The sequence below is a fragment of the Choloepus didactylus genome, chromosome 18 (assembly GCF_015220235.1).
Source record: "Choloepus didactylus isolate mChoDid1 chromosome 18, mChoDid1.pri, whole genome shotgun sequence".
NCBI classification, from domain to species: Eukaryota; Metazoa; Chordata; class Mammalia; order Pilosa; family Megalonychidae; genus Choloepus; species Choloepus didactylus.
In genome coordinates this window covers 60608729-60680817 of record NC_051324.1, presented here as the reverse complement: position 1 = coordinate 60680817, position 72089 = coordinate 60608729, and the positions used below count along the sequence as shown (strand labels likewise).

The 72089-nt window shown below is 37.7% G+C and overlaps 1 protein-coding gene across 1 annotated transcript; it reads right to left on the bottom strand.

Annotated features, from left to right (window-relative positions):
- Nucleotides 1–21853: 21853 nt before the first annotated feature.
- On the bottom strand, nucleotides 21854–47285 carry PSMD12 (proteasome 26S subunit, non-ATPase 12). The gene is made up of 11 exons (XM_037810302.1): nucleotides 47092–47285; nucleotides 37591–37650; nucleotides 37375–37503; nucleotides 34418–34525; nucleotides 32701–32805; nucleotides 29776–29925; nucleotides 29554–29688; nucleotides 28144–28256; nucleotides 27311–27485; nucleotides 25396–25473; nucleotides 21854–24443 (listed from the first exon to the last, which is right to left on the bottom strand). The coding sequence occupies exons 1-11, from the start codon at nucleotides 47197–47199 to the stop codon at nucleotides 24234–24236; spliced, it is 1371 nt and encodes a 456-aa protein (XP_037666230.1). The 5' UTR covers nucleotides 47200–47285; the 3' UTR covers nucleotides 21854–24233.
- Between the last annotated feature and the right edge of the window lie 24804 nt (nucleotides 47286–72089).

Genomic DNA, 72089 nt, shown 5'->3' with positions numbered 1-72089 from the left:
ATACAGTTAACTCAACTGGGTTCTGTTTGCCCGCGTAAAGGTTCCAAGTGTTTTCTTGCCAAAGGTGATTAGAAATACTATAGCAGGTAAGATTTGAAAACAAGGTGAGTCACTCAGTGCTTCCAGGTGTGTCTGCAATAATGCAATGAAAACAGTCTCAGCAGTTCTCTTCCTTTAAATTCACTTTGAGTGACAGAGCTAGATGGTTTGGTTACAAAACCTCCAGGACTCCAAGGAAATAGGACAGTTTACCATTTGTAAGTGAAGCAGGTAGTTCATAAACATATACATTTCAGCACAATAACATCTCAAAAAACATACCATCTAATGCAAATCTGCCAGGTTGTGCTTGAACTACAATGGCTAACAAGGTATTTTATTCCAGATTAAAAATGCTTTTCACATAAGGCGCCCTGACATGCAATACTAGCCAACGTTTTCCTCAACATACAATCCTACCATAGACATTCACAAATAGCATGGGAATTTAAAACCCAGGAAGGAAATTAGTGATAGTTATCTCGTGGGAAGGAATCTAACTTCCTTATAAAGAAGCAAATGTTTTATATTCGCTTCCATTCAACATCCTGCCTGACAATTGAATTTACTTAGAAGGACATCAAGTAGTTAACAGTTTGCTTGAATGTATCATCAAACATTATATAGTAATTGAAGTTTAGCCAACTTATTTCAACAATGCAATATGTACCTTGAAAACTGGAGAAGTACATAAGTGATTAAACATTTACTTTCAACATCTGAAAAAGTGGTCAAGACCAAAATGAAGCTGTCTGAATTCAAGATAAGAAAAAGGCTCTCTTCTCAAACTAATACCACAATGCAGAGTGGGGGTGTCTTTAGCTGGTATCCACATTTCCTAGGGCTGCTTGTAGCAAAGCACCATAAACTGGGTGGCTTTGAACAGCCGACATTTATTATCTCACAGTTCTGGAGGCCGTGAGTCCAAAGTCAAGCTGCCAGCAGGGCCGGGCTGATCCGAAGTCCGGAGAGGAGAATCCGTTCCATGCCTCTTCCGGCAGATGGTGGTTCGATGGCATTCCACAGCGTTCTCCGCTCTGCGTCTCTCTCTGTTTACGGATTAAGGGCCCACCGGAATCTAGTTTGGCCTCATCTTAACTAATAACATCTTCAAAGATCCTATTTCATAGTAGGGTTGCATTCATGGGACCAGGGGTTAGGACTTGAGCATAACTTTTAGGAGGACACAATTCAGTCCCTAGCAGCTGGGGAGAAGGCAAAAAGCTGTCTGTCAAGTAAGACTTCCTGGGCTCACATTTGTTACCTCGGTGAATTTTCTGCTGGCCATGTCTGAACTCCAGCCTCACAGGTGTAGAAACCCAATGTTTCCAGCAAATAGGAGCAGATTCATCTCTCGTGATGAATATACATGAAGAAGCTTACAATGCTGGTGCATAACACTAGAATGATCATTTCTTGATTATTAATGAGAAATCTGTCATTTAGAAAAGCACATGACCAATCTGTCCTCTCCTGGTAAGCAGACACACAGGATGTCAGAAAAAGTATCCAAAACTTGGAAATAGTAAAAGAGAATACTGGGTTTTCTTTCAATATAGTGCTGAGCTTTACTTTCAATTGTCTAGGCTATTTTTAAATTCTGCAGGAGCAGAGATTATTTTATACATTTTTGTCCACTGGAGATGCAAATAATTCCTGTCTGACAAAACAGATAACTTTATTTTTTTTTTTTTTAAATTCAGTTTTATTGAACTATATTCACAAACCATACAGTCATCCATGGTATACAATCAACTGTTCACAGTATGATCATATAGTTATGCGTTCATCACCACAATCTATTTCTGAACATTTTCCTTACATCAGAAAGAATCAGAATAAGAATAAAAAATAAAAGTGAAAAGAGAATACCCAAACCATCCCCCCATCCCACTCTATTTGTCATTTAGTTTTTACTCCCATTTTTCTACTGATTTTTTTTTCAATTTTTTAACTTTGTTTATCAAAAATTTAAAAACAAACAGGCAAATAACAACCAATAAAACCCCACAACATTTCAAACAAAGCAATGGATTAAGGAAAACAAATAACCTAAAATAACTACTTTGCTTCCAATATGTTCCTACCATACCCCAAGAAAATTAATAAACCATGTCCAAACAGAGGAGTAAGAAAAACAAATAATCTAAAATAACTACATTGCTTCCAACATGTTCCTACCATACCCCAAGAAAATTAACAACCCCTAAGAAAACAAAGGAATAAGAGAAAAAAAAAAAACCTAAAATAACTCTATTGCTTCCAACATGATCTTACTATATCCAAGAAAGTTTACAAACCATAATCATTCCTGAGCATTCCCATAACATTGAGATTACCCTCCATAGTTTATCTGTTCTTATTAGATTATCATTCCCCCTCCACTAATTGGTATCTCTAGGTCCCCTACATTCTACAGTATAAAACATTGTACATTTTTCACAGAATTCACATTAGTGGTAACATACAATATCTCTCTTTTTGTGCCTGGCTTATTTTGCTCAGCATTATGTCTTTTTTTTTTTTTTTTAATCTTCATTTTATTGAGATATATTCATATACCACGCAGTCATACAAAACAAATCGTACTTTCGATTGTTCACAGTACCATTACATAGTTGTACATTCATCACCCAAATCAATCCCTGACACCTTCATTAGCACACACACAAGAATAACAAGAATAATAAAAACAGATAACTTTAAAGCATCACAGTGTATGGCACTGTTGGACATTAATCAATTTTATATCTAACTAGCAATCATCCTCATATAAATACCCTACTTTCTCAAAGGCCTCTTTTAACTGGTTTTAACATTTTACTAACAGGAATTAATAAGTTGAATAAAATCTTTGACACCTGTTCATTTTATATTTGCCCAAGAGTCATCGTTTTGTCTTTTTGAAAATAATACTTTGACAATGGTAAGCTAAATCATCATCAGACATTAGCTTGTTGAGCGTGGGGTCAGACCAAGCTGGTTATATGGTTACAGATTCTTTTTGCATGCTGCCTCAATTGCATGATCGAGGTGTTCCCAATAAAGGGATCATGGATTTTTGGCTATAATTCCTGTTTCCATTTCCAAGGTAGGATGCTCATGCCTGAAGTTCAAGAATACTTGAATTTGATTAGCTAAGTTTCTCTCTTCCACGTAAAACACCAATGTGTGCTACTGTGACTTTCATTTTTCTAGCTTCCATGATTGATACAGTCTTTCTTTAGTTATATATCTTGAAGTTTGTCAGGTTATAGTTGTCTAGTTTTTCTTCAAAGTTTGAAAATTTCATAAATATGTGCTTTTGCCCTCTACTCCTGGAAAATAATCTCTAAGCCCTTGGAAAACCATGCCTGATAAAGATGTCCCTGCTTATCTGGGGCCTTGGGCCACACCAGGTAATAGAACCATGTGATATACGGGAAGAGCTTTGGATCCGCAGTATGGGTTTAACCTCTGCAGCGGCTGGAGAATGAGGTCAGCTATGCGGGCAGTTGACCATGTCTGTGTGATGGAGCCCCAGTAAAGAGTCTGGACACCAACACTGGGTGAGCTTACCTGGTCGGCAATACTCCGTGCGTAACATCACGTATCATTGCCAGGAGATAAGTGCTGTCCGTGACTCCCCTTGAGAGGACAACTAGAAGCTCTCTGTGCTTCAACCATCCCTGGACTCTGCCCCATATGTCTCTACCCTTAGCTGGTTTTAATTTGTAGCCTTTCCTGCGATAACTGTAACCGTGAGTATAACAGCTTTCAATGAGCTTTTTTTGTGAGCTTCTGGCAAATTATTGAATCTTTAGATTGTCTTGGACACCCCTGAATTTGTGGCTTGCTGGCAGAATCGAGGGTGGTCTGTGGACTATTCCCTGACATTGCACTGGCACTATTCTGGATGTTGGGGACTGAGTTGTAAACTAGTTGTAAGAGTTGCTATCTAGAAGTTACCTTCTTGTAGTCAGATTTTATTAGATGGGGAGTCATTATGTGTCTGATTATCCACTCTGGTTCAGAATATATTGCTGTTATACTCTAAATCTTAGAGGGAGATCTTATTTCCAAACACTTATGTAATCCCTAAGTACTGACAGCAGAAGAAAACCTCATTACTCGTCTCTTTTAAAATTTGCATTCTAAAAGGTGAAGGAAATGTGGTCTTACATAGCATTACCAATAAGTGGGAACACATTTAGTAAAATATCTACTCTGTGTTCTACATACAATGGAAATTAATGTAGGTGTATCAGGAAAACAGTTGTTTATTACTCGGTAGTAAGGTATTATCTTGTGTATTCAGTAGTAGTCAGATATGATATGCATTTAAAAAGAAAACTTTTCATCCCCTCTGAGCATTATCATTGTTCTTTCTTGAAGGCAAGATAGCTTTTTTAATTCTTTGAGCCCTCAAAAATTTTAAATGAGTTTAATGTTAAAACCTTGATTAAGTAAAATTAGTCTACATCATATTGCTTTAACCTTTATAGTTTCTGCACTTGCAAATGACTTTTTTTAAAAAAAAAAAAAAAAAAAAAAAGAGTATCTTGAAATCAGAAAGTTCAAGGAAAATGCCCAAAGTTCAAATTAAGGTGTGAAATTGAACAGTGTTCTAGATTTAAAAATATTAGATTTCTTAAAAACAAAGATGATTTGTACTGATGAGTCAGTACCCACTATATATCAAATAACGATAAGATGGTATGCATGGCAATACAGAAAAATTAAGAAAAAACGTCTCCATCACGCCTTCCTTCCCCCTTGAAGATAAAGTCGCCCCTATTGAGAACATAATTTCTAAGGCCTAAATGAAATTTCTGAAAACTTGGCCCAGATTTTTTTTGTGGATGTATAAGTAATGTGTGTTTGTTTAGCTATTTTTATTATTTTTACTGAATAATCCTCTTTTGTCCCCAGCAATGCCAAATATGCTTTAGATTTTTTTTTATTCTAAAACCTAAAACGTCTTTAATGGATTTCAGACAAAAGACCTCACCTGTTGTGAAGGCAGGGGCACCTTCTTTAATTGTAATTGCTTCCCGTGGCTCATGTACAAGATGGACACCCAATATGGCTGAGATTTGACCTGAAAACTCTAACCACGAGTAGCTCCTTTCCCACTGGCTCTCAGTCCCCCAGGTAGCAGGTACAAGAGAACAGGAGTTCTCATGGAATTTGTTTTTATGGACAGTGGGATAAGATTTAAAATAATTTGTAACTGTTTTCCCAGGAATTAGATTTCCTGGTCTTCGACATTACTCCTTTGCACAGAAACAAGCTCTTGGTTTTAAAAACCAATATACAAAGACTATTGAAGGTAACGTGAGAAAAAGAAAGATGATAGCAAACATTTCTGGTCAAATTTATCACCAGTTAAATAAAACTAAGTTTCCCTGACATAGGACAAAACCAAGTTAACAACCTGTCTCAACATATCCCTCAAATACTGAATTTAAAATTTCACTTTATCTTATATTAAATACCAGACTATTGCAGGAGAAAAGAAATTCCATGATTTACAGAGGAACTCCATCACACTAGCCCAAATTTAGACTAATCTGATCTTTTTTTTTTTTTAGTTTTTTTTTTTTTTTCATTTTTATTGAGATTGCTCAGATACCATACAATTATCCAAAGATCCAAAGTGTACAATCACTTGCCCCTGGGTACCCTCATACAGCTGTGCATCCATCACACTTAATTTTTGTTCAATTTTTAGAAACTTCTCATTACTCCAAACAAGAAATAAAGTGAAAGATGAAAAAAGAAAAAAAGAAAAGGAAACTCTAATCCTCCCCTATCCCTAACCAACCCTCCTCAATTGTTGACTCCTATTATTGATATAGTACATTTGTTACTGTTTATGAAAAAATGTTGAAATACTACTAACTGTAGTATATAGTTTGTAATAGGTATATAGTTCTTCCCTATATGCCCCTCTATTATTAACTTCTAATTGTATTGTCATACATTTGTTCTGGTTCATGGAAGTGATTTCTAGTATTTGTACAGTTGATCATGGACATTGCCCACCATAAGATTCAGTTTTATACATTCCCATCTTTTGACCTCCAACTTTCCTTCTGGTGACATATATGACTCTGAGCTTCCCCTTTCCACCTCATTCACACACCATTCGGCACTGTTAGTTATTCTCACATCTTGCTACCAACACCCCTGTTCATTTCCAAACATTTACGTTCATCCTAGTTGAACATTCTGCTCATACTAAGCAACCACTCCCCATTCTTAAACCTCGTCCTATACCTTGGCACCTTATATTTCATGTCTATGAGTTTACATATTATAATTAATTCCTATCAGTGAGACCCTGCCATAATTGTCCTTATGTGTCTGGCTTATTTCACTCAGTATATTGCCCTCGAGGTTTTGTCATCAACCCATTTTTTTTTTAATATGGTTTTGTTCACTCACCATACATTCCATCCCAAGTAAATAATCGATGGATCTCTGCATGGTCATACATTTATGTGTTCACCATCTTCACCACTATCTATATAAGGGCATCTACATTTCTTCCACAAGGCAGGAGGGAGAGTCAAAGAAGGTAGAGAGGCAAAAGAAAGAGGAAAAAAAAATGACAGCTAGGAAGTAGCAAAAGGAAAAATAACCTTAAATCAGAGTAGAATAAAGAATCAGACAACACCACCAATGTCAAGTGTCTAACATGCCTCCCCATCCCCTCCTCTTATCTGCATTTACCTTGGTATATCACCTTTGTTACATTAAAGGAAGCATAATACAATGATTCTATTAGTTACAGTCTCTAGTTTATGCTGATTGCATCCCTCCCCCAATGCCTCCCCATTTTTAACACCTTGCAAGGTTGACATTTGCTTGTTCTCCCTCATAAAAGAACATATTTGTACATTTTATCACAAGTGTTGAATACTCTAGATTTCACCAAGTTACATAGTCCCAGTCTTTATCTTTCCTCCTTTCTTGTGGTGTCTCACATGCTCCCCACCTTCCTCTCTCATCCATATTCATAGTTACCTTTGTTCAGTGTACTTACATTGTTGTGCTACCATCTCCCCAAATTGTGTTCCAAACCACGCACTCCTGTCTTCTATCACCCTGTAGTGCTCCCTTTAGTATTTCCTGTAGGACAGGTGTCTTCTTCACAAAGTCTCTCATTGTCTGTTTGTCAGAAAATATTTTGAGCTCTCCCTCATATTTGAAGGACAGCTTTGCTGGATATAGGATTTTTGGTTGGCGGTTTTTCTCTTTCAGTATCTTAAATATATCACACCACTTCCTTCTTGCCTCCATGGTTTCTGCTGAGAAATTCGCACATAGTCTTATGAAGCTTCCTTTGTATATAATGGATCGCTTTTCTCTTGCTGCTTTCAGGATTCTCTCTTTGTCTTTGACATTTGATAATCTGATTATTAAGTGTCTTGGCGTAGGCCTATTCATATCTCTTCTGTTTGGAGGACGCTGCGCTTCTTGGATCTGTAATTTTATGTCTTTCGTAAGAGATGGAAAATTTTCATTAATTATTTCCTCTATTATTGCTTCTGCCCCCTTCCACTTCTCTTCTCCTTCTGGGACACCAATGATACGTACATTATTGTACTTTGTTTCATCCTGGAGTTTCTGGAGACGTTTTTCATATGTTTTCATTCTTTTCTCCATCTGCTCCTTTGCGTGTAGGCTTTCAGGTGTTTTGTTCTCCAGTTCCTGAGTGTTTTCTTCTGCCTCTTGAGATCTGCTGTTATATGTTTCCATTGTGTCTTTCATCTCTTGTGTTGTGCCTTTCATTTCCATAGATTCTACTAGTTGTTTTTTTGAACTTTTGATTTCTGCCGTATACATGCCCAGTGCTTCCTTTACAGCCTCTATCTCTTTTGCAATATCTTCTCTAAACTTTTTGATTTGATTTAGCATTAGTTTAAATTCCTATATCTCAGTTGAAGTGTACATTTGTTCCTTTGACTGGGCCATAACTTTGTTTTTCTTAGTGTAGGTTGTAATTTTCTGTTGCCTAGGCATGGTTTCCTTGGTTATCCAAATCAGGTTTTCCCAGACCAGAACAGGCTCAGGTCCCAGAGGGAAGAAATATTCAGTATCTTGTTTCCCTGAGGGTGTGTCTTAGAAAATTGCTCCAGCCTTTGATGCCTCAGGTCACTGTGCTTTTCTGCCTAGCAGGTGACGCCTGTTAGCCTATAATTCTTGACTGGTGTGAGGAGGTATGGCCGTGTTCCCCCAGGCTCTGGGGTCTGGTTCTGAATGGAAAGGGCCCCACCCCTTTCCTGCTAGAGAAGACAGACCTGCCAGGTGGAGGTCATTAGCATTTCAATGGTCTCGCTCTCTGCTTGTGCTGTCTCCACCCTTCCCCGAGTCACAGCCCTGGAAACTGAATATGACTGGGGCTTTCTCCACTGAGCCGAAAAAGAAACAGATAGTCCCCTTCAGACCCAGTCCAAGGCAACCGTCCGGCTCTCCCAGGTCAGTCGTCACCCAAAGCCTCTGTTTTTTGGGGATGCGTACCTGTAGTGAGCAGTTCACACTTGCTACTTAAAACCCCAGTTGGAGCTCAACTGAGCTATATTCGCTTGCTGGGAGAGAGCTTTTCTCTGGCATCATGAGGCTTTGCAGCTCGGGCTATGGGGGAGGGGGTCTCATGACTTGGTTCCGCAGGTTTTACTTACAGATTTTATGCTGTGTTCTCGGGCATTCCTCCCAATTCAGTTTGGTGTAGGATGAGTGGATGGTCTCGTTTGTCCCCCCGCATTTATTCTGGATTATTTACTAGTTGTTTCTGGTTTTTTGTAGTTGTTCCAGGGGGACTACTTAGCTTCTACTCCTCTCTATGCTGCCATCTTGCCCCGCCTCAGACTAATCTGATCTTGAATGATTAAATTTAAATTGGAAATGGAGAGAGGGCTTTCTTAGAGATTCAACAGTGTTCAGTTTTCAAAAGGAAGTCAGCTTGTAAAGTGAGTTTGAAGCATTTTCCAGATAACTTATTTATTAATTTACACAGGATGTCACTATCATCAAAGAAACTATAATATGTTTTTAAAGTGTTTTATTTCAAAATTTCTTCACACATAAAGCAGAAAATTATCCACATAGCTACCTGAGTTCTCTTTTTACTGGGTTAATGCTGAAGGCCAAAATGATTTTTCCATAAAATGGAGACCACTTTGATCCCCAATTTAATATCTAAATTCATTGAGGGGTGAGGGGAGAGAAGCAATTCACTACAGCTCAGGTTACCAAGTTCTTTATTTTCTAATTAATATCTCTGATGAGCTTCTCTGGTTCTTCAAACTAAGAGCCCTTGCCTTATTCCAGCCTATTATGGTGTTTGCTTGTTTGTTTATTTTCTGGTCAGGTTTATTAAGGTATGATTCTCATACAGTAATGCTTTTGTGTGTGTGTGTGTAGTTTTCTGTTTTATTTTTATTTTTTTAATTTAATTTTATTGACATATATTTACATACCATACAGTCATCCAAAGTGTACAGTTGTTCGTAGTATGGTTATATAGTTGTGCATTCATCACCATGATCAATTTTTGAACATTTTCATTGCCACAAAAAAGAATAAAAATTAAAGTAAAAAAAAACACCCAAAACATCCCATCCCCCATCCCTCCCTGTTATTCATTTACTTTTTTGTCCCCGTTTTTCTACTCATCTGTCCACACACTGGATAAAGGGAGTGGGTGACACAAGGTTTTCACCATTATATGGTCACATAGTGTAAGCTATATAGTTATACAATCGTCTTCAAGAATCAAGGCTGCTGGGTTAAAGTACAACAGTTTCAGGTATTTCCTTCTAGCTATTCCAATACACTAAAAACTAAAAAGGGATATCTATATAATGCATAAGAATAACCTCCAGAATATCCTCTCAACTCCATTTGAAATCTCTGAGCCACTGAAACTTTATTTTGTTCCATTTATCTTCCCCCTTTTGGTCAAGAAGGCTTTCTCAATCTCTCAGTGCCGGGTTCAGGTTCATCCCCAGGAGTCACATCCCACACTGCCAGGGAGATTTACACCCCTGGGAGTCATGTTCCACATAGGGGGGAGGGCAGTGTGTTTACCTGCTGAGTGGGGTTAGAGAGAGACAGGCCACATTTGAGAGGTTCTCTGGGGGAGACTCTTAGGCACCATTATAAGTAGATTTAGTCTCTTCTTTGCTGCGACAAGCTTCATAAGGGCAAGCCCCAAGATTGAGGGCTTGGCCTTTGAAATTGGTAGTCCCCAATGCTTGAGAATATCAGTAATTTCCCTGGTGGGGAAGTTTAATATTTCCACATTTTTCCCTGGTCCCTCAAAGAGTCTGCAAATACATTTTTATTCTCTGTCCAGATTACTCTGGGATGTATTGGGGCTTCACACTAACCTGTACAAATCAGTCAGATCTCACTCCCTATTCAAAGTTCCATGTAATTATGGTGTTTGAATAAGCTAACCATGCAAGTTAAATAGTGTGCTATAGAAAATAAAGATTTTGCATCAAATAAACATCTCTTCCTTTGGTCTCACACAGAAGTTAAAGTTTTAAAACACAATCAGTATTGTCCTTTACCCTTTAGTCTGATTTACCTTAGTCCTAACCAAATCCACTGTGTTCATATCTCTAATTGAAATCTTATCTCTTTTGCGGTCTCTTTAACATTTGCTGTATGGGGTAATGCTGACATTCATAGCTGCCGAACTCTGGTTCTGAATCTCAGGTGTCACACAGTTACCCGAAGTTCCAGGAACTGACCAGGTTATACACAAACAGCTCAGCATCTCAGAATTTAGAAATGACCATTACAACTCAGGAACAGATATAACTGCTGTAAGAGTTTACAATCCAGGAACCTTTACAATAAGCCTTCCCCTGATAACCTGTACTCTCAGATTCAATTCTCAGAGTTTGCACATTATAGTTAGTCCATATTAGTGAGGCATTATAATGTTTGTCTTTTCATTTCTGGTTTATTTCACTCAACATACTGTCCTCAAGGTCCATTCACCTAGCTGCAAACCTCACAACTTCATTTCTTCTTGTAACAGCTCAGTATTCCATTGTATGTATACACCACAGTTTGCCATTCCATTCATCAGTACCCTTAGGCCACCTCCATCCATTGTGAATCGTGAATACTGCCCCTGTAAACCCCAGTGTGCAAATGTCCATCCGTGTCCCTGTTCTCAGTTCTTCCAAGTATATACCCAATAACAGTGTTGCAGGGTCATATGGCAATCCCAAACTTAGTTTCCTGTGGAACCACCACACTGCCCTCCAGATGGACTGCACCATTCTACTTCCCCGCCAACAGTGATTGGTTACACCCCTCTCTCCACTTGTATCCCTCTGTTTATTTTTTAAACAGTTTTATTCACACACCATACATTCCCTCCTAAGTAAACAATCAAAGGTTCCCAGTCTAATCACATAGTTATGAATTCACCACCACAATATGTAAGAGGACATTTCCATATCTTCTGCAAAGAAAGAGAAAGAGGAGAAAAAAGAAAAAAGGGAAAAAAATGACTAAAAATAAAATAAAATAAAAGGGTCAGACAACACCATCAAGAATCTCCTACCCCTCCCTTATGTCCCCCTGTTATAGACATTTAGCTTTGGTATTTTGCCTTTGTTACAATTAATGGAAGCATATTACAATGTTACTGTTAACTACAGACTCTAGTTTGCATTGATTGTGCCTTTCCCACAGGGAGACAAAGTGAAGGGGAGGGGAGAGGACTGGCTGGTTCAGGATGGAGGATTCCTACCTGATATTTCTTCTCTTTCTTCAATTCGGCATTTGCAGGGTCCTTTGCCAGTCTATATCCTCCTCCAGAGTTTCAGACAATTCAGAATTGTCTATTTTTTCACTGAATCTCTGAAGAGAAGTTTTCAGTAGTTATGTCGCCATGTTGATGACGTCACTCAGCAATGCTGTTTTAAAATGTACATTTCCATGAGCTTGACAAATGCAAAAAGTCATAATCATCATTCAAATCAAGTTTTTAAAATCTGTATTTGGAATCAGGGTAATGTTGACTTTAAAAAATAAGTAGAGAAGTACTCCCTCATCTTCTATTTTCTAAGAGTTTATGTGGAATTGATACTATTTTTTTCTTTACATGTTTGGTAAAGTTCACCAGTGAAGTTATCCAGGCCTGGGATTTTCTTTGTGGGAGGATTTTAAACTACAAGTTCAATTTCTTTAATAGATATAGTACTATTTAGATTATGTATTTTTTCTTGAGTGAGTTTTTGTAGTTTGTGTTTCTCAAGGAATTGGTCCATTTCATCTAAGCCATCAAATTTATTGGCATAAAGTAATTAATAATATTCCTTATTCTTTTTATTGACTGTAGGATCTAGTAATGGCTCTTCTTTTATATCTGACATTGTTCATTTGTGTCTTCTCACTTTTTTCATAATCGCTCTGGCTATAAATTAATTTTATTAATCTTTTCAAAGAATTATCTTTTGATTTCATAGATTTTCTATATCATTTTTCTGTTTTTAATTCCATTGATTTCTGCTCTTGTCCTTGTTATTTTCTTCCTTCTTCTTCCTTTGGGTTTAATCTTTTTATGATTCCTTAAGTTGAAACATATTATTGATTTGGTATCTTTCTTCTTTTCTAATATAAGTATTAAATGCCATGGTTTTTCTTCTAAGCACTCCTTTAGCTGTTTCCCACAAATGTTGATATGTTATGTTTTCCTATACAGTCAAGTAAACATATTTTCTCATTTCCCAAGGAATTTCTTCTTTGACCTGTTTTAGAAAGTTGTTTAATTTCTAGATATTTGGGGATTTTGTGGATATCTGGCTGTTTTAATTTCCAGTTGAGGTTTGTTTTGTCAGAGAATAATGTGTAGGATATCAATCCTTTTAAATTTACTGGGACTTGAATTATGACCCAGAACATGGGCCATAAATATCTTAACAAATTTCCCATGTGTACTTGAAAAGAATATATACAAATGTTGGTGGATAGAGTTTTAAGTGTCAGTTATGTGCAGTGTATTGATAGTTGTTCAGGTCTGCTATATCTTTACCAATTTTTTGTCAGCTTGTCCTATCAATACTGAGAGAGGAGAGTGTTTCAGTCTCCAATAATAATTGTGAACATTTCTATGTTTCCTTTCAGTTTTGTTAAATTTTGCCTTAATTATTTTGAAGTTCTCTTGCTAGGTGTATATACATCTAGGATTAATATGTTTTCTTAATGAGTTAACCCTTTTATCATTATATAATATCTCTATTTCTAGTGTTATTCCTTTTTATGAAGGCTACTTTTTTTGGTATTAAAATAGCCACTTTAGCTTTCCTTTTACTAGTATTTACAGGGTATTTTTCATACTTTTATGTTTAACTTACGCATGTCTTTATAAATAAAGTGGTTTTCTTGTAGAGAGCATATAGTTGGGTATTGCTTTATTTATCCAATCTGATAAACTCTGTCATTTAATTAGGGCAGAGTGTAATTATTGATACAGTTAGATTTAAATCTACCGTCTTACTAGTTATTTCTACTTGTTCCATCTGTTCTTTGTTTAGTTCTTCCTCATTTCCAGCTGTCTTTTGGATTAATTGAAAATTTTGTGTGGTTCCATTTCTCTCCACATTTGACTTATGAGTCATACCTTTAAAAAAACTTAATTATTGCTCTAGAGTTTTAATATATATCTTTAACTTTTCACAGCCTACCTTCACATTTTTAAAGAAACCTACAATGGTATGCCTCCATTTTCTCCCTTCCATCCTTTAGTCTACTGTTGTCATACATCCTACTACTAGATATATTAAAAACCCGTAATACTGTGTATCATTTTTGCTTTAGATGGTCAATGTTTCCTACAGCTGCTGTAACAAATTACCACAAACATGGTGACTTCAAACAACACAAATTTATTATCTTACAATTCTGGAGGTAAAAGGTGCAAAATGGATTTCACTGAGATAAAACTAAGATGTTGGTAGCTGAATACCTTCCAGAGGCTGTAAGGGAGAATCTGGTGCTTTGTCTTTTCCAGCCTCTATAGACCACCTGCCTTCCTGGCTCATGGTCCCAGGCTCCATTTTCAAAGCCAACAATGTAGCACCTTCAAATCTCTCTCAAACTCTGACCCCTCCTTCCACCATCACCTCTCCTTCCCTGACTCTTCTGCCTGCCCCTTTCACTTAAAAGACCCTTTTGATTCCATCAGGCCCACCTGGATATCCAGGTTCATCTCCCCATCTCAAGATCCTTATCTTAATCACATCTGCAAAGTCCCTTTCACAGAGACTAAGACATGGGCATCTTTGGGGGCCATTCTTCTGCCCATCACAGTCAATTATGTGTTAAAAGAATTAGAAGTAAATAATAATGTATTTTATCCTTAGCCTCATTTTTACCATTTCAACTCTATTCATTTCTATTTGTAGATCCAGATCTATCTTTTTCATGTTCTTTCTGCCCAAAGAATTTCCTTTACCATTTCTTGTAATGCAGGTATACTGACAGTGAATTCTTTTAGCTTTTGTTTGACTGAAAAAGTCTTTATTTCACCTTCATTTTTTTAAATAAATTTTTTTGTGGTAAGATATATGCAATACAAAATGTCAGAATTTAATCACTTCTACATGTATAATTCGGTGATATTAATTACATTCATAATATTGTGCTACCATCACCACTATCCATGACCAAAATTTTTTCATCACCCTAAACAGAAACTCTGCACCTGTTAAGCAACAATTTTCCCCCCTTCCCTCACCTCAGCCCCTGGTAACCTGTAATCTTTCTCTCTCTATGAATTTGCTTATTCTAGGTATTTTGTACAAGTGAAATCATACAATATTTGCCTTTTTATGCCTGGCCCATTTCACTCAAAACATCTTCAGTGTTCATCTGTGTTGTAGGAGAACTTCATTCCTTTTTATGACTGAGAAATATGCCATTGCATGGATATACCACATTTTGTTTATGCGTTCATCTGTTGATGGACATTTGGGCTGTCTCCACCTTTTGGCTATTGTGAATAATGCCACTATGAATGTCTGTGTACTTGTATTTGTTTGAGTATCTGTTTTCAGTTTTGAGGGTATATACCTAAGAGTGGAATTGTCAGGTCATACGGTAATTTTATGTTTAACTTTCTAAGGAACCACCAAACCTATTCACCATGGTGGCTACAGCATTTTATATTCCCACCAGCAGTGCAGGTGGGTTTCTATTTCTCTGCATCCTTGTCAACACTTGTTATTTTCCATTTTGTTTAACAATTGTTATCCCAGTGAGTTTGAAGTGGTATCTCATTGTGCTTTTGATTTGCATTTCCCTAACAGTTAATGATGTTGGGCATCTTTTCATGTGCTTATTGGCCATTTATATATCTTCTTTAGCAAAATGTCTATTCAAGTCCTTTGCCCATTTTTAATTAGGTTGTTTGTCTTCTTGTTGTTGAGTTGTAGGATCTATTTATATATTCTGTATATTAAACTCTGATCAGATGTATGAGTTCCAAATATTTTCTCCCATTCTGTAGGTTCTCTTTTCACTTTCTTGATAATAACCTTTGATTAAAAATAGTTTTTTAATTTTGTTGAAGTTCAATTTATTCATTTTTTCTTTTGTTGTTCTTACTTTTGGTGTTGTATCTAAGAATCCATTGCCTAATACAAGGCCCTGAAGATTTCCCTCTACATTTTATTGCAAGAGTTTTATAGTTTTAGCCCTTATATTTAGGCCATTGATCCATTTTTAGTTAATTTTTGTATATGGTGTGAGGTAGGAGTCCAAGCAATTGTACCAAATCAGGGGATCAGCATTGGACACCTGGCAGGTAAGACACTCAGAAATAACAGTGGTCAGATCAGCCTTTGTAAGGCGGATCCATGCTATTGGGCACACGTATAGCTTCCATCTCTACCACCATGACTACTCCATTCAAGAGCCCATCATGATATACTAAAGCGCCTGAGCATAGAGGCTGGCAGACCACTGATGGCCAAAGTTATTTTGTCCACTTGGTTATTTAATGCCTCTTTTGCAGGGGATGCTCTCTGGAAGACAAACTTTGTATCTACTCCCATAGGTCCATTCACATGGCTCTTCTCTTTGTCCCCTGCCTTCTGATATTGCTCCTTCCAGGTCCCTGATAAACCAGCTGCCATTGTCCACTGTCATGAGTCTATATATACCCTTACCTTGGCCATAGCTCTTTCCACAAAAAGTAAATACCAGGAGCGCTATCCAGAGGTGCCCATTAAGTAGCTTTTCCCTCAGTACTGTCTTTCAGTGTCATCCCTGTTTGGGGCTGTAATACTCCATTTTCAGCTTGCATCCACTTACCATGCTGACCAATCCATGAACCTACCTTGACATTTTCCCTGCTCAATCCACTAATCACCAGGGAGCTCCTCCCCCAGTGTGGTCAGACTCGTGAGCTTAGGAAGAAGCTCCACAGCAATAGTGGTAGATGAGGGTCAGAGCCATCTGCCTGTGCAGTTTATTTGTGTCCTCTGGTCCTGCTCATGCCTGATCTTGAGTAGGCCACTTCGATTTTCTGATGGATTGCTTCTGGGCCCACCTAATCTCATGGCTTGTTGGGTCTGAGAAAATCCAGGTCATTGTGTGCAGTTCTAGCCACAGGGTCACTTAATGTCTGTAGTCCCTGGTGTTCCATCTCTACCAGAGCTATTAGTTGCATGTAGAGTCCTCTCCTGTGGCCCTATGGAAAACTGAGAGCCTTCCATGTCACTGGGTCATCACAGTATCCCAAGGGTGGAACATACTACCACCAGAACTGAAGAAGCCCTCCTACTAGATGTTGTGCTTCCTTTTTGGTGGTGGGAGTTGTGAGAAACAATATTTTGATCTTTGCAGGGGATGTCTCAGTGTGCTTTAGACCATTGGAACCTTAAAAACTTCACCAATCAGGCAGGCCCTGACTCTTCATAAAGTTTATCTCTCACTCTTTGGAGCACATGTCTTTCCAAGTCCTCTAATATACTTGTCACATCTTGCTTATCTTGTCTAATTAATGTGCTGTCATCAATATTGTGACCCAATGTGATGTTCTACAGGATGTCCAGATGGTCTAGTTGCCTTCAGAATATATTCTGACAGATGGTGGGAAAGTTATTATAGCCCTGGGTAAAACTGTAATTGCATAATATTGTCCATTCCAACAAAGCATATTGGGTTGAATTGTATCCCCAAAAAAGATGTGTTCAAGTCCTAGCTCGCAGTACCTGTGAATATGACCTTATTTGGAAAAAGGGTCTTTGTGGTTGTAATCAAGATGGGGTCACATTGGGTTAGAGTGAGCTCTGAATCCAATGGGAAGTGTTCTCATAAGAAGCGGAGACATCAGAGAGAGAGAGACACACACACAGGGAAGAAGGCCATGTGATGATGGAAGCAGAGATTGGCGTGATACAGCTACAAGCCAAGGAACACCAAGGGTTGGTAGCAACCACCAAAAGCTAGGAGATGAGCTTGAAACAGATTCTCCCTCAGAGCCTTCAGAAGGAACCAACCCTGCCAATGCCGTGATTTCAGACTTCTAGCCCCCAGAAATGTAAGAGAATAAATTTCTGTTATTTTAAGCCACATAGTTTGCGGTAATTTGCTATGGCAGGACTAGGAAGCTAACACACCAACTTAATATGGACTAATTCTGAAAAGGATGGAAAAGAATGTATTTACTGGATCAATAGTACATATCACATACCTGAGACCATGTTAGTCTGCTCCAATTGGAGCTACTACTTCTGAGTAACACTTTCAGTAGTCCACTGTCACCCTGTAGCATCTGTCTGATTTTTGTAGGGACAGACCGGTAAAATAAATGGGTATATATACATGTATATGTATCCATTAGGTCTTTGAGGGTGCCGTTTACTTCTGCCATTCCTCCTGGGATGCAATATTGTTAATTTTCTCTTTTGGCCAAGAGGGGTTCAGAAGAGGGTCAGAGGCTTCTATTTAGCCTTCTCCAATATGATAGCCATGCCACAGGTCCAGGAACTGATGTGAGGGTTTTTCCAACTCCAATTAGGCCCCTTCTAATTATACATTTGGGGACTGGGGTATGACCATGTATCCACTGATGCACTGTGAGCCGGACATAACCCAGGACTGCATTTATTATCTAGCTTCCGTATGGCCCTCCTGCCGCATCTAATAGGGGAGCTCTGATGACACTTTGGGGCCAAGGATATCAATGTCAACCCTGTTGAACAGTCTTTGCAGTGACTGGGTATTCCCCTTTGCCTCCCCAAGGAAATGTCATAGGTCCCTTTGGGGAAGGACTGAGGGAATCATTACTGTATACACTTGCTGGGGTGTTGCAGGGTCCTTCCTCCTGGTGACTCAGTTTGTTTCTTTTTCCATCAGGGTATGAACACTGGTTTAGGTCCAGAAACTGGGCAAGGAATCAAGACCATTTATTAGAGGACCTTAATTTCTTCTCGTATAGATTAACATCTTAAGGACTGCCCATCTGTCTTGCCCTACAGAAGCCAGGCTTTATTAACCATCTCTGTAGCTCTCTGTATGTGTCAGGCCCCCCCAGCTACCATTCTGACCTTGCCACTCATTATAATTATTGCACTTATTTGTTTCTGATGGTTAAGCATCATGGCTGCTACTCTTCTGGCATGTTACCATTTCCATTGCTATCAGGGAGCCCAGTTCTGTAACTGAATTTTCTGCTGCAAGCCCCAGCCTACAAAGGACACCTACTATTCTGCTTCTGAGTGATGTAAGTGCATTTCTCGTCAGAGCCTTCTTTATTGCTTTGATAAACAGAATATCCTCTGGGCCTCCTGTGGAACACTCATCTGATGTTTTCAGCCTTCTGTAGTAGTATACCCAACCTAGCATGCCCGCTTCTCTAAGTCTTTTAATCCTTCCTCTGCCCTTTGCCACAATAGTTCTAGCACATCTACTTCACTTAGTGTGGGTCATTGCTTCTTGGAAATTTCTAAAAGCCATCCTAGAAACATGTTAGCACCATTTCTCAGCGTCCTTTCTAGGGTATTAAATTGGGAGTGTTTCCATATAGATAAATTCTTCCTTTGTCCAATTTTATGTTCCTACTCCCTCGCTCTTCAGGATCCAATTCCATATATACTTTCCCAGCTCTTGAGAGCTAGGTCCTGTAGCTGCTTTGGGGGTATAGTCCCTTTCCTCCCTAACTGGCCTTCCCCAGTCAGGTTACCTAGTAACTGAACCCTGGTTATTGGTTTGGTGGTTAGGAAGGGAAAATGAAGGTAGATTCAGAGTGGGGGCTTACATTGCCTTGCAAGGCATAAACTTCTGTATCATCTTTCGGCAAGGGGGATGGGTGGTCTTTGAGGAGGGCGCTGCTTCTATAAACTCAAAGGGTTCGGGGGAATCTAGGGTTTCAAGATCATTGAATACAGGATCCAGATGACCCTATTCCTTATCCGAGTCCCCCTCTTTTCCAATCCAATCAGGGACCTGACATTTGCATAACATACCTGTCGAGACTGATAATTCAACCTCCTCTGAAGCTCTGCTACTCTGTTAATTCCTAGGCCTAATCCTGAAAGCTTTTTATGCTCTCCCATTGCAGATGAGTCCCTTATGCTGCCAAGGGGGACCTTCAACCTTTCACACTTAACCCTAATTGGTGATTAATCATCATGTCTTTGACTATCTTCAAAATATTGATTATCAAGCAACAGCCATTCAATTCCATTATCCTTGGACTATTTCTATGGTGTTTCTCAAAAACCTGTGCATTCCCTTCCAGCAATCATCCTACTTGACACCAGTTAGTTTGAACTACATCCATATGGCATGCCAGAGGCTATTAATGTCCCACCAGAGATGGGGGCCTCATTGCCACTTGACCAGGGGGTGATCCAATTACAAAACCCCATTGTAGAATCTGCTTTCTCGGACCACTTCTGCACCAATTGTCATAGATCCAGTACCCCTGAAGCAGCTGCAGAGACAGATGTTTGTATTCTGGAGGCTTTGGGGAGCTTGATTGTGACATCAGCACCTATGGGCAGATGCAAGGATTGGGCCAAGGGAGAAACTGAACCACAGTGCCATTACAACAAAGGCCCTGGTCAATCTTATTGGGGAATTCTTAGGAGCTGGAACAGCCCTTCAGAGTTGTCCCAAATTGCAGCAAGACAATGGGACTTTATTATTCCTATATCAACAAGTCATTGGATTGAGACAGTTCTCTTCAGTTAAAAGCAACCACAGGGTGTGGGGTGGGGAGGTAGGAGGACAAATTCAGCTGCGGCTTATCAGCCATCAACACTGATAATGATACCATCAAACGCTTCAATCCTGAAGGAGGATGTCTGGATGGTACACAACAGTGTCCACTAAAGAGGCAATCAAAGAAATAAGAGAAAGTGGTAGAATTCTTCTTTCTAGTTAAGTTACAAATGCCTAAGTACCTAAGAGATGGAGAGTGGAAGAACTACAAAGGGAAGCTGAATTCCTGTTCTATTTCTTACAAATTGGGCATTTTAGACTCTTGGAAAACATGAAGAAACTAATGCAATCTGGGAAGTTACAACTTGGCAAATGTTTTAGACACTTTAAATGTTTATTATTTAGGGTGGACCTAGTCTTAGAAAAGAATCAAACTTTACCGAGTAAAGTTCGAAGTGAGGATTAAAACAAAATTACAGAGACATGAAAATAAGGGTTAAAAAAGATAACTGAGTAAGAAACAATTTAACTCAACAAGCATTCAAATTCCTACTATGTAACAGAAATGAAGGATACAAAGATACACTTGGTCACCAATCTTATGAGAAAAGAAATAGCAAGATAATGGAATTTTTGCAATCTTAATCGAAGAAATGCCATTCAATTCTTTCAATGTATTAAGCTCCAAATCAGGACTTCATTTTATATTCAATCAAAAAATGAGAACATCTCAGGAGATGGTATAAACCTAGACCTTCAACAATTGTGTAATATGTAGTTTACAAGGGGTGACAGTGTGATGTTGAAAACCTTGTGGATCACAGTCCCTTTACCCAGTGTATGGACGGTTGAGTAGCAAAATGGGGACAGGGACTAAATGAAGATTGGAGAGGGATGGGGGGGGCGATGATTTGGATGTTCTTTTTTACTTTTGTTTCTTACTCTTACTTTTTTTCTTTCTGGTGTAAAGAAAATGTTCAAAAATGGATTGGAGTGATAAAGGCACAATTATATGATGGTACTGTGAACAGCTGATGGTACATCATGGATGACTGTAGGGTATGTGAATATATCTCAATAAAAACTGAATTTAAAAAAAAAGAAAACTAGACCTTCAAATCAGTAAACTCAAACGCAGTTGGCACTGGATAAGCATCACACTCAAGCACAATCCTAATATTACTGCTCCATGTTCACTTTAGTTTTTTTCTCATAAAAATACCTTTTCAAGACAACATAGTTCAGTTTTCTTGAGTGCACTACAAGTGCTGTAGTACAGAGCACGGGGTCTTGTGTGGTTCTGGACCAGCAGCATGCTCTCAGCACCTGAGAACTTGTTAGAAATGAAGATTCTTGGGGCCCCATCCCAGACCTACCGAGTCAGAAGCTCTGGGAGTGAGGCCCAGCAATCTGTGTTGTAACAAGCTTTGCGGGTGCAGGTTTGAGAACAACTGGCTAAGAAGACAACAAGGTTTTGGGCACAGCATAAGACTTCTGAGTCAAATATGTAAAATGTTTCCCCACTGCTTAAAAAAAAACAGGATTAGAGAGATGACAGATGACTTCAGAAAGATAAAAATGAAAATTACCAATGGCTTTTTGTTTGTTTTAAACAGTAAGAGAAGTGACCTTTTCAAGTATGAGTTTATTCTCCAAGTTTTCTTATAAACCCACAAATTAGTGTTTTTATTGTTGCTATATTCAGGAGCGTAAAACAATTTAAAATATGCACTTTTATCATACATTAAACAATTACAAAAGATAGAATGAAACTAGGAATTTTAAAGAAGACTTTTTCAATGATTCACTAATAAGCATATGGAAATTGGGGATAATTACAGAAATATCTACTGAACTCTAACAAATAAAAATATTATTTTGAAATAAAGGCTGGGTAAACAGTATTTCATTAAAAAAGAAAGCAACAATGGTTTATTACCTCTCCTGCTGGTTAGTACAGTAATGAAAATGTTAAATGAATCAAATATTATCTTCCCCATATTTAAAATGAACTGGTTCTAACTTTTCCATGAATGTGAAGCTTTAAGTCTAAAATGTAAAGCTGGATTAATTTAGGTTTTGAACATCTTAAGTATCTAAATTTACTACCATTTGCTAACGGATTCTTTTCTTAACCCTAAAAAAGAAATTGGTAAATAACTCATGAGCTTGCTTAATGTTTGACAGAAAAAAAAAAAAAAAAAAAGGATGCTCAGCTAATCAAGTCCAGTGAGATATAAGAAATGGGACACAGTTAAAAATGGCACCAAATCAGAATACAAAGAAGAGCTACTTGTCTGAGGGTGAGTGTATTAAATAAAGACCAAAGAGAAGCAGCATTTAAAATCTCTATAGCAATATATCTGGCCAAACCATTTATTTAGGTTTGGCCAGTCCAAAGGCAGAGTCTCTAGAAACACGAAGGTAACAAGTTAAATTCAAATTAGTTCTTACTATATTTAAAAATTACAATGCAAAGTGATTTTATTTTCTATCCTTTTCATTCAAAGGAAAATTAAAAAATCATATTCTTATTGTTAGTGTGAACTGATGTTTCTGAACTTGCCATATTCCTAGTTTAGTTTTTTAAAGCTAAGTGATAGCAGATGTTAATGTTCTTAACGTGACCAATCCATTAAATTTCCAAAGAATAAAATCAGATTATTTTAATACTATGTGTCATTATTCATGATGACTCAGAGCATGAATATTACAGAAGTCCCACAATTGTCCCCAACCCTGGGATCATGAAATAGGTCAATTTAGTAATCATTAAATGGAAATGAATGATGACAAATGCTGTTTCTAGAATGCTGTTTTTCCTCTCTTCCTTTGGATTTTTTTTCAAAGTAGACCTGACACTTTCTTGATTCAAACATCATTTTAAATAACCTTCTAATAGTGTTTCATTTTTCTATTTTCTCTTGAAATAAATCAAATAAAAACCAAAACTTCAAAAATTTACTCATATTAACTGATATCAGATGTTTCTTTGGACAATAGAACCACTTTTGTTTGTTTTAATTCTGTGAAGAAATTTTAATACTATACCATTTGCTATGGGGATGGCCTGAAGTTTTTCTTCTTGTCATTTAAAAAAACATTTAAATATTTAGGTTATCCAGCCTTCATATAATGGAACTAAAGTTCATATAAATAGATGATGAATTTGGTATTAATGATGTAATTAGACATTTAAGTTAAGGCCACAAAGAAACCTCAGAAAAATGACTTTGTGTATTAAATTTAAACCCATAAGAGAAAGCAAGCAAAAATAAAACAGCCAAAACCAGAAACTCACAAATCATATAGAGAGCACTTAGCATCCAACAACTATGTCAATATGACACCACTTGATTTTGTTAAACTGATAAAATCAAATTACTGTAATTGAAATCAGTTTGACTGAAAAAATTAAGTCCTTAGCATTTCAGATGTCTCTATACACACTCATCTAGAGACTTCCTGCCACAATACCAAAACAAATTCTTCACAAATCACAGCTCTACCCCAAAGTTCTTATATATTCTTTGCTGCTTTTTAATTCCACTTAATAACTGACAGTTTACAGGAGGATCTATTTATTTAAAAAATACTTGTCAAATTACTACCCCAATGAAACAGAGGTAAGCATAGAAAGTAAAACGTGCATATACTGCTTTTATTATTATAATTATAGTTGTTAGTGGAATGAAACAAATAGCTAAAAAGGTTTCAAACAATAGAATACATATTTGGGTAAGTTATGACACAACTTTTTGAGTACTCAGACAATAAAAATGTTATATTTTTGCACCCACTGCAAACATAAAGTTAAACAATTAATGAAATCAGGGGTCCTAAAAGTTAAAAAGGGCCTCAAACATATTCACTATCTTTTAAATTTTAGACAAAGGAGTTGAGAAGGGAAAAAACCCAACATATACACCATGATAACAGTCTTTTTTTTTCTTTAATCACCTCCAATTTTAACTCTTTTCTAAAAGCATCAAGGGCACTAAGACCCTTTATTGTAGATTATGTATCATCTCCTCTTTGGCAATGAGGTGTGTAGTTTTGTTAACCAGAGACATCAATGAGTTCAGTTTCTGAGACCAGTCATTTAATAAATTATTTGGATCCTTGGGTCTCTGGAAGTTGATAATTCCTGCCAACCTGTCTACTTTAGCAAAGATGGTCTTGTTAACTACTAGATTTGAGAGAAAAGCCTCTGATTCCTGCAAAAGAAAAACAAGTTGGATTAAGATAGAATAATTACACTTACAATAAACAAAACATAAAGAAAACATTTTCTAAACTTTTGACACAAGAACATGCAAGGTTAAAATTCATTATTAAGTTAGCAACTGTTGATTTCCTCTAACAATGTACTTATTTTACCGCTAGTGTAGAAAATTCATAGATCTGAATCGACTGCCACTTTATATGGCAGTCCTTTACTCTCAGGGTCAATGCTGTGTTTGGATCTGCCTCCCTGCACTTGGTTCAGAGGAGAAGGAGCCTGTTTACTCCATCTTTTATAGTGTTTCCCCCTAAAAGGCAGTGTGGTATAGTTAATTTTTTCCAGAAAAGATTGTTTAGAATATAGGTTCTGCCCTCTGACAACTACATAGCTATAGACATGCACTTTACTTTCTAGACGCTGGTGTCCTCATCCATAAATGAGAAGAACTAACTGGCTAACCAAGGAGAAATCCTTCTAATGCTAACATTCCATGATTTTTCTTTTTCAGCTAAACTGTCATAACCCATTCTGGTAATAGAAGGGGCTTTTCAGACCATGACTATATACTTCAGTTAACTCCTATAGCTTTGTATATTATACATTTTGTCAACATACAATTGAGACCAAGTCTTTCTCACATCTTTTTATTTATGCAGTTCATTTTTGTGGGAACCTAAAGCATTATATAAATATATACCTTGGACTTCAAATTAATCAGTGTAAAAACTGACATTAATATTTAAGTGAAGATTTTAACCATTATAAACAATCCTAATGCAACCATAAACCTGATGTTTAGGCTATTTTTTTGTTAGTCAGGATAGCTTGGGAAACTGTCATCTAAACTTAAACAACAAAACAAAATTGATTTTCTCAATTTTTGCAAGGTGATTGAAATTCATAATGAATGACTACAAATAACTCAAATAAGGTTTACTACTTACATCAACAGATAGATCCAGAAGTTGTGCCATCCTCTTCATTGTTATCCTCGTGTAATACTTGGCCATTATTCTAATATTCTGGGGAGGGGACAGAGGGTAGAGAGGACACATAACAATTGTCAGTAAGGCTAAAAGTCCATTTGTTTTCACATCCAAATAGGTTTAGTTAAAATGTCAGACTCAAGAGATTTTATTTTCCTATAGTCTACTACTGGAATGTAAGCTGGTTCTAAATGTCAATAATAAAAATACATACTGAGATATTTTGATTTCTGCAGTTTTTTTGTAAGTTGTTATGAGTACTTGACACAATGCCCTTTAAATATGGTCAAATTATATGCTCTTCTTGACTAAACTGGTGGTTAAAAATGTTATCTGTACTTAAATATTTTTGCCAAAGTTAAACTTTTCTAATTATGACACAAATGTTTAAAGGCGAAAACTCAAAAACTGACCAGAGATCATCTCAAAATACTCACAGCTGTATCATCATCCCAACTATTTAAAAGTAACTTGAAATTAAGTTTCCTGATTTTTACTGGGATCAGTGCTGAAGTTAGAGTCTCCTCTTTATTATTCTTGGTGTTATAGTTATTATCAAAACAACAGCACTCACAAGGGGAAATGAAGAATAGGGAGAAAATGAGCTTCTCTGGCATCTTGAAGAAGCTGCACTTCTTCCTGTCTTTATTATGGCCAATGACACCACCACCCTCTCGGGAAGCCTGAGAGTCATTCCGGTCTCCACCTCGGCCTTCATCCTTTACATCTAATTAATGACCAAATTCTATTGATTAACTTCCTTAAAATAATTCCATTCTTGCACTGTTATCCAATCCCTTTCGTACAGCCTTAATCCATGCCCAGAGAGGCCCTCACTAGTCTTCTCATTTTGGGTCTTACATTTCTCCAAATCCATCTCTGCACTACTCCAAGAAGGATCTTTATAAAATACAAACATCATCATCTTCTCAGTTAAAAGCCTTCATTGGTGAGGTGTGCAAAATTTGTTATGATCCAGCTGCTTTCTACATCTCCAAGTTCATTTCTTCTGAGCCCTTTCTTGCACTTTCTGGTTTGTGCCTCCATGCCCTTGCTCATACTATCCCATCTGCCTAAAATGGACTGGCTCCTTCCTGGTCTGCCTGATAACTGCACATTCCTCTTACAAATCTTGTCTCACGCATCGACTCCTATATATCTATCCTGATGCTTCTTCCAGGCAGAACCAATAAACTTTCTTTATGCCCCACTCCATACATACTTGTACTGTACCATCTATAACATTTTTATTTATAAACACAGCTTTCCTTCTAACTTCTAAGAGTCTTGAAGATAGACACCATGTCTGCTTCTCCCATGTGTCCCAGCATTTTGTACAGGGTGTTTAGGTTAATAAATGAATCCTGTCATAATTCAATTCAAGTGATACTAACAAGATCAAAGTTCAGGTTTAAGACATGCTACCCATTTCCAAGACTACCAAGTGAGTATCAGATAGAAACCCACCCCCCCCACCCCCCATTCTTAGGAGATTCCTTCTAGTTTACATGGAATAAAATTTTGGATACTTCAGAGTCCTCTCAAAATGAAGTATATTAAAACATAAATATCTTTTTTGCAAAACCAAAAATAGGGAAAAGACAGGATGAGATACATCCTGATATGCTTTGGTAAATATGTGATAACACATCTGAACAACAAATTTTTATCACTACTACATCTGGCATAGAAAAGAAAAATCCAGAAGTGAAGAACAAAGACATAACATATAAAAGAAACATTTAACAAACTTGCAGAATAATAGTTTATGCTCAAATTTCCCAAAGTTAAATTATGAGATAATTCTAAAAAGTAAAATCCGCTAGTTAAAAGTTAATTAAAAATGGTTGACTCTGTCATGCCAGATTCTTACATGTTCAACAACTCTGTTCTTCAAGTCTTTCCACCTTTTTTCACCTTCCTCTGTATAACCAAAAACATCAGTGGCTGGACTCTCAAGAGAACCTTCTCTTAATTCCATTCCATAATCCTCAACAAGTGTAGACCAACGCATCAACTCCATTGTGGTAAAAAGCTTTAAAAGATCCCTGTAAATTGTATAAACAAAATATTCCAAATCTGTAAAAATTAAATATCATCTTAATATAACAGAAAAATTTTCAAAATCGACTGTTTTTATAAATTCCTATTTAAGTAGAACAAGACAAAATTGATTATTATTTATTTTACCACAGTAATTTTGAAAAGAGCATTCCCCTGTTTAACATTCTGCTCTCTCCTGTATTTTATTTCCCAATCTCTGGAATAATAAACTGTAAACTTAATAATGAAACAGATGAAATAAGTTTTTTTTTTTAATGAAAGCCTACTGTGCTTATAACTAAGCGTACGTCTGTTTTATATAATAGAGTTCCAGAAGTATGTATTTCCAAAAATCACAAGCCCCCAACTACTACTAATAAAACTTTTATCAAATGGTTAATTAACCAAAAGCTGCTAAAGTGGGCTTGAAATAAAATTTCTACTTGATAAGTGGTTTGAATCAAGTGCCTTATCTCATTAATTTCTAATATAATGCTAAAAAAATTCCACCACTCTATTATCTCATAGTTTTATTCTCTAACACAATTAGGTCCTTCTTCATATATCAGCAGTCAATTAAGAAGTGTACACTTAGGTTAACCAATTTTTGTTCAAAACGGTGTTTCTTCTGAGATATACTATGCTAAATATGAAAGTACTTACTTGTATTTAGGAATTTCTTCTAACTTCTTGTCACTGCTTATTCGGTGAACCAAATCTGATTGTTCATTGTCAAAAGGAGCCAAGATAACATAGAGAACAACACTTTTCAGAGCCTAAAAAAGTCAACCATACAATGCTACAGGTTATATATGAGGTCAGAAATAAAATGCAAACTTTGGCATTTGTGTGTCAGTTTGATGTATTATGTTCCACAAAATGCTATTATGTTTGATGCAATCTTGTGTGGACAGACATATTAGTGTTGATTATATCTTGGAATCCTTTGGGTGTTTCCATGGAGATGTGATTCAATCAACTGTGGACAAGACCTTTGGTTGGATAATTTCCATGGAGGTGTTGCTCCACCCATTCAGGGTGGGTCTGAATTAAATTACTGGGGCACTATATAAGCTCAGACAGAAGGAGCAAGCTTGCTACAGCCAAGAGGGACACTTTGAAGAATGCACGCAAGCTGAGAGAGGAGCTGAAGCTTACAAAGACATTTTTGAGATGGCCTTTGAAAACAGACTTTTGCTCCGGAGAAGCTAAGAGAGAACAAACGCCCCAAGAGCAACTGAGAGTAACATTCTGGAGAGAAGCTAAAGCCTAGAGAGGAACATCCCAGGAGAAGCCCACTTTGAAACCAGAACTCGGAGCAGACACCAGCCACGTGTCATCCCAGCTAACAGAGGTTTTCCGGACACCACTGGCCATCCTCCAGTGAAGGTACCTGATTGTTGATGACTTACCTTGGACACTTCATGGCCTTAAGACAGTAACTTTGTAACCAAATAAACCCCCTTTATAAAAGCTAATCCATTTCTGGTGTTTTGCATTCTGGCAGCATTAGCAAACTACAACAGGCAGGCACTGAAAAATGTGGAATAACTGTACGTATTCATTTTTAAATTTTGTACTCAATTTTGTCTTAAGGGGGAAAAAACCTTACCAGGCTGCCCTTTTTATAGAATAAAATAGTTTCTTACAAAACTATTACAGTAAATCTTCTTAAATTTAAATTACTACCTGGGCTGACATTCATTTTTGATAAATGTATAAAGAAAAGAAATTTATAACAAATTAGTATAAATGTTGATAGTGTAAATTTTAGTGTATACTTAAAATAGCTTTGGTAAAATAACTTTCCAAAGAAACACTGTGTCTTCATCTCTGTTAGCAGGTGACCTGCTGTCTGTAGTTTAAATAGTAAACCTGTATTTCTTCAAAAGCATTACATAATTAATCTGAATCAGTGAGGAAAAACTGAATATCAACCCACTGAAAAGAAAGCACTACTATACAATTGCATACAATTACTGAAGCTAGTATGATTTCAAAACAGATTTAAAATGCAAACCCTTCCTATTAAGTATCAATGTATCAAGGTCAATTAAAATAATGTATTCTTACCTGCTGCCACTTTTCACTTTCTGCCTGTATACAGGGAGTATCATATATTGCTCTGTAGTGCTTACAAATAGACAAATAGGATCCCTCATGTTGATCCAGCTGAATCATTAAATTATAATATTTCAACTTTAATTTCTGAAAAAAAGTTGACAAAATAAATTGGGTTTTACAGTTTTCTTTCAAATACTTTTGAAGTAAACATATTGTCAGACATATGCTTACCTCTGTATTTTCTTCCTGGAAAAATTTGGTGTTAATTTTCTTGCTGATGATTTGTGTACGAATGTAATCCTTCACAGCTAGGCAAAGCCTCATTTGCTCCAAAATAAACTCCACTCGCTCTTTCTTTTCCATTGACCCATAGGTTTCCACCTAGCAGAGTAATTCCCCAAGTAAGTGTATAATATTCAGTAATTGTTAACAGTTGCAACAAAATTCAGTAGATATTAAAACAGTCACACTTGTCAAATAATAACCTTCATACACATTGGTAGAGAACTGACCATTATATAAAAAGTTGTTTGTTCCCTCCAGGAAATTACAATGAAAAAAATTATTGTATAGTAAAATTTGATTTCTTTTCCTTTCAGTGTACAGCTATATCAATTTTAACACGTATAGATTTGTGTAACCACTATCTCAACCAGGATATAGAATAGTTCCATCACCATGAAAATGCTACCTCTTTATAGTCACCCACTTCCACCCCAAAATCCATGGCTACCAATGATCTGTTCTCTATCACCAAAGATTTCTTTTCAAGAATATAGTATTTAACCTTTGAGATAGTCTTTTTTCACTCAACACAATGCCTCTGAGATTTGTTCAAGTTCCTGCACCTATCAATCGTTCATTCCTTTTTATTACTAAGTAGTATCCCACTTTATGGCTGTAACACTGTTTGTTAATCCATTCCCCTGCTGAAGGACATCTGGATTGATTCCATCTTTTGGCTATCACAAAGCTGCTCTCATCATTAGTGGACAGGTCTTTGTGTGAACATAAAGTTTTTATTTCTCTTGAGTAAACAGCTAGGAGTGAGACTGCTGGGTCATATCATTAAGTGTATATTTAACTTTATAAGAAACTGCCAAATTGCTTTTTAGAGTGGCTGTACCATCTTGCATTCTCACCAGCAGTATGAGTTTCAATTGCTCTGCATCCTTGTTAACACTTAGTATGGTCAGTAGTTTTTTAAATTTTAGCTATTGTAATAAGGTGGGTAATTGTACCTCACTGTGGCTTTCATTTGAATTTTTCTAATGGCTGAGGAAATTATAATTTTTAATACTAAAAAAGGTACTATTTACAGACTTTATATATATATATATACACATATATGTATATGTGTATGTGTATTTATATATATATATATAGTAGTGAAACCATTAAATATAAAAGAGGCTCTAGTCTTTCTGTAATTCAGATAAAAAGGCTGATATGATGCCTAATGGGTGCAGAATTTAAAGAGTTACATTAAATATACTGTGGAGGATCAATTATATCAAATGCTAAGGAAGACATTTCTAATATACATATATTGGTAAATGAATTTATGAAATCCAGAACGACACATTTACAAAGTAGAATGAGTAATGCTATATATATATATTTTGTCTGAAAATGGTAAAGAAAATTACAAACATATACAATGAGTCATCAATACTGTTTCATGTATACCTCTATCCATCCCACCTGTTGATTTACTTTGAAACAAATCTCAAACATATTATATGTAAACATTTCAGTATATCTGTAAAAGATAAACTGAGAAAAAAATTACTACACCTAAAAATTCCTTTTATCACCAAATATCTAGTCAGTACCCAACAGTCTCATATTTTAAAAACTGAGTAAGAATCCAAATAAGGTTCATACGTTGCAATTGGTAGATATAGCTGTCTCTTTTTTTCCTTGCCATTTATTTGTTGAAGAAATCAGGTCAGTCATCTTACAGTTTCCTAGAGTGTGAATTTTGCTGCCTGTGTCCCTGTGGTATCATTCAACAGGCCCCTCTGCCCCGTTTATCCTGTCAACTAGCAGAGAGACCTAGAAACTTTATATAATTGACGTTAATTTTTTTGACAAGTATATTTCACAGGGGATCTTGGATCATGAGGCCACATAGTCCTCCTGGTTGAAAAACAGAGCTTGAAGCCAAACAGAACAAGTATGAATCCAAACCCTATCACTTCTTGGCAAGACCTTAGGCAAATTACTTAACCCCTTTGTCTCAGGTTCCTCAGCTAAATAATGGGGATTAAAAAAATGTTGTGTATGAACATTAAGTGAAATAATGTATATAAAGAACATAGGACACATTAAAAAAAGCATGCATAAGAACAAAGATAACGCATGGCATGTGAGACTCTACCAATACCATTATTTTTTTTCCTTCCTTTAATTTAAATGTTTAAGGTACATGACTGAAAGGTTAGAATAATTAATTTAACTTAATGGGGAGCTGTTGATAGGTTCCATGGATAGTGTGAATTCCCCAAAATTACACACAAAATTTTGAACATTATTTATGTACTTTTTTCTGATGAAAGAGTCCATAGCTTTTCTCAGATTTCTAAGCTCAATTTGAAGCCTCTCTTAAAAATAGTCCTGAAACATGGCAAATTGTGAGGCAATTTCTCCTTAGTAAACCAATTTAGCCTAGAAACATTAAAATATTCAAATATTCATTAAGAGCGAAGACAATGATTAACAGCAGATTCCTAAGTCATAAGTAAATAGTATATAAATTACAAATTTTATTTAAATTCTAAAGAAAAATTAAAATGATCGAGACTAGCACAAAATCAAGAGCAATTTGTTGATCCTAACTTCCCTTCAACTTGTTTAGCTGTTAAATTTAACTAGAATATAATTACTCAATTTCTAGCTATTTGAATAAATCTCACATTTTATTGTATTCACTTTAAAAAAACTTGTGAAATAATTTTGAACTTAAAGGAAAGTTGTAAAATTAATATAAAACCCATACAGAGATCCAACAACTTTTGACACATTGCCTCATTTGTTGCACCCTCTCTTGGTGGTTTTGAAAAAGGTGTTAAGGCTCCAAAATAAATTATTTCCTCAAGAAAATACTGTTGACTAAATATAAAGTTTTACAAACTCCAAAATGTATCACCTTACCTGTAACTCTTGTAAAATGGAGGCTGCCTCTTTCACATCACCATTTTGTTCTTTTATAGTTGCTAATGTTTTAGTCAGTCGAGCACGCTCAATTTCAACATAGATCTACAAATAAGAGAAATATACACATCAAAATCCCTATAGAAATGTGTTAAAGTTTAAAATAATTATTCAACATAGATAACAGTATTTATTTTGCAGCTATCATGTACTTTATCCATGTGCAAATAAAGCTGTGAAACATTTTACATTTCATAACATAGCCACCCCACATTTTAAGAACATTTCTATATTATCTGTATTTTTCAGTTTTGTTTTGAAAACCTAAATATGAAATAACTGTGTTTAACAGTTAAGAGGCTCACAAAGCTACAATAAATAGCATAGAAAATGTAAAGTGCTTTCAAAAGAATTGATTATTTAAAAACTAACCCACTCTACACAGAACATACGTAGTCCAGTACCTACAATTCAACCAATACTCTAGTCCTTATTTATCTTTAAATACAAGGTTATTTTCTTTATAAATATCTCATCTGGCTAAGTATTAAGAATCACTAGCTTTAAGTAATGTTAGTGGACTTACAATTCCCAACAAATTAAACATTAAAAATATACCCACAAGCTAATAGAGTCTAGGCAACTAACGTTCATGCTTAGGCTTGTTTACTCCTCCAGCCTCTTCTCTGAGCCAATACCCTCCCCACTCCACCCCCAACCACATGGATACCTTAATTTCCAATAATAGCGAACCACTTACAGTTTCCTAAATACACCACAGTTTTTTTACTTTTGCATCTTTTTCACTTCCCCTATGTCTAAAATGCCCTTCTCCTCACTCCCTGGTCCTGTAGAATTCCTATTCATTCTTATAAAGCCAGCTCAGCCATCATCTACTCTTTGAAGCTTCCCTGGACACGTCAATCACTCAGTCCTACCTATCTGCTATATGGGAACTGTAGGCACACTGCAACAACTACAATAATACACCACAACAATTTATTTGTGTGATCTTGTCTTCTAATAAACTGACCTATTTGAGATGAGGAATAGTTTCTTGCTTGTTTTGGATTTAGCACAACACAGGTGCTCAATGAACATTTACTGAACAGAACTCATAGTCAAAGAGGCAATATGTTAAATACAATCTAAGGTTTTGACCTCAAACCACAAAAATCTACCTAGACAGAGACATATCTACCCTAGTCACTATTTCACACTTGCCTATTTTAGAGAAATAATGAGATTATCAAAAACAAACACATAAAAACATCAAAAGAAATACAAATAGATCTTGGCAGGCTGTAGTGAAAATCTGAAAATTAACCTTACACTACAAATACCCTATTAATTTAAATATTAAAGTGAAACCTTAGCAATTGCAAATACAGATTTTTCCAGCAGATGCAGACCAGGGTGCAGAGTTAACCTTATATTTAATTTATTACTGTGTAAATTTGGGATAAGATCACCAATTTTTAGAAAAATCTGGGTATACTAAGACTGCCACTATTTAAATAAAACCATTTGCAAGTTGGAAGATACTAGAAGGGGGTTACACAAATAATATTGCTTGAATTAAGGTGGTGATATTATGTGTATGTCTTCTTAAAAACATACAGACCCATAGATATACATTCATAAAACGCCTATAGATATAAATAAGTATGTCTGAATACAGATTATCATTGTGAATAATGCCAGTTAGAAAACTCACCTTTCCTTCTGTAACCATTCGTAGAGTATCAATTAATCGAAGTTTGACTGGGAGGTCTGTGATTTCTTCAACATAAGTACAGCACTGTTGAACCATTTTTGCAACAGCCTAAAATAATGAAAATTTAAGTAAAATTCATTCTTCATAAAGGGAAAAAATTAAGACTTACTAATTTATGGAAGTGCTATGGTCAAATGTGGTCTCCCTAAGCAACTCTAGATATTGAAATGCCCATGAAAGAACATCAAAAACTTCCTGATGGTTAAGTAGCCCTGAATATCCAGTACCTAATCAAATGAGGTTTAGGAAAACCTCAGATGCAAAAATTTTATCACACCCACTACAACTGTTGAGTCGATTACACAAAAGAAAAGGCAGAAGAGGTATGTCTGGCAAGGTCTATTAGAAGGCTAGCTAGCTTTTTTGCAGTCAAGCAGAAAAGCACGCAAGAAGTAGCAAAAGACATAAGGAAAAAAAAAAAAGAAAGGGAAGAGTTCAACCATGACTGTGGAGTATTAAAGCCATGACCAGCAGATACTGTGGCTGAAGGGAAAAAAGAGGTGGTGGCAGAGGCAGAAGTAGAATCTGGTGGGGAGGAGAAGCAGAGTTGCTTATTACAATAAATATGACATTTAAAGTCACAGCATCTCGTCGTCAGTTTCCTCATAGGTAATTTTAGCAGAATTGTACTACATTTGATTAAGTTCCCTCCAGCTCTAACATTCCATGATCTAGATTGGAGTAAGGAAATGTTTTCTGTAAAGAGCCACAGAGTAAATTATTTTAGACTCTGTGGGCCATATGATCTCTGTGGTAACTATTTTACCCTGCCTTTGTAACCTGACGTGGTCAAGACAATATATAAATAAATGGACATGGCTGTGTTCCAATAAAACTTTATTTACAAAAATTAATTGCAGGTGGGGTTAATTCCACGGCCCTTAATTTGCCAATCCCTAATCTAGATTCTAAACAGCATACCATAACCATTCATAATCAAAATTAGGACCCTGAGTCATCAAGAAAATGTTAAATTATATCAAGCATATTTTGCTTAAGATAGCAGAAAAGTGAACAGCATGTCTTGGAAAGATTTCCATGAAAAACGTTTAATTTTCAAGCATCTCAGGATAAACTTTTAGCTATTTGAAAAATTAGCTGTTCAGAGATCCTGGGGTTCCAGAAAGTCAAAGTTTTATTGTAAAATATAACTCTTTCAATAAAAAGACTTTGGGATACTCAGTTATCACACAAAACACATGATCCCTCTAAAGGTAACCATAACAATAATTTCTAGAAGGGTATACAACTTTGTAATTCTAAAAGCTGTGCAAAAATACATTAACAGAAATCAGTTAGGGTAAAAAAACAAAACAAAACAAAACAAAACAAAACAACCCAAAACAATACCACTATTCTCTCTAACTAAGCAAACTTGGCAGGTGATCTTGCTGCCCTCCCCTCTACATAGGACCTGACTCCCAGGGGTGTAAATCTCCCTGGCAACGCAGGATATGACTCCCAAGGATGAATCTGGACCCAGCATCATGGGATTGAGAACATCTTCTTGACCAAAAGGGGGATACAAAATGAAATGAAATAAAGCTTCAATGGCTGAGAGATTTCAAATGGAGTCTAGAGGTCACTCTGCCGGACATTCTTACGCACTATATAGATAACACTTTTTAGGTTTTAATGTATTGGAATAGCTAGAAGTAAATACCTTAAACTACCAATCTCCAACCCAGTAGCCTTGACTCTTGAAGATGATTGTATAACAATTTAGATTACAAGGGGTGACAGTGTGATTGTGAAAACCTTGTGGATCACACTCCCTTTATCCAGTGTATGGATGGATGAGTAGAAAAATGGGGACAAAAACTAAATGAAAAATAGGGTGGAATGGGGTGGATGATTTGGGTGTTCTTTTTTACTTTTATTTTTTATTCTTATTTTGTTTCTTTCTGGTGTAAGGAAAATGTTCAAAAATAGATTGGGGTGATGAATGCACAACTATATGATGGTACTGTCAACAGTTGATTGTACACCATGGATGATTGTTTGGTATGTGAATATATCTCAATAAAACTAAATTAAAAAAAAACTATATCACGATTCTAATGAGAAGTGAATATTCTGCTGCTCTCTGGAAAAAAAACTGTAGGTAAGTCATTAGGGAGGTTATAGTTGGAATAAAGCTTACCACTGGGCTCAAGCAACAGACAGTAAATCAGAAAATATTAATTTTAAACTATCTAGAAAAGTTTATAGAAAAAACATTACATTCCAAATTTGCTAAAGCAAAAAGAAATTTTTTTTAAAATAGTTACTGTATGCACTAATACTGACATTCACATCCGCCGAGCTCTAGCTCTGAGTTTCAAATGTCACACAGATACCCAAAGCAGGGAATAGCACTTTAAGGATGAAATTTAAGTGTCAAAGTGGAATCTACTTCTACAGAGGATCATTTAAATACATCTCAAGCAGAAGAATGGGGAAACATTAAAGAAAATTCAGCCTCATAAAATCACCAAAATAGAACTTAAATAACTTTCAACAAAAGGAATAGTATCTAAAAATGGCCCAATAATTAGTTAAATATTAAGTGTTTAATGAGATACAATTAAGTAAATTATAAATTATCAACTCGATGAGTTATAATGTAACAATTTAAAAGATAAATATGAAGATGTGGAGCAGCATGGAATTAGAACAAAGCTGCATCTACACTCTCAGTACAATTTTGTAAAACCACACAATATACAAAGTTCAAAAGAAAAAAGCTAAGAAATAAAAACAGTTGTCATTATAAGAATATGGGTAGAATTTTTAAAAACCATCTCGAATGTTGTGATCCTGATTAATGGTAAATTTTAAACAGACTCAGACTAGTTTTTTAAAAGTCCTTATTTAAATGTGAATATATCTGCTTTTTTGAGCAAATATGAACTCACTTGTTTTAACTGACTCCGCCGTTTTGACAAAAGCATAATGTTTTCATTAAGTAAATCCCATTCTTTAGCCTCATAGCACATCTTCACTACTGCAACTAAGATACGGGATGTAGACACCATATCAGAAGCCTGTAAGAATGAAAATAAATTGTAAGTTAATGGAAGTATGTTAAATGAAATTAACAGTAAATGTGATTTTCACTATAATCTACTCACAGTACGGGTCTGTTTTTCCAAAGAGAGAAGGGTTTCAATGACTTCTTGAAGTCTTCCTTCCTAAAACAAGAGAAAGGAGAACAATGAAAACACCAACACCAACACAAAACCAACTAACTGGTTTAAGATGAGATGTTTCTCAACATCCTCTGAAACAGGGGGGGATCCCAGAAACCAGCAAAAAATGGGAAGGGGGAGAGTTAAAGAGAGGGGAGGAGAGAGAGGGAGCTCAGCTACAGCTAATCCAGGGCAAAACAATTGGGAAATGCTTTCCAACAGGAAAAGAATGGGTATGGGGTTGGGAGTGGGGTGGGTAGACAATTCGGAATTGGGGAATCAGAGTTCAGGAAACATGACCATGGAACCAAGAGATCCTAGTTAAAATGCTTTATTTTATCAGATCTCAGTATTTTTAATTGTAAAATAGGAAAAATAAAATTTTTATCACTTAAAAAAAAAAAAATGAGATGTTTCTGACCCAGAAAAGGAAACATCAATGGCCTCTTCTAGAGGAAAAAGACCACCCATATAAATACTTTTGTTTTGTTTCCCTCCTTTCCACTACAGTGCTTGTTGCTCCAGTGGATTCCACAAGTTAGCATACCCCACTTGAGGCCCACAAGTGGTTTTTAACATTTTAAAATGCCTAACAGAAATTGAACGTATAACAATAATGATTTAACACCTGAGAAGAACATCAAAAGTCTGTGTTTTGGATTTCAATTTATCAGCTCTCTGAACAGAGATTCTAACTGGCAGTCTTATATGTATCTTAAGAATAAAACTGCGGAAAGACTATTTATTTATATATTAATTGTAACAAAATATTTTAAAACTTGGGAGTTTTCAGGGGATATAAATGGGACATTTGGTGCTGAAAAGATCAGGAAACCCTGATTTAACTTTTCAGTGACTTTAAATATTTTTTAATCTTAATGATAGTCATGGATGGTAGGAGTAATTAAACAGCTTTTGAAATAAGGGCACAAATAATACTTGGACTTTTCAAAACACTGCTTCCATATTTTCCAGGTAACTTTTAAATTATGAATTTTCTATGCAGCACTGAATATGTACTGTAAACTCATCCTTTGAGTTTAGTTAAATCTAAAATGTATATGATTAACATATTTTATCAATGTTTCCTATGCAAACGGGAGCACCAGTTCATATATACAATAAATTTTTGGTTAAATGTACACCAGAGGAAAAGAATAATGAACAAATCTATAAATTCTCCAAAGTTAAAGGCTAATATATCATAAAAGATCAAAAAACCTTAGAACTAGAAAGACTGCTAAAAATTTAATCCAGTCACCTGATTTTTCAGGTTAAAAAAACTGAAGACCAGACCACTTAAATGACTTGCTGCCACAAAATAATTCAGCAGAACCAAAACCTGGGGCTCCTGCCTCCTGTCCAACGTTCCCGGTACTCAACTGTGGTGTTCCCTTCACCACCTTTGTTTACATCTAACCTTTTGCTTTCATCAAAGATATCTCCATAGGGAAATGGTGACTGTCTGGCAACCAAATGAAGTGCAAAAATAGTTAAAATGCAAAATGTCATTTACTGATGGCTGCCTCAGGAATACAATCAAGATATTTGGTCACTTTTGCAATTACTATTAAGTCATGTGATTAACCAACAGGGTTCGGTTTAATACATGGTGTTATAATTCAGAATCATGAGTTTTAAAGAATCACAACCTACAGGTGAAGGAGTCACACATAGCTATATGGCCACGGTTTGCAGTTATCAGCAACACATTCAATGTCACCTCCTCAGGTAGGTGATTTCAAATCTCTCTAAAGTCACTCAACACCTTGTTCTTTAACACTCAAACCTGCTGACCTTCTGCTTTGCAATTTAACCCCCCCAAAATACTCTATTTTAATGTTTACTGTCTTTCTAAACTTTGTAAGGGCAGAGACCATTCCTATATTGTTCACCATCAGAGCTCAGTGCTCTGCACCATGCCAGGCACATACTATTGTTTCTGTAGATATTATGGTACATCTCTCTATACCCTGTGTGGTGGCTTGGAGTTACGTACTCCAGAAAAACACGCTCTAAAACTTAATCCATTCCTGTGGGTATGAACTCTTATAAAACAGGACCTTTTGATGAGGTTACTTCAGTTAATGTGTGGCCCAGCTGAAACAGGATAGGCCTTACTCCTATTATTGAAGGCCTTATAGGGAAGATCACAGAGACAGAGAAAGCCACAGGTGAGCAGCCAGAAGCTGGAAGTCAACGGAATGGAGAAGCCAGGACGTGTCACCATGTGCATGTGACAGAAAAGCCAAGGACAAAGAATTGCCAACAGCCAGTGCCAAAATGTCAGTCTTCTGGAAGAAAGCATTGCCTTGGTGACACCTTGTCTTCTTCTAGCCTTAAAACCAAGCACAAAGAAACCAGAAACTGATGGTTTAGAAAATTCGGGGCCCATCCAGATAGTATGCTCTGGGAACAGGGCCAGAAGTGGCTTTATCAGGGACCTCACTGAGCTTTCAGAAAGCAAGTCCCCAGGAAATAGGGCTCATGCGAGGTTTAACTGAACATGGATCCAGTCAGCCATTTCATTGGAAGTCAGGATTAGAAATGCAGGTATGCAGGAAGAATCTGCAGAAGGTTTGAACTCCTGTGAATTGCACACAAAGGCGACAGGTTTTTGTAAAATTTGTATGAGTGGAATCACTGCCAGTCTGGACTGAAAGGGACAGAGAAGGGAAGAATTGAAGGAAACATGGAAGTCGAGGTATGGACCAAAGAGTTCTCCTCAGGCCAAAAGAGCAGGCCCACCCACATGTGTGGTAAGGACAGGTCCACCCCTGCGTTTGGAGGTGAAAGGCCTTATTTGTTCAGGGAAAGTGCTGCCACCCCTGTTCAGAGATGATGGGGCTGATAAGGAAACTAAAACACCCTGTATGATAGTTATTAATGACATGTCATAATTATTCATGTCTTACTTCCCAACTTGTCCTATAAAGATTGCATGCTTGTTTGATTAATTGTTGTTTCTCTTGTATTGCCTTACATGTAGTATGTGTAAAATGGATCAGTGCTGACCCTATTCAATTAACAGCGAGAACTTAACAGCCTACAATTCCTGACTCTTACTGTCACAAGTAGGCTGTGACAAATTATATGGTTGATAACTTAGTGCTACTTGAGGGATAATACTATCAACTTAATTAAATACAACTTCCAATTCTCTGATCATCTCACTTTTTTTCTCCCAATTTTCCACACTCAATCTTATAGCTAAATATCTTCCTCTGCCCTATTCTATCTAATCACACCTGAAATTCCACCTCCTCAGTGCTGCCTTTTAACTCAGAGGGAACAAGATGGTGAATGCTATCCAAACGTGTTACAACTTGTTAAAATATGTGACTTCTGTGACTCATTTTTATCATAAAAATAACCCTTGTAAATGAGGTATGTGATTAATGGTTTGTTCAACATCAATTCATGATGGGTATCTGTAAATTCTGTATGTTTGCCTTCTTTAACTCCTAAAAGGATTCAATGCTTTAATGATTTGTTATATGACCTAAACAAGTTGAAAAAAAAAAAAAGCTGAAAAAAGTCAAACAGTTGGAATTTAAAGCCAATCTGATACTTCCAAACGAACTATTTCTTGAAGTCTTTTGTCCAAGCAGCTAACAATCAGTAAATTGTTTTATATTTCATCTCCTCTTTATTTTTAATTTTAACCTTGAGAAGAAGCTGCAAGTGTCTAAAAAAAATGAAAGACATCAAGAAGACAGGAAACAAAAGAATATACTCCAATTTAAGACTTTAAAAGTCCCCAAATAACCATGTGCCAAATACACCAGATAAAAAAGAGAAGTAGGGGTGGGGTGGGGAGGGGACCCCTTTCTTTTTGATAACAGATTAAGAAATGCTAAATACCTGTACCTTTACAATTCAGAAAAAGCTCTCTTTAACTTAACATTTCAATACAAGGTAGAATAACCATCATCAAGAACTAGTTTGATGCCTTCTTGACCAAAAGGGGGAAAAGAAAGGTAACAAAATAAGGTTTCAGAGGCTAAGAGATTTCAGAGGTGAGAGGCTATCCTGGAGGTTACTCTCATGCAAGCTTCAGTTAGATAGTCCAAGTAGCCACAGTATGCCAAGCCCAAATCAACAGTAGTCCCAAAAATCCTAAATACGCAGGTCCCTACCTGAGACTCTATAAAGGTTTCACTTGCTAAGTTTATTTTTCAGAAACTTAAATCCTCCAGACTGTTCCTATGCCACCTAAGTCCCCAAACCCAGAAGCAACAGCATCTTCAAGAACATCAACCAGATGCATCCCTTCCCCATAATGTCGACACCCTTTTCCAATATGAACAAGTTGGGGTGGTCACAGCCAAGATCTTCCTGAAGATTTAGACAGTGATCAAACAAGAGGGAGGAGTAGCAACAGACAAGATAGGATTTAACAAAGGTTTATCAATACTGAATCTTTATATAAATACATATTTTTTTTAGTCTCTAGGGTATTAGAACAACTAGAAGGAAATAAATGGAAATGGTGGAAATGTAACCCATAATATTCTTCGAAATTTGCTAACTACTTGTTATATCGTACTTCGAAAGTTATCACTTTTCTGTATATTTCACAATTAAAATTTTTTTTTTTTAAGAACAAGTTTGACTTATTATCTCACCATCCTGATGGAAAGTCCTCACATACCTACCACAGAGACAGTAGCATGTAATGGTTAAAGGCATAGGCTCTTCAGCCAGCCTACTGGGGTATAAATCTCAGCTCTGCTATCATGTTACTTTGGGAAGACACTTAACCTCTCTGACTTTCAATTTTCTCTTCAGTGAAATGAGCACAATAATAGTACCTACGCCACAGGGTTTGTGTGAGGATTAAATCAATACTATAAAGAATTTAGAACCACCTGGAATACAAGACGTACTACCACATCATCACCACTACCATCATAGCTTAACATTTAAATAGCAATAAATATTAGTTATTGTTATTTGTTAGGTGGGTGTTAGGACAAATGACAATGAGTTGTACTAGGTCTCAAGTGTAGAAAATTCAAATGTCCCAGATTTGTTCAAGTCTAGACTTCAGTCTGACTGTCTAGGCTTCTGCTATATGTGGTTTTCTCATTTGATACATTCTATTATAAAGTCTCTATACACACATAATTTTTATCTTCAAATGTCTTTCACATTAAAAATTTTAAATGTCTTAAGGAAATTAAGTCCAGAATTGATAATCCCTTACAGAGATAGGGAAATGTAGCAAAAAGAACACCATAGCTGTTGACAGAAGACCTAGGTTTGATCTGGTTCTGCTATAAAGCTTAGATAAACCACTTACACTGCCTGAGACTTAGTTTTCTCACATGTAAAGTGAAAATAATGCTTTCTTCACAATTTTATTGATGGACTCAAAATAAAAACAAAGGAATGTGTTTTAAAGTGTTCCATAAATTGTATAGCATTTATAAAAGTATTATTTAAAAAAATCTAGAATATATTCCATGTAGAAATGCAATGTTAAATAAATATTTTGTTTAGCAGAATAGTTAGAAAATATAAAATGACAAATAAAAAGCAAAATAGAGAAATGCACTTTCTTTAAAAAAAAAACAATTTAACTAGGACTGTAAGACAACCATCTAATCTGAAAGTTGAAAGCTGCAGGACTGTGTATATCCAAAAAAAAAGCATATTTATCCCCACCCAACTCCCAGCCCTCCCCCAATCTCTCCTCAAAACAATCCACACACACACCTTGTTTTGTTTGGCTGGCACACTGATTTAAAAAAAAAAAAAATGGAATCCAAATGCTTTTAATGTAATCTAGTTTAACAAGCTCCAACATTGTTTCTGTTTTAAACACTTCCTTTACCTATCTGACACCTAAAAAGGCATTTGGCATGTGAGTTCGTAAGTCTTCAACTGTCTTGAATGTAATAACAACATCCTGAATAAATGTCATACATTATGGTCACTAGAATATCAGTTACGGTGATTTCTTTTTTCCTACCAGCCTATAAGTTATTTGAGGGCAAAAGCTTTGTCTAGTAATCTTTACACTCCCCATAGTGCCTAGTATTGACTAGGTCTTACACACAGTAGGCTATCAGAAGACATTAGTAAAGGGAAGATTTTTTTCTTCAAAGACTTATTTCTAGGAATAGTTGCACTTCTCTAAAGTGATTTGTTTCTTCCTTATGGATACTACCATTCTACTAATTCCAAAGTGGTGGTTCAGGGGCTGACTTTAGTCCATAGGTATGTTTTGTCTGATCTACATAGTACTGGCCCAAATAGTATTTTAAACAGATTATAGTGTCCAGTTTCTAAATATAGAGGCATTTCATATAAAAATCCATATTCATGGCTTCTCTCTCAAACTGGAACAGTTGACAAGACTGGGCCTTCATCTCCAACTGGCAAAGCTTAACTGGAGATGGATGAAGAGTTGCTGCCTCCTTTCCCTGGGCTGGTGCTCAGAGCTCAGGTTTTTCATGTGGCTCATTAGGTGGGACAGCATGCTGGGTAAGAACAATGGCTCTAGAATCAATCTACTGACTTGACTTCGGTTTGCATCATGCCTCCACAATTTTAATAACTGTATGACTTTAGAGCTTGTGAGTCAACTTCTCTTAGCCCCAGTTTCCTTGTCAGTAAAATGAGAATAATAACAATACTAATACTGCCTGTGAGGTGACAATCACATAAGTTAATGCACATAAGGTGCTCAGCAGAGTGCTTGGCACTGCAGAAAATACTCAATATCCTAAAATCCAGAGGCAAAAGCCTCTTTAAGATCAACAATTAGATGCAGTCCCCTTCCCCATACTGTTGAAAACCCCTTTAATATGAACAAGTTAGTGTGCTCACTGCCTAGACACCCCTGAAGATGAAAAAGAGATTAAGAGGAAGAGTAGCAACAAACAAGGTAAGATTTAACAAAAGCCTATGAACGCTGAAACTTTATATAATTATATATATATTTTTGGATGCTGGGATACTGGAAGGGCTGGAAGGAAGTAAATGACATGATGGAACAGTAGCCTATAGCATCCTTTGGGATTTGCTCTATAGCTGCTCGATGAGCTGTGCCTTGAAGGTCTTCACCTTTCTGTATATACCATGTATTGCATAATAGGGAAGGGACTGAGACTATGGAACTGTAACCCATAATAATTTTTGAAATTACCTATATAACTGCTTGTTGAGCTGTACATCAGGGGTTGACACCTTTCTGCATGTATATTTTACAATAATGGAAATGGCTGAAATTGTGGAACTGTGACCCATGACATTGCTTGAAATTTGCTAACAACTTGTGAAATCATATATTGAAAGTTATCACTGTTATGTATTTATGTTAAAGTTCACAATAAAAAAAAGAAAGTACTCAATAAATATCAGCTGTTATTATCTGCATGGCACTGCAGGCATTTGAGTTTTCCAACCTTTAGAAAACAGACGCTGTTTCTTTATACTAGCTGCTAGAAAGCTGTGCCAATTTGTACTTATTATGTCCCCCAGAAAAAGCCATATTCTTTGATGCAATCTTGTGGGGCAGATGTATTAGTGTTGATTAGGCTGGAACCTATTGGTTCAGTCTTTCCATGGAGCTGTGACTCAATCAACTGTGGGCAAGACCTTGCATTGGGTTATTTCCATGGAGGTGTTACCCCACACATTCAGGGTGGGTCTGAATTAAATCATTGGAGCCATATAAAGGAGCTGACAAAGAGAAGGAACTCAGTGCAGCTGTCAGTCACATTTTGGAGAGCAACTGAGAGTGACATTTTGAAGAGGAGATGCAGTTAATAGAAGGAAAAAATGCCCCAAGAGCAACATTTTGGAGAATGCCATTCTGAAATGCAACCTAGGAGCAAGCAAACCCAGCCATGTGCCTTCTGAGCTAACATAGGTTTTCAGGACATCAATGGCCATCCTTCAGTGAAATTACCCTACTATTGAAGCCTTAGCTTGGACACTTTTAAGGCCTTAAGACTGTAACTTTGTAACCAAATAAATCGCCATTATAAAAGCCAATCCATTTTTGGTATTTTGTATAGCAGCAGCATTAGCAAACTGGAACAAAAGCTCAGAGCTGAATTTAGGGCTTCCCCCAAGTGTACTGGACCTAAGAAATGAAGGTGTAATCAACTTCATCATGTTTTCCCTATCCTTGTTTTCTGTTAAGTCCCATTAAATGCTTTTTTGGAAAAAGGCGAAATATTAAAAACATTTTATTCTAAGAACTGAAGGTGAAGCATTGTCTGACATTCCTCCTAGCCCCCAAATTTATCACACTGTAATGTATTTTATTTGGTTACATGATTTTTCTCACTATATAGTAAGCTCCTTTGGGGACAAGAACCACCATATTAGTGAATGCATCCCAAGCGAATAGCAATGTTTGTGGCTGAATTGATCAATAAGGCCTCAGGATAATTCTTAACAATAGCCTATGATGGAGTTGACTCAACAACCATCCATACCTTAGGCCAGGCAAATGTAGTTTTGAATCCCTGGTTCTACCTATCACTAACTGTAACCCTGAGCATATAATTCTGAAGTTTATTTTCTTTATATGTAAAATGATACACAAAGTTTCCTGACACATAGCAGGAGGATGTGATAAATGTTTGGGTCAAGTTAAGTTTCTATTCCATAGGAAACAAGCAGTTGAGTTAAATAAACTATTGTTCATTACCTCCCCTAATTAAGTTATTGTGCACTTTTGCTCCTATTTGTCTTTACTTTCTGTAGTTAACCTCTGCCGGGAATGATTCTTCACCATCCCAATCCTACTCATTCTTCAAGGCCCAATACAAACAACAGCTCCAGAAGAAAACCTTTCCTTATCCGCCACTAAGAACAAACAGCTTCTTTCTATGTTCCAGTACCACTTTATTCATACTCGTATGGCACTCATCACCACGTATGACTGACTGACTAATTCGCTGTGTACATGAACGTCTTAAGAAGGGGGGCCCAGTGTTAATTATCTTTGCACTATCGCTCTTCTGCCTCTTCTCCGGGCCAAAAGCTAGGCACATCGCCAAGATCCATAAACAATTTCGTGACATAAATTGATTCGGGAAGAATGATAGAACTAAACTCTCTGATCTAGTTTGAATGCTGAAGCGGCCACAATCTCTGGGGAACTACCAAGGTAAACGATACTTAAGCAGCATCCAAGAAAAGTCAACAATTACCATAAGGCCTCAACTCCTACGGGGATGGCAGTGATCACCTGCCCTGGGGAGGGTTTGGGAAGCTGTATGCATGCACTACCATATTCCGGTTGCAGGGTCTCCCTGGCCGAGCAGAACTGAGGGTCTCCTAACTATGCAGGCCCAACCGGGCTGGGCAAGCAATGGAGATCGCCCGCTGCAGCCCGCAGACCCCCCCTGAGGCCTAAGCCGGCTCGGTGCCGTGACTCAGCCCCTGGTGCCCGCCAACAGCCAAACGGCCTCCCCTCACCTTGGCCAGCTTCTCGCATTCGGGCAGGCGCTGATCCACAGTGGCGCTATAGTCCACCTCCATCTTGACGATGCGCCCGTCAGCCCGCTCCGAACCACCTTCCGCCATGGTCCCTGCCTGAACGTCCCTTGATGTCCCCCTGCTTCGGCCACCACTAGTCACTCACACCGGAAGCCACCCGCACACCCGCTCAGGCAGTGCGTCGGGAAGCTGCACGAAGGACCCCGCGAGGTCCCCTGCGCAGGCTGCCAGTCAGGCACGGCCGCGGACAGCTCCGGGGAGGGGGCGGGGCGGGTTCTGCAGCTCGCAGGTGGTTACTGTAGTCACGTCGCGTTTTGTCTTTGGTAAACTCGGACTTTTCATCTAAAATTTGCAGTGAGAGAGGCTAGGGTAATAGAATAGGCCATCTCATATAGTCTTACACCCTTGTTTCGAAATATTATTTCTCAGAACCGTCGGTAAGTCACTTACCTTTTTGGGGGTTCCGGTTTTCTCATGTCTACATGAAGAGGCTGAAGTGAACCTTAAAAAAAGTTCTAAAGTTTTATTTGGTTGAGAATCTTGGTAGCTTATGCTGTGGGATCTATGAAAGCTCATAAGAGGTGATACAGCAGAGGCCCAGTGTTATAACAAGCAAAGTGTTTGTTTTTACTGTAATCCACTACGTTGGTAAGAAGAATCGTTAGACACTTTATCTCTACAGGACACTTGTGAACGTCAAACAAGATTACGTATGTGAGGCTATTTAAATTCTTTAGAACCATGTGGGTTTTATTTATTATCATCCCTCCATTTGCCCCTGTGGGCACACCATCCGGATCCCCAAAAATAACTTTAGGGTCCTTGAAAGTGGTAATGCGATTGAGAGTGGTGAGGTCAAAGTGACTGGTAACAGTAGCCTGGGAAGCAAACGGAAATCTTGGAATCATCTACCTGTCATGTTGAAGAACGCAATATCTCATCCAACTCATGTCGTCTCTCTTGACCTCAGTTTCCTCATTGTCAGCGCCCACATCCCTTTTTATAGTTCCTGAAAACACTTTTTTTTTTTTACTGTTCTGTTATAAAAATCCTGGATATAATAACCCATCTACATGCATAGTTAAGCAAAACAAGATAACATGCTAGCTGTAATATAAAGGAGAAAAAAAGTTAAAATAGCAAAATAATATATTTCAAAATATAGACTAAAACATGTCTACAGTAGAAAACACGAAGTAGTCATTTCCTTGCACCCATTCACAATAATTGAATGCAAGAGCTACAACTGGAACAGATGTGTTCTACGGGTGACTTTCGTACATAGAAGTCGTTAACTTTAGTGCATATTAAAACGTCAAGAAATAGTTGATCTTATGTAAAATGTAGCCTGGGGCTCAGACACACAGAGGCCTGGGGAACATTCAAAAGTGTGATGGAATGTGGAGGGATATTTTATTGTGGGGTGATATTTTATTGTCTATACATAAATGTTACATTGCAGGAAGTCTAGCATCCCAACTACATGCTCGTGTACCCCGCCTCCCCCGCCTCAATTATTGTGCCAACCCCAAATTCCCCTACAAATTTGTAAAACGCCTAGAGGCCAGTGTTGTTGACACAAACTGGGCTAAGATACTTTCTGGCTCTTTTTCTGTGTGAGGTTGGTTTGACTAGAACAGACAAAAGGCAGTGAAGGTCTAAGTTTTGTGTGAAGAGTATGAAAAGACAAAAGTAACAAAGGTGTGATGGAGTTAGCAGATTTGTGGCTTCCAGAATTTAAAAAATAAGAGTGGAAAGAGACAGTTACTGGAGAAAACTCAAGGAAGCTCCCAAATCAAAGCTGAAGCCCTTCCATTAGCCTAGAGCTAATGGAAAATGAAAGCAAATTGAAATCTAAGGAAAAGCCGACAAAGGAAACAAGAAATTAAAGTTAACTAAGTACAGAAGGAACTCAGTGGAAGTCTGAGCAATGGTCAGAGAAAATAGGTGACAGTACTGTATTATAGACAGATATCTTTTTTCTTTTTACTAGAGAAATACTCCTCCCTCCCCCTTTCTGGTAACCTCTAATCTGCGTTCTATCTCTGCAAATTTGCTATTTCTAGTTATCTCTTATAAGTAATATATAAGAGATATATATATTATGTCCTTATGTGTCTTGTTTTTTTCACTGAACATAATGATTTCAAAGTTCTTCCATGTTGCAGCAAGTCTCATAACTTCATTTTTTCTTATGGCCAAATAATATTCCACTGTGTGTATGTACCACATTTTGTTTATCCACTCATTTGTTGGTGGATATTCGGGTTGTTTCCAGCTTTGGGCTATTTTAATTAATGCTGCCATAAACATCAGTGTACAAGTATCTGTGACCCTGCTTTCCCTCTCTTTGGATATATAACTAGAAGGGGGATGGCTGGGTCAAATGGTAATTCTAAATTTAACTTTTTGAGGACTGTCATATTGCTTTGCACAGAGGCTGTACCATTTTACATTCCATATTGACAGATTCTTTATAAAATCTTTATTTGGGTGAGTATGAGATTAAATGTGTGGTTTTGTGGGAAGGAATTTGGCTTCAGGAGGGAAAAATTGTCAGTGGAGGAATAAAATATCTAAAAGATGAGGGGAACTGCTGATTAGAAAAAGGAATGTATTCAGAAAAATCAGTGGTAATATATATTATATACTAATTATTGAAAATAATGTACCTATGTTAATTACTATGCTTGGTATATTTTTTCCTTTTTTGACATTTCTGGCACATCCAACTTATTGGCTGTACACTTATCTGACCCAAAGTCCCTGTCTCTGTGAAGTGAGGGAAGAAATAATATGCATGTGACTATGTGCAGAGGTTAATAAGTGTGCGGAGGTTAATAAGTGTTTGAGAGGTGGTCAAGGAAGGCATCTGTAGTGACACTGAGCAAAGACCTGAAGTAAGTAAGGGAGTGAGTCTTGCAGATATCTGGAGAATGGACATTTCAGGCAGAGGCTATAGCAGTTGCAAGAAACCTCAGATGAGAGCAATCAGATCATGTCGGGCTTGTTTGAAGAAGAACAAGGAGGTCAGAGTGACCAGACCAGAATGAGTGAGGGCAACAGTTGTAGATGAGGGTTAGGGCAAGTTGGTCATTAGAAGGTGTTGGTTTTTACTCTGAGTTAGGAAGCCAGAGGGAGTTTGGAGCAAAAGAGTGGCATGAGCTAAATTACATATTAAAAGAATCACTCTGGCTGCTGTGTGGTGACTAGAGTAGGCAGAAACTGGGAGACTAGTTAAGAGGTTATCACAGTACTCGGGGGGGAAGAAAGGTGGTGGCTTGGACTAGGATGGAGACAGTGGAAGTGGTAAGAAGTGGTTCGATTCAGGATATACTCTGAAGAGAAAGCCAAGATAGTGTTTGCTGATGGATTGGATGTTGGGTTGAGAGGAGAGGGGTCAAGCAAGATTTTTGGCTTGAGCATCTGGAAGGATATAATTGCCGTTTACCAAGATGGGGAAGATTAGAGAGGAGCAAGTGAAGGAGAAAAGAGCAGGAGCTTAATTTGGAAATGTTAAGTTTGAGATGCCTGTGGGATATCCAAGAGGCAATGTTGAGAAGGCAAGTGGATAAACAAGTTTGAAGTTGCCGTGGGAAGACTTGCTGTTTTCAAGTCTGTTGTGAATCATTTTGGAAAGAAAAGTTACCTTATATTTTATCATTTGAGTAGATCTCTTGGTCCTGTGTTGAAATTACTTCATATCAAGTACTGTTATATCAGGTGAATAAAATGATACCCAAGTCACTGTTTAGTTTCCTATTGCTACTGAAGCAAATGACCACAAACTCAGTGGCTTAAAAGAGATTTATTCTCTCGGTGTTCGGAAAACTGGAAGCCTGAAGTTGAAGTCCCAGGATCATGGTGAAACCAGTGTGTCAGCAGGACCGCATGCCCTCCACAGGCTCTAGGGAGAATCTCTTCCTGGCCTTTTCCAGCTTCTGCTGGGCATTCCTTGGCAGATGGCCCCGTGACTCCAATCTCTGCCTCCCCGGTCACACTGCCTTCTCTTCTCCGGTGTCAAGTATCCCTCTGCCTCTCTCGTACACACACCTGTGATTGCATTTAGGGCCCACTTGGATATCCAGGACAATCTCTTCATCTCAAAACCTTAATTTACTCACATCCACAAATACTGTTTTTTTTTCCATATAAGGCAACATATACAGGTTCCAGAGATTAGGATCTGATATGTTTGCAGGCATGACTCAGCCCATTATAGTCATCTAAGCAATTTTTAAGGTGGGATATTGATATATATGATTAACTACTCTTAGTAGCAAATATGATTCCCTCTCTTTTCTCTCTGGTAACGTTTAAAATGTTTCCCCAAAAAAGTCAAATTACATAGTTAAGAAGCACTATTTCCAGGTCTGAGTTGACATCAATTGATGATACCAGATCAAATATGCTTTGGCATTAAAGAACTGTAAGAAATTACAGTTGTACAGTCGTCTCCGCTTAAAGGACACTCAGACTCAAGCACATGTTCTTTCATCACTAAAATTTCTCTTCAGTGGGTATAGATTACATATAGTCTCATAGTGTGAACGAAATAGTAAATTGGGTTTTCCTCCCAAAAGAGTATCACAATAACAGACTTTTAGATCTCATATACCTGAAGATGAGGAAGCAATAACTACGGTATCATGATCTTAATGCTATATTTCCTCCTAGCTCATTCTGTAGGTAGTTAAAAGACATAGCAAAAAAAAAACTTAGGCCTTTCAACTCATTCCAGGATATTCCACTATTCTGCCAATTCCTGTAAAAATGGGCAGTGCAACAAAAAATAAAACCAATTAATTTATTGCTCTCTTATTTTAAAGAAACAAACAAAACTACAGCTTTGGCCACAGAACCTCCAAGGTTTTTCTTTAAGAATCAATTTGTACCACATCACTGTCAATTCATTTTTATTTTATGAGCATTTACTGCATAGCTAGAAGCAATTACACATCAAAGGCATTCTCCATATTCATTAGAGTCCTGGTAAATGGGTCTGTACATACGAATTGCTCTTGGACTTGATTTGTGTAGTTTTTTTAAAATATAATTGTTGTCTTTTTTATTAGAGAAGTTTGTAGGTTTCCAGAAAAATGCAGAAAATACAAATTTCCCATATACACTCCCCCCCATTATTAACACCTTGCAATAATGTGATACCTTTGTTACAATTGATGAAAGAATATTATTATAATTGTACTATTAAACTATAGTCCATAGTTTATTAAGTTTCACTGTGTTGTACAGTTCTACTGTTTTTTTAATTTTAATTTTTGTAACACATATATAACCTAAAATTTCCCCTTTTAACTACACTCAAATATATAATTCAGTGCTGTTAATTATGTTCACAGTGTGTGTAGTTTTCTTAAGGAGGAATTTAATATTTCTTTTACCTAACAAGGTTGGGCATACAGATGTTTAAACACACACACATATAATTAGAACTTTCTGGAGTGAAAATATATATAATAAAACAAAATTATATCTGCACGCCAATGTTCATAGCAGCATTATTCACAATTGCCAAGAGATGGAAACAACCCAAATGTCCTTCAACAGATGAATGGATAAATAAAATGTGGTATATACACACAATGGAATACTATGCAGCAGTAAGAATGAATGATGTTGTGAAACATATGACAATGTGGATGAACCTTGAAGACATAATGCTGAGTGTAATAAGCCAGGCGCAAAAAGAGAAATATTATGTGCTACCACCAATGTGAACATTGCTGGGGGAGAATGCTTGGGGTGTTGGGCTTCCCCACCTTGATGATTGCTGATGTGCTTGCAGACATTGGGGACTGGTGGTTTGATGGGCTGAGCCCTCAGTCACAGGACTTGCCCTTGGGAAGACTGTTACTGCAAAGGAGAGGCTAGGCCTACTTATGATTGTGCCTAAGTGTCTCCTCCTGAATGCCTCTTTATTGCTCAGATGTGGCCCCTTCTCTCTAGCTAAGCCAACTTGGCAGATGAAATCACTCCCCTCCCCCCTAGATGGGATCTGACACCCAGGGGTGTAAATACCCCTGGCAACGTGGAACACGACTCCCAGGGAGGAATCTGGACCCGGCATCATGGGATGGAGAACATCTTCTTGACCAAAAGGGGAGTGTGAACTGAAATGAAATAAGTTTCAGTGGCTGAGATTCCAAAAGGAGCCAAGAGGTCACTCTTACACACAATATAGGCAACCCTTTTTAGGTTCTAATGAATTGGAATAGCTAGCAGTAAATACCTGAAACTATCAAATTACAACCCAGAACCCTTGAATCTTGAAGATGATTGTATAAAAATGTACCTTATGAGGGGTGACAATGTGATTGGGAAAGCCATGTGGATCATACTCCCCTTTGTCCAGTGTTTGGATGGATGAGTAGAAAAACAGGGGCAAAAAAAAAAAAAAAAAAAGCACCCAGGGATCTTTTTTACTTTAATTGTTCTTTTTCACTTTAATTTTTATTCTTATTACTTTTGTGTGTGTGGTAATGAAAATGTTCAAAAATTAATTTTGGTGATGGACACACAACTATACGGTGGTACTGTGAACAATTGTACGTTTTGTATGACTGTATGGTATGTGAATATATCTCAATAAAATTGAATTATTAAAAAAATAAAACCTATGAAATATTATGGAAATTCAAAACAACAACAACAAAACAAAATTAATCGTAAAAAATAACAATTGATTTTCCAAAACTGCCCTTTAGAAAAGGGAGATGTGTCAAAGGGACTCAGGCACAACCTTAAAGGGCTACCAGGGGCCAGAGATGAAACTATTTGAGCAACAAAATACATAATGTAGTATTAGATTTTAATTCAAAGTATAAAATAAATGTGCATGAATCCATATTGATATAAATCATTGAATAAATAAACAGGGGAGAAGTGCCAAATCTTCCTCACAGAAGAATTCCAAATAATAAATGTAGATACCCTGTCCTTAAGGAGATGGAGCTTAATCCCCCTCCCTTGAGTGTGAGCTGGACTTAAAAGACTTGCTTACAAAAATAGAGTACGGAAAGGGGGAGAAAAGTAACTTTGTAGTGGAGAAACTTGGTAAACACTACCTTAACCGAGTATGGGAATGAGAAGGGGACACGTTTTTATCATTGTGATGTAAGAGTTTTATTTTATTCCTTCTCTCCTAGCCCTGATTTTGACAAGCTGAAGGTAAGTCTCTTCAAAAACTTCTTGGAGAAGCTAAACACTTAAATAAGATTAATGAATGTTACACTAATTCAATATTTCTCAACTGGTAGAAATTTTGTCCCCCACTCTCCACGGGACATTTGGCAATGTCTGAGGGCAGAGAGCTACTGGCTTCTGGTGTGTAGCTGCTAAACATCCTACAATGCATAGGACAGGATCCCACCTCCATCCTTAACAAAGAATGATCCAGCCCTAAATGTAGTAATGCTGAGGTTGAGAAACCTTGTCCTCATGTTTGCATCTATCAGATTATGTTTACTGGGTACCTACAATATTGCCCAGATGACACATGTGAGACATGGTCTGTTTCCTCAGAAGCTTCTCATCATGTTGGGAGGGGAGTGTGGCGAACAGGTGCAACACTTTTCTATATGACATTATATATAAAGGTCACACTTACATATAATCAGGATCCAAATGAGGAGTCCATATAGGGGTTTCAGGTAGTCTAGAAAGGTAAGGAATTATCAGAATGGTTCTGTGTAGGACATAGCACTTGCAATAGGACTTTTTTATACAGTGGGGAGCAGAGAGGAAGATGGAAAGAACTATAATACTTTGTTTTAGAAGAAACAGAGATACTCTAAGAGTAAAATATAATTTGGATAGTCACAAAGACATTCTCTTTTTCAGAGGCTATTTACAGAGGTGGGTCAGGACCTCATAGTTTTTTTCATGCAAACTGAGCGAGTCTCAGTAAGAGAGGGAGAGAGCCAGGTATCCTGTGGGAGAAGACAATGAGTTGAAAAATTTCCAGATTATTTTATTTTATTTTATTTTTATTTATTTATTTATTTATTTATTTTTTTGCAGACACCAATTCTATTCAATATTGCATGAAAGGTATGAGACAGTAAAATACGTACATACATATGTATATAAATACATAAATACATACATAAATCAGAGATTCTGTATTGGGAAATAAAAAAAAGACATAAAGCTGCTATTATTTGCATATTATATGTTTGTATATACAAGAAGCCCAGAAGAATCTACAGATAAACAGCTACAATTGATAAAGTAGTTCAAGTCTGTAGAATTCAATATTAGTATTAAAAAAAGTAATTGGAATTACATACTGACAACAAAAACTTCACAAATAATATTTTAGAAACAATATCACTTAAAATATCATAAACATTAAAATTACTAGAAATAAATCTAAGAAATCATGTGTTAGAACTTACAGAAACAACTAAAGAATATTATCAGTATATTCTATAAAAGATGCACTCAAGTTTTATATTTCAGAAACTTAAATTCACCAGTGTTCCTATGCTAGACAAGTCCTAAAACCCAGAGGCAACAGCCTCTTTAAGATCAACTATCAGCTGCAGCCCCCTTCCCCATACTGTAGACACCCCCTTTATTTTTTTTTAATCATTTTATTGAGATATATTCACATACCACGCAGTCATACAAAACAAATCGTACTTTCAATTGTTTACAGTACCATTACATAGTTGTACATTCATCACCTAAATCAATCCCTGACACCTTCATTAGCACACACACAAAAATAACAAGAATAATAATTAGAGTGAAAAAGAGCAATTGAAGTAAAAAAGAACACTGGGTACCTTTGTCTGTTTGTTTCCTTCCCCTATTTTTCTACTCATCCATCCATAAACTAGACAAAGTGGAGTGTGGTCCTTATGGCTTTCCCAATCCCATTGTCACCCCTCATAAGCTACATTTTTATACATCTGTCTTCGAGATTCATGGGTTCTGGGTTGTAGTTTGATAGTTTCAGGTATCCACCACCAGCTACCCCAATTCTTTAGAACCTAAAAAGGGTTGTCTAAAGTGTGCATAAGAGTGCCCACCAGAGTGACCTCTTGGCTCCTTTTGGAATCTCTCTGCTACTGAAGCTTATTTCATTTCCTTTCACATCCCCCTTTTGGTCAAGAAGATGTTCTCCGTCCCACGATGCCGGGTCTACATTCCTCCCCGGGAGTCATATTCCACGTTGCCAGGGAGATTCACTCCCCTGGGTGTCTGATCCCACGTAGGGGGGAGGGCAGTGATTTCACCTTTCAAGTTGGCTTAGCCAGAGAGAGAGGGCCACATCTGAGCAACAAAGAGGCATTCAGGAGGAGACTCTTAGGCACAAATATAGGGAGGCCTAGCCTCTCCTTTGCAGCAACCGTCTTCCCAAGGGTAAAACTTATGGTAGAGGGCTCAACCCATCAAACCACCAGTCCCCTATGTCTGTGGTCATGTTAGCAACCATGGAGGTGGGGTAGGCGAATACCCCTGCATTCTCCACAGGCTCCTCAAGGGGGCACTACATCTTTTTTTTTTTTTTCCTTGTTTGTCTTTTTTCTTTCTTTTTTTTTTTTTTTAACTTTCCCTTCTTTTTTAAATCAACTGTATCAAAAAAAAGTTAACAAGAAAACAAACATACAATAAAAGAACATTTCAAAGAGACCATAACAAGGGAGTAAGAAAAAGACAACTAACCTAAGATAACTGCTTAACTTCCAACATGTTCCTACTTTACCCCAAGAAAGTTACATAATATAGCAACATTTCAGTGAACTTGTTCCTACTACATCCATCAGAAATTAACAGACCATAGTCATTTCTGGGCATCCCCAGAACGTTAAATAGCTTATCTGTTCTTCTTGGATTATTGTTCCCCCTTCCTTAATTGCTCTCTATTGCTAGCTCCCCTACATTCTACATTATAAACCATTTGTTTTACATTTTTCAAAGTTCACATTAGTGGTAGCATATAATATTTCTCTTTTTGTGCCTGGCTTATTTCGCTCAGCATTATGTCTTCAAGGTTCATCCATGTTGTCATATGTTTCACCAGATCGTTCCTTCTTACTGCCGCGTAGTATTCCATCGTGTGTATATACCACATTTTATTTATCCACTCATCTGTTGAAGGACATTTGGGTTGTTTCCATCTCTTGGCAATTGTGAATAATGCTGCTATGAACATTGGCGTGCAGATATCTGTTCGTGTCACTGCTTTCCGATCTTCCGGGTATATACCGAGAAGTGCAATCGCTGGATCGAATGGTAGCTCTATATCTAGTTTTCTAAGGAACTGCCAGACTGACTTCCAGAGTGGCTGACCCATTATACAGTCCCACCAACAATGAATAAGAGTTCCAATTTCTCCACATCCCCTCCAGCATTTGTAGTTTCCTGTTTGTTTAATGGCAGCCATTCTAACCGGTGTTAGATGGTATCTCATTGTGGTCTTAATTTGCATCTCTCTAATAGCTAGTGAAGCGGAACATTTTTTCATGTGTTTCTTGGCCATTTGTATTTCCTCTTCAGAGAACTGTCTTTTCATATCTTTTGCCCATTTTATAATTGGGCTGTCTGTACTATTGTCATTGAGTTGTAGGATTTCTTTGTATATGCAAGATATCAGTCTTTTGTCAGATACATGGTTTCCAAAAATTTTTTCCCATTGAGTTGGCTGCCTCTTTACCTTTTTGAGAAATTCCTTTGAGGTGCAGAAACTTCTAAGCTTGAGGAGTTCCCATTTATCTATTTTCTCTTTTGTTGCTTGTGCTTTGGGTGTAAAGTCTAGGAAGTGGCCTCCTAATACAAGGTCTTGAAGATGTTTTCCTACATTATCTTCTAGGAGTTTTATGGTACTTTCTTTTATATTGAGATCTTTGGTCCATTTTGAGTTAATTTTTGTGTAGGGGGTGAGGTAGGGGTCCTCTTTCATTCTTTTGGATATGGATATCCAACTCTCCCAGCCCCATTTGTTGAAAAGACCATTATGGCTCAGTTCGGTGACTTTGGGGGCCTTATCAAAGATCAGTCGGCCATAGATCTGAGGGTCTATCTCTGAATTCTCAATTCTATTCCATTGATCTATATGTCTATCTTTGTGCCAGTACCATGCTGTTTTGGCAACTGTGGCTTTATAATAAGCTTCAAAGTCAGGGAGTGTAAGTCCTCCCACTTCGTTTTTCTTTTTTAGAGTGTCTTTAGCAATTCGAGGCATCTTCCCTTTCCAAATAAATTTGCTAACTATCTTTTCCAAGTCTGCAAAGTAGGTTGTTGGAATTTTGATTGGGATTGCATTGAATCTGTAGATGAGTTTGGGTAGAATTGACATCTTAATGACATTTAGCCTTCCTATCCATGAACATGGAATATTTTTCCATCTTTTAAGGTCCCCTTCTATTTCTTTTAGTAGAGTTATGTAGTTTTCTTTGTATAGGTCTTTTACATCTTTGGTTAAGTTTATTCCTAGGTACTTGATTTTTTTAGTTGCTATTGAAAATGGTATCTTTTTCTTGAGTGTCTCTTCAGTTTGTTCATTTCTAGCATATAGAAACATTACTGACTTATGTGCATTAATCTTGTATCCCGCTACTTTGCTAAATTTGTTTATTAGCTCTAGTAGCTGTATCGTCGATTTCTCAGGGTTTTCTAGATATAAGATCATATCGTCTGCAAACAATGAGAGTTTTACTTCTTCTTTTCCAATTTGGATGCCTTTTATTTCTTTGTCTTGCCGGATTGCCCTGGCTAGCACTTCCAGCACAATGTTGAATAACAGTGGTGACAGCAGGCATCCTTGTCTTGTTCCTGATCTTAGAGGGAAGGCTTTCAGTCTCTCACCATTGAGTACTATGCTGGTTGTGGGTTTTTCATATATGCTCTTTATCATGTTGAGGAAGTTTCCTTCAATTCCTACCTTTTGAAGTGTTTTTATCAAAAAGGGATGTTGGATTTTGTCAAATGCTTTTTCAGCATCTATTGAGATGATCAATTGATTTTTCCCTTTCGAGTTTTTAATGTGTTGTAATACATTGATTGTTTTTCTTATGTTGAACCATCCTTGCATGCCTGGAATGAACCCCACTTGGTCATGGTGTATGATTTTTTTAATGTGTCTTTGGATTCGAATTGCAGGTATTTTGTTGAGGATTTTTGCATCTATATTCATTAGGGAGATTGGCCGGTAGTTTTCCTTTTTTGTAGCATCTTTGCCTGGTTTTGGTATTAGATTGATGTTAGCTTCATAAAATGAGTTAGGTAGTGTTCCATTTTCTTCAATGTTTTGAAAGAGTTTGAGTAAGATTGGTGTCAGTTCTTTCTGGAAAGTTTGGTAGAATTCCCCTGTGAAGCCATCTGGCCCTGGGCATTTATTTGTGGGAAGCTTCTTGATGACTGATTGGATCTCTTTGCTTGTGATGGGTTGGTTGAGTTCTTCTATTTCTTCTCTGGACAGTCTAGGTTGTTCATATGTTTCCAGGAAATTGTCCATTTCTTCTACATTGTCCAGTTTATTGCCATACAGTTGTTCATAATATCCTCTTATAATTTTTTTAATTTCTTCAGGATCTGCAGTTATGTCACCTTTTTCATTGATTATTTTGTTTATATGGGTCTTCTCTCTTTTTGATTTTGTCAGTCTAGCTAGGGGCTTGTCAATCTTGTTGATCTTCTCAAAGAACCAACTTTTGGTGATAGTTACCCTCTCTATTGTTTTTTTGTTCTCTATGTCATTTATTTCTGCTTTAATCCTTGTTATTTCTTTTCTTGTACTTGGTTTAGGATTGGTTTGCTGTTCATTTTCTAGCGTCTTCAGTTGATCCATTAGTTCTTTGATTTTGGCTCTTTCTTCCTTTTTAATATATGCGTTTAGTGCTATAAATTTCCCCCTTAGCACTGCTTTTGCTGCATCCCATAGGTTTTGGTATGTTGTGTTCTCATTTTCATTCGTCTCTATATATTTAGCAATTTCTCTTGCTATTTCTTCTTTAACCCACTGATTGTTTAGGAGTGTGTTGTTTAACCTCCAGGTATTTGTGAATTTTCAAAGTCTCTGATGGTTATTGACTTCTAATTGTATTCCATTGTGGTCAGAGAATGTGCTTTGAATAATTTCAATCTTTTTAAATTTATTGAGGCTTGTTTTATGTCCCAGCATATGATCTATTCTGGAGAAAGTTCCGTGAGCACTAGAAAAGTACGTGTATCCTGGTGATTTGGGATGTAATGTCCTGTAGATGTCTGTTAAATCTAATTCATTTATCAGATTGTTTAGGTTTTCAATTTCCTTATTGGTCTTCTGTCTGGTTGATCTATCTATAGGAGAGAGTGATGTGTTGAAGTCTCCCACAATTATTGTGGAAACATCAATTGCTTCCTTTAGTTTTGCCAGTGTTTCTCTCATGTATTTTGTGGCACCTTGATTAGGTGCATAGACATTTACGATTGTTATTTCTTCTTGCTGAATTGCCCCTTTTATTAGTATGTAGTGGCCTTCTTTGTCTCTCAAAACATCCCTGCATTTGAAGTCTATTTTATCTGAGATTAATATTGCTACACCTGCTTTCTTTTGGCTGTAGCTTGCATGAAATATTTTTTTCCATCCTTTCACTTTCAGTTTCTTTGTGTCCCTATGTCTAAGATGAGTCTCTTGTATGCAACATATTGATGGTTCATTTTTTTTGATCCATTCTGCGAATCTATATCTTTTAATTGGGGAGTTTAATCCATTTACATTCAACGTTAAAACCGTGAAGGCATTTCTTGAATTGGCCATCTTATCCTTTGGATTATGTTTGCCATATTTTTCCCTCTCTCTATTAATATCCTTTATTGTACCCATACCGAATCTCTTTAGTACTGAACCTTTCTCCAAGTCTCTCTGTCCTGTCTTTGTTTCTCTGTCTGTAGGGCTCCCTTTAGTATCTCCAGTAGGGCAGGTCTCTTGTTAGCAAATTCTCTCAGCATTTGTTTGTCTGTGAAAAATTTAAGCTCTCCCTCAAATTTGAAGGAGAGCTTTGCTGGATAAAGTATTCTTGGCTGGAAATTCCTCTCACTCAGAATTTTAAATATATCGTGCCACTGCCTTCTTGCCTCCATGGTGGCTGCTGAGTAGTCACTACTTAGTCTTATGCTGTTTCCTTTGTATGTGATGAATTGCTTTTCTCTTGCTGCTTTCAGAACTTGCTCCTCTTCTGTGTTTGACAGTGTGATCAGTATATGTCTCGGAGTGGGTTTTTTTGGATTTATTCTATTTGGAGTTCGCTGAGCATTTATGATTTGTGTATTTATGTTGTTTAGAAGATTTGGGAAGTTTTCCCCAACAATTTCTTTGAATACTCTTCCTAGACCTTTACCCTTTTCTTCCCCTTCTGGGACACCAATGAGTCTTATATTCGGACGTTTCATATTATCTATCATATCCCTGAGGTCCATTTCGAGTTTTTCAATTTTTTTCCCCATTCTTTCTTTTATGCTTTCATTTTCCATTCTGTCATCTTCCAGGTCACTGATTCGTTGTTCAACTTCCTCTAGTCTTGTACTATGAGTGTCCAGAATCTTTTTAATTTGGTCAACAGTTTCTTTAATTTCCATAAGATCATCCATTTTTTTATTTAGTCTTGCAATGTCTTCTTTATGCTCTTCTAGGGTCTTCTTGATTTCCTTCATATCCCGTACTATGGTCTCATTGTTCATCTTTAGTTCTTTGAGTAGCTGTTCTAGGTGCTGTGTCTCTTCTGGTCTTTTGATTTGGGTGCTTGGGCTTGGGTTATCCATATCGTCTGGTTTTTTCATATGCTTTATAATTTTCTGTTGTTTTTGGCCTCGTGGCATTTGCTGAACTTGATAGGGTTCTTTTAGGGTTTGTAGACCTATTGAAGTCCTTATCTCTAATTTATCAGATCTACAGCTTCGTGGAGTACACTTTCTCTAACTAACCAGCAGGTGGCGTCCACGAGCCACCTGTTCTCCACAAGCCAGTTCTCCCCTGCTTAGCCTTTTTGGTGAGTGGGGGAGTGAGTCTTGTGGGTCCCAATTGGTGTACCAAGCTTGTGTGTGTAGTTGGTGTTGCCTGCCCTGTATGTGGGGCGTGTTTCTGGGCAGTCGGGGAGGGGGGGTGGCCCTAACAATCAAATTTCCCTGGTGATCCTAGAGTTTTAAAGCTGGTGCAATAGTCTAATCCTTCAGTTCAGTCCTGCCACAGTTTGTCTCTGCCACTGACCCACAAGTCCTTGGTATTGGCGTATGGCTCCTGAGACTTGCAAGTGGGCCCCTCTTCCAGGCTGTGCACCCCGGGTCCTCTGTTGAGGGATGACTGTGCTATGTCACAGGTGAGTGCCGTCCCCTCAGAGCAGTTCTGGGCTGCTGGGCTGTGTAGGGAGGCTCCTCAAATGATGGCTGAATGGGGCTTTGTTAATTCACACTGCTCCACCTTCCCAACTCTGGGACAATCAGCTGAGGTTGCAGGGAAGGCTAATGTCCACGCCCAGTTTTGTGGTGTGTGCCTGTTATTTGAAGCCCTTCCGTCACACTGGGTTGTCTGGGGCAGCTCTGGGCTATGGGGCTGGGGATGGGCAGGAGTGTTTCCTGTCCACCAGGATGGTGGCTGTGAGCGGACACCCCCGTTTTCTTGGGAAGTTGTGGTGTTTAGTGAATTTTCTCAGCCACTGGATTATTGCCTTTTGTCTCAGAGCTCTCTTAGTTCTGCTCTTGACTTGACGTGCCCAAATTGAAAGTCTTTGAAGCTTTCTGTATTGGGCTTCTTAGAGTAATTGTTTTAGAAAAAGAAAAAAGGATTAAAAAAAAAAAAAAGGGTCCTCCTCAGAGATCTAATGGGTTATTGAAATGCTAAGAGACAAAGCAACCAGGGCCATTAAGGAAAGGTCCACAGGGCAGAAAGATCGGCTTTTCTTCGGGATTTGCATATGCGCCTTAGGGCCTGAGCTCCGCCCTTCCCCTTTCTGTGTTCACCAGAACTCTAAAAATCCTCTGCTTTTATTTTGGAGTTTTTCGTGTTGTTTTTTTTTTTCTATGCCTGTCTCCTCTCTGCTTTGCTGGCTGCTCACAGATTCTCTGGTGTCTGGTCTCTGTCTATCTATGGTTGGAGTCTGGATCAGTAGAATGAGTTTCCGATAAGAGCAGCCACTGCAGTTCTCCCTTCTCCTTCCCGGAGCTGACAGCCCCTCCTCCCACGGGACTGAGCCTGGCAGGGAGGGGCGCGGGTCCCCTGGCCGCAAAAACTTACAGATTTTGCTGATCTCAGCAGTTCGACATTTTCATGAGTGTTGTATGAAGTATGCCCAAAGACAGATTGCTCTGTGGTGTCCAGTCTACGCAGTTCCTGGCTTTCTACCTACTTTCCTGGAGGAGTAACTAAAACATACAGCTCACCAGTCTTCCATCTTGCCGACACCCCCTTTAATGTGAACAAGTTAGGGTGCTCACTGCATAGACATCCCTGAAGATGGAGAAAGAGATTAAGTGAGAGGAAGGGATAGCAACAAACAAGGTAAGATTGCACAAAGGCCTATGAAAACTGAAACATTATATAATTATATATTTATATATTTTTGGATGCTGGGGTGTTGGAATGGCTGGAAGGTAAATGACATGGTGGAACTGTAGCCTATAGCATTCCTGGGATTTGCTCTAGAGCTGCTTGCTGAATTGTGCCTTGAAGGTCTTTACCTTTTTGTAAATACGTTGTGTTGCAAAATAAGGAAAGAACTGAAATTGTGGAACTGTAACCCAAATTTCTTTAATTACCTATATGACTGCTTGTTGAGTTGTACATCAAGAGATGACACCTTTCTGTATATATGTTATATTTTACAAAAATGGAAATGGCTGAAGTTATGGAACTGTGACCCATGACATTCTTTGAGATTTGCTCTCTAACTACTTGCAAAATCGTACATTGATATACAGTGTTAGGTATATATGTTAAAGTTCACAGTTAAAAAAAATGGAAAAAAAAGATTATTATCAGGAGATATTAAAGATGATCTATATTAACAAAAAGATTTTACAGTTTTTATGGATTGGGAGATTCAACATTTTACAGATACCAAATATCTTTACTTTATATTCACAAAGTAACACCAAACCCCAAATCTTTTATTATTATTGTTGTTGTTATCATTATTATTATTTTATGACAGTCTCATTTAAAAACATATATGGCAATGCACAGTGCAAAGTATAGACAAGTCATTCTTGAAGAAGAAACATGTTTGGATCTAAGCTACCAGATAATAAACCTTACTATAAAGATGCAGTAATTGAGACAGAATGATTATTGCTCAAGGGTAATCAAATAGACCAATAGAACAAGAAAGCCTGGGAGAGATCTAGCCATTTATAGACACTGGATTTAGGAAAAGGTAACAATGAGATTTGGGGAAGAGTCTTAATAAATATTGTTGGAAAAACAGTGTATTTATATGGAGGAGAACAACAACAACAACAACAACAACAACAACAACAACAAAACAGAACTTATCACACTCTAAACACTCCAAATTATCAATTTGAGATGGATTTTAGATATAAATATGAAGGGTAAAAAATAGACTCTTTATAAGTTAATAAAGAAATATTAATACCCTGTGTTACAATAAAATGTAGCATGCCAGCTACAGAATGTCAGAAGTTATTTCCACATTTTTGCCAAATAAGGCACACATATGCAGAATACACAAAGAACTCAAAATCAATAGGAGAAAGAAAGATAACCCACTTTAGGGGGAGCAAAAAGCTAGTTGAATAGATATTTGACAGAAGAGGAAATTCAAATGGCTATTAAAGATAAGGAAAGATGCTCAGACACATTAGTAATTAGGGAAATACAAATAAAAACCCACCAATACACGTATACGAGACTGGCAAAAATTAAAAAGACTGACAAAGCCAAGTGTGGAAAAAGTTGTAGAACAAAGAGGCTTCACATACATTGCTACATCAGCAGTGTAAATTGGTAGAACAGCTTTGGAAAAGAGTTTGGCGTTATCACTAAAAGTGAAGGTATACTTATAGTGGATCCAGAAATTCCAATTCTAGATAGAATTCCCACAGCAATGTAAACTTAAGTGCATCAGGATATATCGATACAAATTTTCTTAGCAGCATTGTTTGTAATAGGCCCAAAATTTGAAGTGCATCATTCAAATGTGCATGAATAACGGAATGGGTATACAATTTGTGGTCTATTCCTACAATGAAATATCATACAGCAACACAACTGAATGACTAATGTACAGGTAATATTATGGAAAAATTTAACAAACATAAAGTTTTAAAGAATAAACCAAATTAAAAAAAATCTACTTTGTAATTCCAATTATACAACATCCTCAAATAGGCAAAACTGATCTGTATTATTTAGAAATGCATAATTATTTGGTAAAAAATATAAAGAAAAATAAGGAATTTAGTATATATTTTATAATGACTACTTTTCAAGGATGGGAGGTGTTTATAAATGGAGAGGGACATAGAAACACTATAAAAATAGTCTATTTTTATCCAGGATGATGGTTACACAGGGAGCAACTTTTCCAAAAATTAGGATGTACATTAATGTTTCATGAAATTTTTTGTATATAAATATTCTATTTCAAATAAGATAAGTCATTCTCAAAATGTCGAGTGGGCTTTATGTTCAGAAAGAACCATATTGTAACTCTAGTAACTATTTTGGGCCATATGTCTTTAGACAATGTCTTTTTTTTTTTTTTTTCATTTTTATTGAGATTGTTCAGATACCATACAATTATCCAAAGATCCAAAGTGTACAATCACTTGCCCCTGGGTACCCTCATACAGCTGTGCATCCATCACACTTAATTTTTGTTCAATTTTTAGAAACTTTTCATTACTCCAGACAAGAAATAAAGTGAAGGATGAAAAAAGAAAAAAAGAAAAGGAAACTCTAATCCTCCCCTATCCCTAACCAACCCCCCTCAATTGTTGTAGTATTGTTATAGTACATTTGTTACTGTTTATGAAAAAATGTTGAAATACTACTAACTGTAGTATATAGTTTGTAATAGGTATATAGTTCTTCCCTATATGCCCCTCTATTATTAACTTCTAATTGTATTGTCATACATTTGTTCTGGTTCATGGAAGTGATTTCTAGTATTTGTACAGTTGATCATGGACATTGCCCACCACAGGATTCAGTTTTATACACTCCCATCTTTTGACCTCCAGCTTTCCTTCTGGTGACATATATGACTCTGAGCTTCCCCTCTCCACCTCATTCACACACCATTCGGCGCTGTTAGTTATTCTCACATCTTGCTACCAACACCCCTGTTCATTTCCAAACATTTAAGTTCATCCTAATTGAACATTCTGCTCATACTAAGCAACCACTCCCCATTCTTAAGCCTCATCCTATATCTTGGTACCTTATATTTCATGTCTATGAGTTTACATATTACAATTAGTTCCTATCAGTGAGACCCTGCAATAATTGTCCTAATGTGTCTGGCTTATTTCACTCAGTATATTGCCCTCGAGGTTTTGTTATCAACCCATTTTTTTTTTAATATGGTTTTGTTCACTCACCATACATTCCATCCCAAGTAAATAATCAATGGTTTTCTGCATGGTCATACATTTATGTGTTCACCACCTTCACCACTATCTATATAAGAGCATCTACATTTCTTCTACAAGGCAGGAGGGAGAGTCAAAGAAGGTAGAGAGGCAAAAGAAAGAGGGAAAAAAATGACAGCTAGGAAGCAGCAAAAGGAAAAATAACCTTAAATCAAAGTAGAATAAAGAATCAGACAATACCACCAATGTCAAGTGTCTAACATGCCTCCCCTATCCCCCCCTCTTATATGCATTCACCTTGGTATATCACCTTTGTTACCTTAAAGGAAGCATAATACAATGATTCTATTAGTTACAGTCTCTAGTTTATGCTGATTGCATCCCTCCCCCAATGCCTCCCCATTTTTAACACCTTGCAAGGTTGACATTTGCTTGTTCTCCCTCGTAAAAGAACATATTTGTACATTTTATCACAAGTGTTGAATACTCTAGATTTCACCAAGTTACACAGTCCCAGTCGTTATCTTTCCTCCTTTCTTGTGGTGTCTCACATGCTCCCCACCTTCCTCTCTCAACCGTATTCATAGTTACCTTTGTTCAGTGTACTTACATTGTTGTGCTACCATCTCCCAAAATTGTGTTCCAAACCACGCACTCCTGTCTTCTATCACCCTGTAGTGCTCCCTTTAGTATTTCCTGTAGGACAGGTGTCTTGTTCACAAAGTCTCTCATTGTCTGTTTGTCAGAAAATATTTTGAGCTCTCCCTCATATTTGAAGGACAGCTTTGCTGGATACAGGATTCTTGGTTGGCGGTTTTTCTCTTTCAGTATCTTAAATATATCACACCACTTCCTTCTTGCCTCCATGGTTTCTGCTGAGAGATCTGCACATAGTCTTATGAAGCTTCCTTTGTATGTAATGGATCACTTTTCTCTTGCTGCTTTCAGGATTCTCTCTTTGTCTTTGACATTTGATAATCTGATTATTAAGTGTCTTGGCGTAGGCCTATTCATATCTCTTCTGTTTGGAGGACGCTGCGCTTCTTGCATCTGTAATTTTATGTCTTTTATAAGAGATGGGAAATCTTCATTAATTATTTCCTCTATTATTGCTTCTGCCCCCTTTCCCTTCTCTTCTCCTTCTGGGACACCAATGATACGTACATTATTGTACTTTGTTTCATCCTTGAGTTCCCGGAGACGTTGCTCATATTTTTTCATTCTTTTCTCCATCTGCTCCTTTGCGTGTAGGCTTTCAGGTGTTTTGTTCTCCAGTTCCTGAGTGTTTTCTTCTGCCTCTTGAGATCTGCTGTTGTATGTTTCCATTGTGTCTTTCATCTCTTGTGTTGTGCCTTTCATTTTCATAGATTCTACTAGTTGTTTTTTTGAACTTTTGATTTCTGCCATATACATGCCCAGTGCTTCCTTTACAGCCTCTATCTCTTTTGCAATATCTTTTCTAAACTTTTTGAATTATTTAGCATTAGTTGTTTAAATTCCCGTATCTCAGTTGAAGTGTGCGTTTGTTCCTTTGACTGAGCCATAACTTTGTTTTTCTTAGTGTAGGTTGTAATTTTCTGTTGTCTAGGCATGGTTTCCTTGGTTATCCAAATCAGGTTTTCCCAGACCAGAACAGGCTCAGGTCCCAGAGGGAAGAAATATTCAGTATCTGGTTTCCCTGCGGGTGTGTCTTAGAAAATTGCTCCACCCTTTGATGCCTTGGGTCACTGTGCTTTTCTGCCCAGCAGGTGATGCCTGTTAGCCTATAATTCTTGACTGGTGTGAGGAGGTATGGCCGTGTTCCCCCAGGCTCTGGGGTCTGGTTCTGAATGGAAAGGGCCCCACCCCTTTCCTCCTAGAGAAGACAGACCCCGCAGGTGGAGGTCATTAGCATTTCAATGGTCTCGCTCTCTGCTTGTGCTGTCTCCACCCTTCCCGGAGTCACAGCCCTGGAAACTGAAAATGACTGGGGCTTTCTCCACTGAGCTGAAAAAGAAGGACAGTCCCCTTCAGACCCAGTCCAAGGCGACCGTCCGGCTCTCCCAGGTCAGTCGTCACCCAAAGCCTCTGTTTTTTGGGGATGCATACCTGTAGTGAGTAGTTCACACTTGCTACTTAAAACCCCAGTTGGAGCTCAGCTGAGCTATATTCGCTTCCTGGGAGAGAGCTTCTCTCTGGCACCATGAGGCTTTGCAGCTCGGGCTATGGGGGAGGGGGTCTCACGACTTGGTTCTGCAGGTTTTACTTACAGATTTTATGCTGTGTTCTCGGGCATTCCTCCCAATTCAGACTGGTGTATGATGAGTGGATGGTCTTGTTTGTCCCCCTGCAGTTATTCTGGATTATTTATTAGTTGTTTCTGGTTTTTTGTAGTTGTTCCAGGGGGACTACTTAGCTTCCACTCCTCTCTATGCCGCCATCTTGCCCCTCTCCGATTTTATTTTGATGGAAAGGTCCTGTACCCCGTGATCTGAGAACCCCTGCCTTCATGATCTGAGAATATATTATGTAAAGGACATGCACAGCCTAATGTTCTTTTTCTTTTGATCATATCATTTCTCTCTAATTTTACTCTTGGTTCCTCTTTTTGCCCTTTGCACCAGTCCCCAATATTTTGATGATCAGTAGATTGCATTTTGTTCCTGGAACATCACTACCATCAATAATGATGAACGCAACATTTTCAAGGCTCTCTGTAAGTACATACTGTGGACTCCATTAGTTGAAAAGAAACGCAGATGAATTCTCCTTGCCAGACTTTCTGACAGGATGAACTAAAACATTTTTAAACCATTGTGTTTGACCAGTAGATGGCGGGCTCCTCCCTTGGTGTGAATGAACAGACTTCTCAGCGACTCCATCCTCTTCTCCACCGCAGTTGCCATGAATACAAATCCCTCCCCAAATACTCTCCAAATCTTTTGAATCCATCCTCCCTTTTTCATTCCCTGCCTCGTTTAGACCCTCCTGTGTGTCTCCTGTAGTACTATAATATAATAACCTACTACCTCTGTTATTCATCTGTCCTAAACCATCCAACAAACTGCCATCAGAATCATTTTTCAAAACACAGATTGGCAGTGCCCTGCTTCAAAGTGATGTAGTGGTGGGGAGGGGGAGATGGGGAGAGAGATTTCAAGGTAGAAAAGTGGAGGTCATCTCTCAAGAACAGAGTTGTCTCATTTGTCTGGCCTAGGGACACAGAAGGGTAACTGGATAACGTGAGAAAGGTCAATTCAGAGCCTTGACCTCCTGCCAAGGAATTCTGACTCATTCAGTAAGCCATAGAGAACCACTAAAAAGTTTTGCAAGTGGCAGGATTAGCATAGTGCTTGAACAAGATTAATCGGGCCAGCCATTTGGAATGGACTGGATGAAAAGGAAAAGAGTTCAGTGGAGAGGTCAGCTTTCAAAAGTAAGGGGCAGGGGGAGAAGCATATCACTGTAATTTACAATTTGGGAAATTCAGAGGAGTAGTTCCTCGGCCACAATACTCATCAGTAAAATACCTAGCTACAAAATAAGTGTCAGGAAATGTCTGGGGAGCCAGGAATAGAGTCTATATATTGCGATGTCCTGTGTGTACGTGTTTGGCTAGCCAGTACATTCCTTAACTGCCTCTGGGACCAACGAACATTCGGTGCAGAAGTGAAGCTGCTAGACTTGTTTTCAAGTAAGAAGTAGAAAAAAGAAAAACAGCTTGAGCTTCTCTCCGTATCACAGGCTTTCAGTGTGTTATATTATTCAACACTCCAGTGTCACATTTAGATTTTCCACCTCGAGGAATTTGGTTTAGCTTTAATTAGTCGCAGTGAATATTTCTGAGTCAACTAGAGGAAGCACTTATCTAGAAAATAGTTGGCTGGATAGAGCATGTCACTTTTCTTGCAGGCTTTGTATTGTATTAGCACAGTTATAAATTCTCTCCAGCCATCTGGGTGATTTTTGCCACAAGCCCATCATCTTTATGTTGGTTGTTTATTTATTAATCATAATTAAAAATACTATACTATTGAGGCCATCTGTAATGCCATCTGAGCTGAGTAGCTGCAGGACCTCACAGCAAGGATATATTTTTCTGAAAAAAGATTATGCTTGCAGGTTATTCTGCACACAGGCAACTGATGGATTTTCATCCAGTAACTTTTCTGAAAAACAGGCTTAAAAATACCAGACAAATGAAAAACAGACTTCAGCAGTTACATGCTGCTTCCCGAGTAACGGAAGAATGTGCCTCTTGTGGTTAAAATGAGGGATCTGTTTAATATGAATGAAATAGCAACACTCCAGGCATTTTCACTGACGTTTCACTGTGACTTTTTGAACTTAAGAGTGCTGACATGAAAACATATTCTAGTTGCTGTGCGACTCCCACAGTTGGGCTGCCGAGTGGGACCAAGAGAGGTAAAAGATGCCCTCCTGTTGCATGTTCTCTGTTTGTATTTATTTCTATTCACACTGTTGCACTTCCCAGTTTTCCAGGATTTTCTCTGAAACCAGCTATGAAACCCGATAAGTACTTAAACTCCTCTCAAATCCTACCATCTCTCCAGCACTGGACTGAGTGACTAGGCCAAAGTGACAGTGTTCACGGTGGGCATTTGTCAAGACTTTTTCCGAAGGTCAAGGAAGATTTCTGGACCTCGAAACCATTAGCTTCCTAGAGTAGGTGGACGGAGCCCTGTGGCACCAATGGGAAATGATGGCACAGAATGCAAGGGTCAAGGAGCCGAGGGAAGCCCCGTTTCCGGTCCTCCCCAGCGCTAGCCGAGCTCGGCTCTGGGGCAGCCCTGCCGGCTGGCAGCAGCCCGGGAGAGACGTGCTGTTTTGTTTAAATCCTCCACACTCTTTGCCGTTTCCCCATTGGCCGGATGGGGCTACCCTCCCCGCCGCGGCCGCTGCTGATGTCAGCCTCGCTCGCACTCGCTCCTCCCGCACCCACCTCCCCGGCCCGAGGTACACTGCAGCTCCGCGCGGACTCTCCAGCCCCGGCGAGGTGGCTGCGAACGCGCGGGCACGCACGGCTCCCGGGCAGCGAAGGGACTCGGGGAGGGGAGGCGCCCTAGAAGGCGCCAGCTCCCTCTCGCCCTCCCCTCGCAGCCGCGAGCCGACGTTGGAGGGACCCGGCGGCCCCAGCCCGGCAGAGCCGAGAGGCGCGGCGGCGGCTTCCCTTTTCTCCCTCAGCCAAGCCAGCCCTGGAGCAGCTCGGGGACCGGCCCTAAAAAGAGAAGGAAATCTTGTTTACCGCCCGGGGAGAGGAGCTGATCGAGCCTTTGTCTGGAAAGTCAGCATCTTCGGCTCGGCTGCAATGTGTTCCTGGAGACATTAGCATTGGGCAGACTGCTGGAGTGGGGCGGGGGGCGTCGCCAGGTTCATCTCTTGTTTCGGAGACGGATCAAGTGGGTGACTTCTGTGCATTT

What these genes read in the sequence shown, in the direction of transcription:
- PSMD12 (XM_037810302.1), bottom strand. Translation starts at nt 47,199, where the DNA reads ATGGCGGAAGGTGGTTCGGAGCGGGCTGACGGGCGCATCGTCAAGATG. An exon ending in TGGAAAAACAGACCCGTACT is followed by an intron (nt 37,504 to 37,590) that starts GTGAGTAGATTA and finishes TCATTCTTACAG; the next exon opens with GCTTCTGATATGGTGTCTAC. An exon ending in TCCAGGAAGAAAATACAGAG is followed by an intron (nt 29,689 to 29,775) that starts GTAAGCATATGT and finishes ACTTTTTTTCAG; the next exon opens with AAATTAAAGTTGAAATATTA.